Source organism: Delphinapterus leucas, chromosome 14 (assembly GCF_059928025.1).
Source record: "Delphinapterus leucas isolate spDelLeu-1000000601 "Yukka" chromosome 14, BTC_Dleu_Yukka2, whole genome shotgun sequence".
Classification (NCBI taxonomy): domain Eukaryota; kingdom Metazoa; phylum Chordata; class Mammalia; order Artiodactyla; family Monodontidae; genus Delphinapterus; species Delphinapterus leucas.
The window spans coordinates 79,716,993-79,789,081 of record NC_143142.1 but is presented as its reverse complement, the minus strand read 5'-3'; positions in this window follow the sequence as shown (position 1 = coordinate 79,789,081).

Sequence of the window (72,089 nt, the reverse complement as noted above, 5' to 3'; positions counted from 1 at the left end):
TAGTAATATAGACATTAGTACATTGACTGTAATAGCACTGTAAAATTACTACAATTTCTGCACTTTTCATTTTTCACCTCAGAGGGTGATTCATTCATTTATTCATTTACATATTCTACCAATCAGCCATACACTCAAACCATCATTTATTGTAAACTTCATATATGTCAAAAAATATGAAAGAAGTCACTGACAAATTTGGGGAGAAAACACAATTGCTGTCCTCAAGAGATGATTATTAGCATTAAGGTAATGTTTTTTACTCGCTGATAATACACAGAATTTTAAAAATTTATATTTAAAATCTTATTAGCTAAAGTCTGGTTTATACCTGTTTGTATTTATGAATGTAGAGCAAGCTGAACTGTGTGCACTCCCCCCAAAAAAATTTCATATATTGCAGTCCTAACACCCTGTACCTTATTAGGCTGTGACTATATTTGGGAGACAGGGTTTTTAAAGAGGTAAATAAGGTAAAATGAGGTCATATGGTTGAGCCCTAAACCAGTATGACTGGTGTCCTCATAAGAAGAATAGATTAGACACAGACAATACACAGAATGTGTGAGGACACAGTGAGAAGACAGCCATCTGCAAGCCAAGGAAAGAGGCCTCAGACGAACCCAAATCTGCAGTCAACATGAACTTGGACTTCTAGCCTCCAGAACTGTTAGAAAATACACTTCTGTTGTTTCAGCCATACAGTCTGTGGTATTTTGTTTTGGCAGCCCTAGCAAACTAGTACAGTAGGTTACATCAGTATGTAAATAAAGTTCAATATGATTACTTTTTCCAGACCCCTATGCCTTAGATTGTTTTTTCAGCAGTTGACAAAATACTATAGAGTGATTAAATATTTTATATTGCATTTCTGAAAAGTGTCTTAATAACAAAACCTTTTAATATCATGAAAATATTAGTATAAATATTCTTTTAAAAACTGTAGAGGAAATTTTCAGATAGTGTGTTATTTTTTCGAATTGATTTTCATTATGAAACTGGAGGTATACTGCTACAGAAACAATTTTGTCCTCAAGATACAATAAATTACATTTTAAAAGGCAGAGAAAGGGAAAAAGTGAGCCCAGTACCTGGTAAGAAATAGGAGAAGTAAGGAACATGGACTGTGAGAAGAAAAAAGTTTGTAAAATAAATACCCAAAGAAAAGATGAATATAGTTTAATTAATACTTATGATTACTTTTCCTAAAATAACTAGAAAAATATATGATAGAAACAATAGAAAAAGATAAATTACCCTAGATATATTTTACTCTCTAAATACATTCTTCTTTCATTCTTTCCCTGCTTGTATCTGTTTATCTTGAAAACATATCTCCTTTTCTTTACAACTTCCTGAGTATACACAAAGCTCTTTTCTTCTACATGAAGGCAAATATGATTTCAGGTATTATGGGAAATTTGATATATCTGCCATCAAATTTATGAAAGTGAGTATATTGTATACATAATATATATATATTCATGAAAAAAATTTATATAATATAATCATACTTATATAAATGTACACATTATAGAGCTAAACATGCAGCATTTTTTCTCTGAAATTTATAAATTATTCACAATATCCATTCCTTTAATTTTTTAAAATAGTAAAGTCTAAATTTATATAGTATTTCCCTAGCCCATATATAGTTTTATTCATGTCCAATATTGTATTTTTTCATAATAATAGCCATATTAGAAATAGCAGGTATCAATTGTTTTCTTTTACAGAAGAGATTCCAAGGTATGTGGGAGTAGAAACAAAATACTTGCTGTTCCATGTGTGAGCTCCTGCTTTTCTTAAAGTCAATGGTAACTGGCTAGTAAAATTCAACAAATTCCCTGGTAAAGTCTTATAAAACACAATGCTTGAAACCTAACTGGGACAGACTCAAAAGGAATTAAATTTGGTTGAGAGGCGAGATGATCATTTTAAGTCTTCAGTTGATTCTGAGGTACACATTTGGCAAAGAATTAACATATCTTATAATGCTTCATACTTTATAAATATAATTTGTATTTATAGCTCTTTATAACTTAAATTTACTCCTTAGTTTGTAAATAAAGGTATATGTTGAATTAGACATCAAAATGATCTAATAATCATGCTCCCATTCTCACTGAAAATAATTCAGTTATTTCTTTTGAGGAATTCCATTTGTCCATCAGTTATTCAAAAAGATTTCTCATCTTTTTAGACAAATGACAATATAGAGGTAGTAAACTAATAATGAATATACTAAAAAAATATATTTGGATATTATGTGTAAAGAGATCCTACATTGTTATGAACATTTTGTTTATACACTCACAAAAATGTGTATATAAAATAATTACCATTTCAATATATGCATAAATATATATCCTCTATTCATACATTATATTTTATTTTCATATTCCATATTTCACAATATAAGGAAGTAATTCATTTTCAAAACATTAGCTTGCACCTAGGTAAAATTAATTTCTTTTTGATAGTAGTACTTTCACCAAGGGAGATGAGTTATATTCATTCACATAACAAGAGAAACTTTAACTCAGATGTAATTCAGTAAATCCAAAAGTTTTTTTAGGTTGCAAAAATTACTAGTTTCCTCAACTTCCTGATAGGCTTATATAATGAATGGTAATTAAACGATCACTGAATGAATGTGAAGGACAATAGAAAATGTTAAGTGACTAGAAGAGGAAATTAAAGAGAAATGGAATTGCAGAGAAACCAAAAAGGAAAGGAGAGTGGATAATTAGAGTGAAGACAAGTAGCAAAAACTGAGCCAAGAAAGGGGAGATGAAATACAAATTTAGACAGAAATTTCTTAGATTGTCCTCTCAATATGAAGACAAAACTCATTATGAATATGAACCTTGTGACTGAGTCTTCTCTGTTAAAAACTAAATGAGTGGTGTTTCTTCTGTATTTTTAAAACATGACATGGTTATGTAAATAAACCATGATATTTTCCAAATGATAAACTTCTCATTTATGTGATTCAAAATTTCAAATATATTACATATTTCCAGGAAAATTTAGCTAAAGTAAGAGATGTTTATATTACAAGTTTTAATGTATTTCATTCTTACTATTTGTTTATTTTGGTCATTTGATGTCAATCTTCATGTGTGTCTATGTAAACAGCTTTTGGAAGGAAAAAGCTTTTTGCAGGGAAGAGCTCTCAGTAGGAGGCACCTTTTTGTCTTGTCACTAACCTTAAACCAGGCACCCCCATGCTCTACTCATCTCCGGCTCTAGCACACCTTTCAAATCTTGTAATCACACAATACCTTGCCTAACTTGTCAGTTCTTTCTGTAGATCAAAGAAGTAGAAATGAAGAATAAGTAATTAACAGATGACCAGATCCATTCCCTAGCTTCCCCTTCAGTAATCTCGCAATAAACTGTGTGGCCAAACTGTGTGAACAAGGTAACACTTAGAGGAAGATCACAAGAAGTCGAGGAGCCTTCGTGCAGTGGGGGACTCTGACCCCCATCTCAATGATTAACTAAGATTACTTCCCCTCTTCCCTTTAAAATTTTCATAGCTGAGCAGTATCTTTGGAGGTGGTTTCTGGGGACACTGAGTCCACCATCTCCCCAGATTGCCAGCATTCTGATTAAAAGTACCTTTCGCTTCTACCAACATTTGTCTCTTTCTCGAGTACTGATTTTTCGAGCGACAAGCAACCGGAAGTGATTTGGTAACATCTAGTTTCTTGCCACTATCTGGCCAATACAATAACATGAAGAATAAGGTACAACTGGTGAGACCCTAGGCATTTACATTTCAAGCTTTGTAAAATGATTTGTCTTCAGAGCTGGAAATGGAGAAATGAACTCCATCACTGGATTTAGATGGAAATAAAGATATAATGATCCATATAATCTACTCACTTCCTCTGGAGTAAGCAAAGAGATATACACTATAATTTTCCAAAGTACCTTTCTAGAACTGACCCTTGAAAACTAAATCAAAGGAATTCCTAAAATTCTCCTATGAGGTGTTTTCACAAAGATATAATAGGACATGCCTATAAATAGGATTCTCAATCATGACATAAAGGAAACATTGCCCTAATTCATCTTGAGACAGAATAAATGAGAGTTGAGTTTTCCTTCAAATAATTTTCAAGAACCTGGGGCTTGGGTGCTTCATCAATTTGAAACAGTGAAGAGACACTTTTAGAACCAATTTGCAACATCAGTAACTGGGGTTTGCTATAAATACGTGAAGTGTATCACACAGAAAAGTGATAGAAGTGTTTCCTTCTAAAGTTTCTAGTTCACTGTATTCAAAGCTTAAAATATAGTCTTCACCTATAACAGACAGGACCTCCTGAAAGATGTAATTTTTTAAAGTATGAAGCAGTCACTTCCCAGTTATTCCAACCATGTAAACTTCTACCTTAAACTCATAAATCCAACAAACTAAATTTCCAGGCTTCCCTGGTGGCACAGTGGTTAAGAATTCACCTGCCAATGGAGAGCATACGGGTTTGAGCCCTGGTCTGGGAAGATCCCACACGCCGCGGAGCAGCTAAGCCCGTGGTGCCACAACTACTGAGCCTGCGCTCTAGAGGCCACGAACCACAACTACTGAGCCCGGGTGCCAAGACTATTGAAACCCGTGCGCCTAGAGCCCATGCTCCACAAGAGAAGCCACTGCACTGCAATGAAGAGTAACCCCCGCTCGCCACAACTAGAGAAAGCTCACGCGCAGCAACAAAGACCCAACGAAGGCAAAGATAAATAATAAATAAAAATTTAAAAAGAAAAACTAAATTTCTTTTTGACAAAGTCCATACGCATGAGAGTGTGCTTAATATTCAAATCTTAAACCAAAAGCCATACCTAAACTAGGTTATTTCTCTCTAAAAATTAGGCAATGAGATAAAGTACAGCATTTCTCATTAATCATACTGTCAGTAGTGAGGACACAGTTCATCTTAAAAATAGATGAGGTTTCTTTCCCAATTAATTTTTGCCAAAAATCTTGATTGTGAGTATAAGTTTGAAAGATAGTGTATAATCCATGCTTTTACATTTGAGCATCTCACTACACAACAATGATCATCCTTAATTTGACTTACAATCCATTAAAGTTTGCGTTTTGTTACCAGAAAATGACCAAAGAAAAATGAGCTAAATGTACTGAACGCATTCAGTAGCATGGATGAACCTGGAAGACATTGTGCTAAATGAAAATAAGTCAGTCACAGAGGACAAATACTGCATGATTCCACTTATATGAGGTATGGCAAAAAACATACACCTACATCTTCATGAAACTGAGGGAAATTCCAACAGGATAAAGCCAAAAAAAAAAAAAATCCTCACTAAGGCACATCATAATCAAGCTACGGAAAACTGTAAGAGAAAACTAGTCAGTCAATGGACATCAGATTTCTCATCAGAAAACATGGATAACAGGGGGACATGACGTTTTTTTTCTAGTGGTATTGAAAAACCAGAAATCAAGCAGTTCTTAGACGAAGGATAATTGAGGACTGTTGCCAGAAACAACCCTAAAAGAATGGCTAAAGCAAGTTTTCTAAAAAGAAAATACATAATAGAAGAAGGAATATTGGAGCACTATGAAGGAAGAAACTACAACAGAGTAAAACTCTGAGTGCATACAATAGATTTTCTCTTGAGTTTTCTAAATTATACTCAGCATTTGAGGCAAAATTATAACATTGTTTAATGTAGTTTCCAGTATATGTAGAGGAAATATTTGAGAAAATATTAGTATAAATGGGAGAGGGTAAAGGGACCTAAAGTGAGTTACATTTTATACATTTCACTGGTAACACGGAACACCAGTAGACCGTGATACCTATACCAATGACTAGCAAAGATATACAAAGATACATACTAAAAAACACTATCGATACTTCAAAATGCAATTCTGGAAATGTTTAGTAACACTCAGGGAGGCAGAAAAAAAGTAAGCAGAGAAACGAACAAAAAACAGAGTACAAACAGAACACAGAAAATAACACAGAAAATACCAGCTATACAAAAATTTTAAAATATCATTGGTGATATTGAATGCAAAAACATTAAATATACTTCTTATGAGACAGAGATTGGACGAGTACATAAAAGAAGAACCTGTCTCAATTATAAGCTGTCTACAAGAAACACATTTCAAATATAATAGGGGTAAGTTTAGTAAAATAATGGAAAGATTTAACATGTATGTGATAATCAAGAAAAGCAGGAGTATCTACATTAAAATCAAAATTAAGAGTGAAGAGAATTACCACAAAGAGGGATATTACATAATAATAAAAGTCCAGTGAGAAGACATAATAATCCTAAATGCATATGCATGAAACAACAGAACTGTTATATACAGAAACAAACCTTCTAGAAATGAAAAAAATATATAAACATCCACGATTATAATTTGAGAATTACTTAGCATTTTCCTCAACAGTTGGTAGAATGATCAGTCTATAGATAAAAGTTTTATCAGTATAAAGATAAAAATCATCAAGAAATAGAAAAACTCAACATTATCAACCAATAGTATCTAATTTTCAGTTACAACATTCCACCTAACAATAGCAGAATGCATGTTCTTTTCAAGTTTCTAAGGAACATTTGTTAAGACAGTCCAAATCTCTTGCCTTAAAACAAATATCAACAGAAGTAAGATAAATAAAATAATGTGGAAAGTATTCTTTGATCAAAATGGGAAAAGGACTAGAAATCAACAACAGAAAGATGACAGAAAAATCTCCTAGAAACTAAACAATACAATGTTAATAAAACATTGTCAATGAGGAATTGTCAAGGGAAATTAAAAAATATATTAAACTAAATACAAATGAGAATGCATCATATTAAAATGTATTAGGTGCAGCTAATGCAGTGCTGGAAGAGAAATTAATAGCACTGAATACATACATTTTTTAAAAAGGGGAAAATCAAAATAATAATACAAGCTCACATCTCAGGAAACTAGAAAAAGAAGAGCACAATAAACCCAAAGCAAGCAGGAGAAAGGAAACAATAAAGATAAGAATAGAAATCAATAAACTGAAAAGAGAAAAATACTACAGAGAAAAATTAATGAAACACAAAGCTGGTTCTTTGAAAGGATCAATAAAATTGACAAACATCTAGCAAGACTGACACATGAAAAAAAAAAAGACAGAAGAAACAAATTACTAATATCAGGAATGAAACAGGGTATATCACTATATCCCTGAAGATATCAAAAAGCTTCATAATACAATACTATTGCACTCAAGTATACTCAACACTTAGGTTAGGGCTCATCAATCACACTCCTGGGTATTCATCTTAGAAGAACAAAAACTGATATCAACACAAAAATATCTGAGCTAATTGATGGAGATGAAATTCTTTTAAAATAATCAGCTATTCTATTTAGGCATCTTATAGTCCTGTGGTAAGACTAGCATTAATCAAATTATCACATAAATATATTAACAACATTAAGTGTAGTATATTCTGTGAAGGAGAAATGCATTATCCATAAAGTAATACTATAGGATCAACTGACAAAACCCAGAAAGTAAGAGAATGGATCCTGAGGAAGAGATGATTGAATTGATATCTGAAGGAATGTTCAAGAGTTAATATGGTGGGGCTTCCCTGGTGGCGCAGTGGTTGGGAGTCTGCCTGCCGATGCTGGGGACACGAGTTCGTGTCCCGATCCGGGAAGATCCCACATGCCACGGAGCGGCTGGGCCCGTGAGCCATGGCTGCTGAGCCTGCGCGTCTGGAGCCTGTGCTCCGCAATGGGAGAGTCCACAACAGTGAGAGGCCCGCGTACAGCAAAAAAATTTAAAAAAAATAAAGAGTTAATATGGTGTATATACACTACCAAATGTAAAATAAATAGCTAGTGGGAAGCAGCCGCATAGCACAGGGAGATCAGCTCGGTGCTTTGTGACCACCTAGAGGGGTGGGATAGGGAGGGTTGGAGGGAGGGAGACACAAGAGGGAAGAGATATGGGGATATATGTATATGTGTATGTATAGCTGACTCACTTTGTTATAAAGCAGAAACTAACACAACATTGTAAAGCAATTATACTCCAATAAAGATGTTTAAAAAATTAATAAAAAAAAAGAGTTAATATGGTGAAGAAAAAGTACCAGATCAATCCCATGGAGAGATATCTGTTCTCTACAATAAAAGTGTTTGAAGCAGGAAGTGTGTGTGTGTGTGTGTGTGTGCTATATCTTACCTCACATGATTAGTTAAGAGACTAATTCAGATAAGAAATAATGGCATCTTGGTCTAGGTGAGGGTGATGGGGATTAATGAGAAAAGTAGATGTATTTCAGAAGACAGGAAGTGAAGAGGAAGACTGTGATCCAGAATCCAAAATTCTCAATAAACGAGTTTGGGCACTGTGTTGATTTCTCAATATTTCGGATATTTTCTGTTTCCTCTGAAGGGAAGAAAAAAATCACTGAAAATGTGAGGCACTTTGCACTTCAGAGAACACTGAAGTATAAAGGATTGGGGAGTGCTACAAAATAACCTAAGAACTGTTAATGAAGCAGCTCATATTTAATTTTACTTTCCGTCTTTTAGCTTTTTGCCAACCATCTTATTCTAAAAATGAGGCAAAATGAGTAGCAATATAACAACTAATATGGTACTACTACTTTCTGCTTAAATTTATCTACAGGAACTCAGGATATTACATACATATTATTCTATCAAGCTTCATAACATGGCAAATAAGAACCCTGACATCCCAGGAGCACTGGGAAAGAAGAATGAGTACTATAAGTGTGATAACGGTCAATTGAAATGTTAGATTACTTCTAGTAGCTCAGTGCAAGCTCATTAGGCAAAGGTTTGGTTTAAGAACTATATTTTACTAACTTTACTATGAAAGTTGAACATTCATATCAATTAATTCACACTCTCTCCCCCTGCCTCACCACTGATTTGAAGAGAATGTCTTTGATATAGGTCAGGGAATATATTAAAGAATGGAGATTTCTTGGGGAAGAAAAATTTTAATTAATTCATTATTTTCCATGTGTTATTTTCTCCCTTTTTGATGAATTTTAGGACATTCTAGTATCCAGAACACAGAAAAGGACAAATATTATATAGATGTAAGGAAATATTAGTTTAATTTAGGTTTTCCAGAAGCATGTATTAAGATGAGTTTCTCCACGCAAATGATTTATTATGGAAGAATTCTCAGAGGGAGCCAGATAAGGCAGAGGGTAGAAAGCCAAGCCAGAGGGAGGTGTCAGGAAAAGGTCCTTCAGAGGGCAGGCATGAGCTTGATCACAGAAGAACTCTAGAGAGTAAATAACACCTCATAGCTTACAAGGAAAAGGAGCTGGGATTTCACTGGAGGGCAGTGCCATCATTGGTTAACTGCTGCCCAGGGAGCAGGTGTAGTAGGGAAAGAGGGGAGGAGATGTAGACTCAGATATATTAGCTCTCTGTGGCTACTGGTGAAATGTCTCCAGGGGCCCAAGGCAGTCTCCTAAAAAGGAAGCACAGAAGCTGGCTTCCTAAAGCATGCTGAAGACTGGAGGGGTACAGAAATGGTGAAATGGTAAAATCTCCAAGAATGTGGGCACAGTAATGATATGGTCTGCCACAAATATAACCGATTAGGTGGAATAAGGAAACACAGGAGAACCACCTTGAGAATAATTGAGATTTCTGTAGAAGGAAGCAGAACAAATAAAATAGAAAAATAAAAACAGGAGAGAAAAATACACTGTAAATAGACTTTCAAATCTGTAGATACAAAAAAATATATATATCTGTTCAAAGAAAAATAAATAGAAATAATCAAGATTGAAGTGTTCCAAGAAGTAATATTTTTAAACTTGCAGCAACCCAAGCATAAGAAGTAGGTCAGCTTCATACGAAAAGTAAAATAAAATATTTTACATTACTTCAGAAATCTTAGTGATATTAGGTGACCGAAGACAATGGAATATACCAGATATCATTCACATGTCAAGACAGAAGAAAGCATTTTCAATTATCTACATAATGTAGAAATTTAACACGTAGGAAATCTTTTTGAAAAAGTACCTGAAGATATAATCTTGCCAGCTGAAAAATAAGGCAGAATTTAAATATCACAAAAAGGAGAGTTTTGAAATGAAATGATTGATGGACTTAGGATCTAGGCTAAAAAGAAAAATGTATATTTTTATTGAAAAGTTAAAATAACCATATGAACAATGTGATTATTAACTGTTGTATTTTGGCAGAAAAATTACACAATTTAAAATGTTATAAAAGATTCAAACATATTATATAATCCATGAAGAACTTCAATCTGTTAATAACCTCCATGCCACAAAAACAACCCACAGGTCCACAGATCAAGATGGCTACACTGCTGAATCCTAAGAAGCATTTAATGAGAAAACAGTACCAATCCTATGCAAACTCTTTCAATAAAACGAAATAGAGGCTACACTCCTGAAATCATTTTTTGTGGCTTGCACAAAGCTGATTCAAAAACTGAGCAAGTGTGTTACAAGACATAAATGCTATACGGAGGTTTTTATAATGAAAGCAGCTGCCTCAAGAAGCAGAGCATGCAGCTGGATTTTTGGATTGTGCTGCTCATGAATTTTATGAGCACATGGAAGGTTTTTGTTCTGAGTAGAAGTGTTGATACCAGCAATCTGTATCAAACGGTGCAGTCAGAATCATCTATGTTTACCTTGGTAGTGGGACGGCATGTTACTAGATTACTAGAAAGAAGGGCATTAGAAGACCAAGTGAGTAAGGAAAAAAACAGTATATAATATATATATATATATATATATATATATATATAGTGACTTGAACTCTCAACTCTGAGCACCACTGGAAAAAACAGTCTTGTGTGTGTTTGTGTGTGTGCTGACCTGAGATAACTTAACCATGAGTAGGCCCAGTACCTGAAGGTTCAGCTACTTGAGTTGTAAAACCTGTTAAAAGGCACAATCTAGTCACGTGTGGTCATTTGTTACAATCAAATAGGCCCCTAACTTTTGGGATGGGCATTTTTGGATACAAAGAAACAAATCTAAGAAACTTGAAAACCCAAGTTGCAAAATTAATGTCTGTCAGAGCAAGCCATCCTCTAAGCTAAGGAAACTATCATTTTGATGGAGAAAAAAAAAGAAGACAAAAAGGGATATTTATTCTTCTCAAGACCTACCACCAACATTGTTTCTAGAACCAAAACTCAATCTCAGCAGAGACAAGAGAAATAAAAGAACTTTCATATTACTAAAGCCACAGTTGGAATTTAGGAGCCACAGTCGCCTCCTAAAAATCAAATAAAAATTATAATAATAAGTTTAATAGAAAAGCTCCTTCTCTTCGAAACTGACAAAATAGTAGTAAAAATAACCTGTGCAACATTAAATTTATATTTACAAATATTGGTGTATATATTCATTATCAAGGAGAAATCTATTATGTATAAATTCTTCCTAGGAAAAAATAGCAGTGTTCAGGATGAAACAGAAATTAGAAAATGAGTCTATGGGCTCCTGCTTGACCTTATTGCCTTTTCTGATGCTGGATCTAAAGTTCACATGTTATGTATCAAAATCCCTACGTGGATTAAATGGGCAAGAAGATATTAGCTTGATGCTGTATGTTACAGTGCATAGCTCTCACAATGACTCATAAATCAGAGCCAGCACAAATTCATTTACATAGAAACAATGCTAAGTTCAAGGACAAAGTTAAGCTGTACTCTCAGTAAAGTCAGGGAGGACTAGAGAAAAAATTGTATATGTCAGTTTACTTATTTATTCTTTTTCTACTGATATTAATAAATATTTTCTAACAATACTTAGATTGTTTGGATTTCTAAAATGGTCATGGATATGTAAATGAAACTTCTATTTTGTATCTGCTTCCCTGTCCTAATGGTGATCATTGGCTCAAATATATTAGTATTCTTTTATTAAGAGAAAATTATCATCAATGCATAAACATATTTTATAAATTGGTAAAAAATATCGAGACTTTACTTCCATGTGATTGAAATAAATAACAAGCAGAACGTTGCAGGTTTTAAGCTACATACCACAATAAGTATATATTTTCTTCTCTCAGTAGCTGTTAATATACGAAATAATTTCTCAGGCTTTTGAAATTATTTGATCTGTTTTTTAATCTTTTATGGTATTTTACTTAATATTTATTACACTTTCAATTGTCAATTACTTCAGGAGTAATTTCACTCCATTCCAGTTTGGTTTTGATGTAAGCTAAAAGTGAAAAAAAAAAAAAAGATATAGCTGTTTGGTAGATTATACCACATAGCTATACAACATAGCTATGAGAAAGTCATGCAGGTTTAGTTATTGTATCTTTAATCTCTGGTGGGCAGGAGTGTATGCCTTATTTGGCTTACATTAAATTCTATTTTGAGTTTTTGCTACTTGAGATAAAAATAAATACATAAATGGCAGTCCAATATTCAGGAAGCTTTTAACACCTGTTAACATTTGCAGTGGTTCTAGATGATAAAAAATATAGCTAAAAAGTTTAATTAATTTAACTTGGACTGTAGGGGTACCTGGTGTTGTATCATATATTTAAGTCATTAAGGTTAAAATTAGGTTATTGTTTTTTATAAAACTTATACAAATATATCAACTTATTATTGAAACAGATTTACCACAGTTTACTTAAATGTTGAATGTTTCCTTCTGGTTTTACAATGGAAGCATCAGAACAGAATTAAGGATCATTCTCCTTTCTGATAATTTTGAAAATATTTAAAATATGTTAATATAATATATCCCTTATTGCTTACAAAGAACAAGTCTTTAAAATGTGTAAGAGTACATAGATGATATATACAATGATACTTACAAATAATAAATATAAATTTTTACATATATATATATATATATATATATATATATATATGTAAAACCAGAACACTATGGTAAACATTTGAATTGCTTAGCCAACAGCCATCCTATCCCAGTTCAAACAGTGGGTCCTTTTTGGCCTAGGTATACCATGGTAACCATATAGTCTCTGCACATGATTGGATCAGGGTGTCAGGCTTGAGTTTTGGCTACTTACATTATGAGCTAAAGAAAGGATATGTGATACCATTTAGATTAAGGGAGGGCTTTCATGAGAGTTTATGGAAAATCTTTCTTTGTTTCTCTTAATTAAGGTCCAGGGAAGAAAAGTCCTCACTCCCTCAGTTATTGCCTCATGTAGATATGAGGTCTTGGGTATGAGGGCTGGAACTTCCAAAAGACTATATATGGTGACGAGTTTAAAGGTGAAGCCAAAACAAACAAAAATAAAGGGTATCTAAAAGGACCACAAGATAAAAGAATGCAGATTACTAGACTAGATCACTTCTGAAGCCTGCCCAACTCTGAATATCTGGATATGCATTCAATCATAGGTTTCTTAATTTTAAAAATATTGCATTAGAGCATATATAAATTCCTTATTTTTAAAATTGACATTAGCTTTTTTCTTAATTTCAGCTAAATTTCCATAACAAATTTACATAGAAATTAAGATAGACATTATTTGATAGTAATCTGGTCTATTGACAGCAAAAACATCTTTCCTCTCACTTCAGTTTAGTTCTCGGAAAACACATGAAATTTCTATAAAGGCCACCTATAGCAAGCTTCTTCCCAACAAAAGACAAAATTCCTAAAAATATCCATTCCTATTCTTGCTCCATGTATACTCCAAAATTATTATTGAGTAGCTTTTAAGTTGGAATTTATATATTTATTCACAAACTGTATAAATTTATTTTATATTTTGCTAACAAATTCAGCAATAATTACGTAGTAATAAGGAAGAATGTATTACAGTGTATACAATGTATACAAGTGTAAGTTAATCATCTTACCAAGATGATGTTGAATAAGGCATTTGTGATATAAGACAAATTCAGAGTGATTAAATATTAAAACATTTACTAATATTCTGAATTATTGGTAAAGAAAATAATGGCATGGCCATTTCAAAAAATGTGGAGAAAACTTTCAATAAAATGCAACACTCAATGTCCCAGAAATCTAACAAAATGGAGTCCTTTCTATATCATCATAAAATATTTACCACAAATGTCAGTGCTTTATTGACTATAAAATCAAGAAGCGATGAAACATGAAAACTTCAAAAAGATTTCACCCCATCTGCAAAACTTTAATAAGGAATGAAATTATCTGGGACTATGTACAGTTGTATAAAAATATTAGTCCTGGTTTAACTATTAATGAATAGTAAGACTAAATGGGATTCTAGTTGTATAAAATGTAGTGGGTATATGAGGATTTAATTTAGGTTCTTTTAGAAGGAAGTGGGATTAAAAGGTGGGAGATCAGAGAGAGAAAAAAATAGGTATTTTTTATACCACTAGACACCATTTTTAAGTGATCACAGGACAATACCTATAAAAGGTAAATTAAGGGAGACTTACAAATGGCTGTACTAGTAGTCACCTTAAAATTAGCAGTTGTTGCAGATGGAATTTTATGATGACCTCCAGCATCACAGAAGGAACCCTGGATAATTATCCTTATCACCACTGACAAAGACATAGAATTGTACACTTATGATTTATTTTAAAACCTTTCCAAATGCCTCATGTATATATCACATTATTGCTATTCTATTAAACATAATCATTTATTTGCTGCATTTTTGCCAGTGTATCAATATTAGAGTACAAATTATTTCAGAAAACATTTAATTATAACAACTAGTCTACTTTGCCTTCAAGTTCTTGAATTTTGTCATTCACAATGCTTTCCATTCCTTTTATAAACTTCATGGATGAATAGTTATGTTTAATAAAAGAACTAATTATTGTGTCCTAGATGTATTATTATAAGTAGAACTCATAAACGTGTTCTGAAGAACATGACTTTTACAGATCATTATTCTCTAGTATTACTTTATGGTATCTTAGTGGACATTTGCATTTGATTACTAATTTTGTCTCAATTCTTGTGCATATTTAAATATAACTACATCAACTTGGGCTGTATGTATGTAGCACATATATTCATTATTGTTTAGTTCATGATTTTTGACTTTTATTTGTTACTGATTTTTTTAAAAACTCATTTTTTATATTTATACCTATTATTTTATAATAGATAAAATTTTATAATGTGTATATTTTCTAACTTGGATGAATGATTTATCTTTTTGATCACCTTTTTATTATATCAAGGATTAAAGGAATAATTAAATAGTTCTCTTTTGATATGGAAATTTCTTTATAAAAGCAATTCTTTCAATATATTAATAAAATCTTCCTTTATCCTATAAACTATTTATAATTGACTTAAAATGGTCTGAAAATTACTAAATCAATCTGTATCTGTTTTTGAACGGACCACAGTAACCACAACCAGCCAGTTACTGACTGATTTATTCATTCAGTAAATCATCACTGACTCCTTACACTGTTCTAGCACTAGAGTCTGGAGAATACAGTAGAGAATTTTTAAAAGTTATTGTCCTTTTATTGTCCTTATTGAACTTATATTTTAGCTCTGTAGAGAGAAAAAATAGGTTTATAATGTATTGTTAGTAATAAGTGCTATGGTAAAAATAAAGCAGAGACATGACAGATATTTTCAACTAAACTTTTTTAAGGAGATGTCTTCTGAGGAGATGACATCTGAATGGAAACAGAATTAAGTGAGGATACAAGCATACACATATCTAGGGGCCAAGAATCCTAAAGCAGGATCACTTTTGAAAATTTAGAAAATACCACAATAGAAAGATAAAATTCAATATACTAATAACAGTCACAAAGAAGAAAACGACATTAAATTGTATCATCTACACACACAAGTATGCTTGAACATTTTTGATTGGATGCCCGGCATTGCGAGTTTTACCTTGCTTGGTGTTGCATATTTTTGTTTTCTTCTCAGAATTTGGGAAATTTGTTCTGGTATACTGTTAAAGTACATGGGTATAGTTAGATCCCTTCAGTGCTTGCTTTTAAATTTTGATAGGTGGAAAAAGAACAGCTTTAATTTAGGTATAATTTTGCCCCACTGCTGAGGCTATATCATTCTGAATACTATATGTCAGGGGTCCCCAACCCTCGGGCCACAGACCTGTTGGTTGGTCTGTGGCCTGTTAGGAACCAGGCTGCACAGCAGGAGGTGAGCAGCAGGCGAGCGACTGAAGCTTCATCTGTATTTACAGCCGCTCCCCATTGCTCGCATTACCACCTGAGCTCCACTTCCTGTCAGATCAGTGCCGGCATTAGACTCTCATAGGAGCGTGAACCCTATGTGAACTGTGCATGCGAGGGATCTAGGCTGCATGCTCCTATGAGAATCTAATGCCTGATGATCTGAGGTGGAGCTGAGGCAGGGATGCTAGTGCTGGGGAATGGCTGCAAATACAGATTATCATTAGCAGAGAGGTTTGACAGCACATAGACCATAATAATTGCTTGCAGACTCTTATCAAAACCCTATCAGTGAGTGGCAAGTGACAATTAAGCTGCATCTGGTGGCAGGCTTTATAGTGGCAAGTAAGTTGATGTACTTCAATTGTACAGCTGCATCTGGTGGCAGGCTTTAGGTCAGAATCCGCCCACCCATTACTTTATTTACCACTTCCGTCTGCGCCTCTTTCCTGCACTGCACACTTGTCTCAGTCACGGTTTTGGTAAGCCCACCAGCTAACCCTAGCCAAAATGAGTGAAAAACAAACGTTGCTGGAGAGCTTTGAAAAGGGGGAAAGACCCAATGATGAGACAGCAGAAGGCTCTAAGACTGCCAACAAAAAGAAATCTGCATTTAAAAGAATACACCAAGAGTCCTACTTAAATTAGGGGTTCACTGCAACAGGTGATTCACATTCTCCAAGCCGGCTTTGTATAATATGTGGTGACTGGCTATCCAATGAAGCCATGAAACTTTCAAAACTGCTTCACCACATGGAGACCAAGCACCCTGCATTAAAAGACAAGCCTTTGGAGCTCTTCAAAAGAAAAAAGCGTGAACACAAAGAACAGAAGTAATTATTGAAGGCCACCACTTCATCAAATATATCTGCACTAAGAGCATAATTCTTAGTGGCTAACCGCATTGCTAAAGCTAAGAAGCCCTTTACTATTGGTGAAGAGTAGACCCTGCCTGCTGCTAAGGACATTTGTTGTGAACTTCTAGGAGAGGCTGCAGTTCAAAAGGTGGCACGTGTTCCTCTTTCAGCTAGCACCATAACTAGACAAATTGATGAAATAGCAGAGGATATTGAGGCACAACTGTTAGAGAGGATTAATAAGATGTCACCGTGGTACGCAATGCAGGTTGACGAGTCTACCGATGTTGACAAAGCAACAATGCTTGTTTCTGTGCAATGTATTTTTCAGGAGGATGTGCGTGAGGATATGTTATGTGCACTTTTGTTGCCAACCAACACCACAGCTGCAGAACTCTTCAAGTCTTTGAATGATTACATACCAGGAAAACTGAATTGGTCATTTTGTGTTGGTATATGCATGGATGGAGTGGCTGCCATGACTGGACGGCTTTGTGGTTTCACTAGTCAGGTCAAAGAGGTCACTTCTGAATGTGAGTCTATGCACTGTGTCATCCATAGAGAAATGCTGGCTAGCCGAAAAACATCAACTGAACTTAGCAGCGTTTTGCAGGATGTGACTAAAATTATCAACCACATTAAAGTACATGCCCTTAACTCACGTCTGTTTCCACAGCTCTGTGAGGAGATGAACGCAGAGCACACACATCTTCTCTGATACACAGAAATGAGATGGCTTTCTAGAGGTAGGTCACTGGCCAGAGTTTTTGAGTTATGAGAGCCGCTCCAGAGATTTCTTTTAGAAAAACAGTCACCACTGGCAGACACAGAATAGGTCGCAAAATTGCTTACTTGTGTGACATATTCAACCTGCTCAATGAACTCAATCTGTCACTTCAAGGGAGAACGACAACTGTGTTCAAGTTGGCAGATAAAGTGACTGCATTCAAAACCAAACTGGAATTATGGGGGCGATGAGTGAACACTGGGATTTTTGACATGTTTCAAACATTAGCAGAGATTTTGAAAGACACTGATCCAGGGTCTTCTTTCTCCCAGCTGGTGCATGGTCACCTATCTCAGCTTTCAAAAGATTTTGAGCATTACTTCCCAAACACAGCAGACGCCTGAACTGGGAAGGAATGGATCCGTGACCCATTTGTGAATAAGCCAGGTGAATCGACTTTGTCCATGCTAGAAGAGGATCAACTACATGAGATCGCAAATTACGGTGGTCTTAAAAGTATGTTTGAGACAACTTCAAATCTCCGTACATTCTGGATTAAAGTCACGGCGGAATATCCTGAGATTGCCACAAAAGCACTGAAAAGCCTGCTTCCATTTCCAACATTCTATCTTTGTGAAGCAGGGTTTTCTACAGTGACAGCGACCAAAACGAGATTACGGAATAGACTGGACATAAGCAACACACTTTGGGTGTCACTGTCTCCCATCCTCCCCAGATGGGACCATCTAGTTGCAGGAAAACAAGCTGAGGGCTCCCACTGATTCTGCATTATGGTGAGTTGTATAATTATTTCATTATATATTACAATGAATAATAATAGAAATAAGGTGCACAATAAATGTAATGTGCTTGAATCATCCTGAAACCATCCCCACCCCCACCCTGATCCATGGAAAAATTGTCTTCCATGAAGCCGGTCCCTGGTGCCAAAAGGTTGGGGACCACTGCTCTACGTGATACTGTTTTTCCTTTACAGATGATGGGAACAGACTATTGTGAGCTCTGAGGATTGTTCTTTCTGTACTTTCAGGTGGTTCTTTTCCCTTAGGAGTAGCTTTCCCTTAGCTTTAGGTGGTTTCCTCACTTGCACATACTGATCAGCATTCATCTGAAGACTTGAGGGAAACCTTGTGTAGATCTCTGAATCTTTCTCTGCAGCCCTGTCTTCTCCATTACTCTGACACTCAGACTCCAGACACTGTGGCATGCCTGAACACCCAACTTCATCTTCTCAACTCGGGAAAGTTGCCAGGATCCCTCTGGTTTCCTCTTACTGCAGCCTTGAAACTCTCTGTACATTTGACTGCAACAATCACGAGGCACACCATATTTTTCCCCTTTCAGAGTCAACATCCTTGACTAGAAGTTTAAATCGGGTCTCTGTTACTCTATCCAGGATAGAAGTAAAAATTTCTCTTTTTTTTAAGAACGTATCTAACTTAGATGAGCATATCTGAGTTGAAGATTAATCAATCTCTCTCTAAAGGAAGTATAATATATCAGAGAGTATCTTTGATCAATAATTTTCAGATGAGAAGTCAGTTGAGAGGCTCTCCTAATCACATGTGAGGAATGCAGTGAAGTTAAGACATTTAGAGATTGTGAACCCGGTTGCCTTTACTTAGGGTATTGTCCAGGTGATATGACCTTGTGACAGTCATTTAAACACATTAATAGATTCACTCTCCTTATATTAAAACTGATGTCAATAGAATGAATGGACTCTAGGATCTACTGTATGTTTTCAATTTCAGTATTTGGTGACTAAGGATAAATACATTAGTGTTCGAGACATTAGAATTTATCTAAACTACCACATCCAAGATAAGTTTAATTTGATTTATGTAACGATACATTTGTATTTTTACATAAATATCCCAGGTAATTATTTGGGGGGAGGTGTTATATCTATTTTCTTCTTTCCCAAAATTTCTGTTAGAAAAAGATGAAAGATCATTTTTATGGATATGCAAAATAACCAGAATTACCTAATGAAATTAAATAAGTAGTAGGTATCTGCAATGCAAAATAAAAGATATATCAACTTCCTTCAAGCTATCATAGTGTTAACTTTGGTATTCTCATACTAGCAAGTCAAGCTATAGGGATGAAGACTTGTGGATTTCCATTAGGTCAAGAAATTATGCTCTGAATACTAGTATTGCCTTATTGTCTACCTTTCTAGGTTCCATTGGACATGTTCTGATCATTAGTGGTCTCAGCTAAGATAGTGATTAAGTAGATGTGACATATAGTGCACCAGGATCTACTACAAAGCACATTCACAAGGATCTGTTACATTAAAGTTGTAGATCATGCTATAAACAAAAGAAAAATTGTTCTGGTTTGATGACTCTCTGTTTAGAAAGGCTTAAATTATTAAAAATATATATCTGTGAATCAAAAATAAAAGTACACGGTGAGGTGAATCTTTTGCTGATTATTATGAACTGAATTGTGTGCCCCCCCTAAACTCAGATGTTAAACCCCTAACCCCCAATATGACTATATTTGGAGACAGGGCCTTTATGGAGGTAATTAAGGTCAAATGAGGCCATTGATATGAAGCCCTAATCCTTAAGAACTGGTGCCCTTATAACAAGAGGAAGAGACACCAAAGCTCTCTCTGCACATACAGAAGAGGCCATGTGAGGTCACAGCCAGAAGGCGTCCGTCCATCTACAAACCAGGAAGAGAGAAAATAACCAGAAACGAAATTTGCTATCAACTTGATCATGAACTTTTAGCCTCCAGATCTATGAGAAAATAAATGTCTGCTGTTTAAGCCAAACAGCCTGTGGTATTTTGTTATGGCAGCCCAAGGTGACTGATACGTTGACCCACACATTTATTTACATAAACAGTATTATATATAAATCTAATTAGTTTTTCTTTTGTAGCTAATTACTAAATGTGCTCTACTTAAAAAGACACCATGAATTCACTGTGGCTATGGAAAATAGTATTTGGTAAATCTTCAAAAATAACAACAACAAAAAAAGGACATAAGCTAGCACACCATGGGAGTTCACAGATAGATGACAGAACTTCTTGATGAGGACATAAAGAAGGACTCCAAAGACTAAGTTGGGATTTGAATTAAACATTGATAAATAGGGAGTATTCTGACAGTTGGATATTGTGGTAGGAGGATTCTGTCAGAGGGAACAGGATAAATAAAAGTTTGGCTGTGAGCAAATAGAAAATATGTTCAAAACCAGCAAGGAACCTAAATGGCATACCTTGGGCTCACTCTCTTTCACAGCAGGGGAAAGTACTTTATACATTTGGCATTTGGCCTACTTCTCTGTGTTTTAGCAACAACAACCATTTAGCACTCACAATCACTAAATATTTCAAAACCAGACTGCACAAGTGGCTATGTATGCCAAAACTAATCAAACTGCACACTTTAAAAATGGATTTTTGTTGTACTTTCTACTTTAATGCATTCTAAATTCCCATATGGATGCAGATGTCTTAGCTTTAGATATGCCTAATTAATAAAACATTTATAATTCTGTAAGTCTAAATATTAAAAATAAATTAATTACACAATGGATTTTTGTTGTATTCGAATTATACCTCAAAAAGCTGGTGAAAAACATGTAAATCTGTGGATTGAATAATACATATATTGGAAAATTTTAGAAATGACTTATAATGCAAACAAGTAATTTTAAATTGTAACCACATAACCTATAAAATGAGTAAATAATGGCTAAATGATTGTCATTTTAATGTATTGCTTTAGAATGAAGTTTCTATATTGTTAATTAAGAATATAATTCAAAATAAAGAGACCTGAATAATTTGCCCTACAATTTATGATGAATGCAGTTCTAAAAATTTTTAAATTGTAATAAAGCAATAATAGTAAAATATAAATTCTAGAAATTTGGTTAAATGAGGTATCTAGGAAAATATAAAGTTAACTTACATAGTAGCAATAAGAATAACAGAAAAGTAACACAGTCCACAAGAGCACTGGTGCACTTCTTTCATTTGACAAATGGAAAATGTTGTGCATTCTGTATTTTTGCTCTTTGCTATTTTCAAATTCACACACATGCTCAAATACATAGTACCTCAATCTCTACATACTTGAATTTATGCTGTTATGAATGCACTACAAAAATTACTCAAGTTCAATTCAGTTTCATTTTTCTTATCTTCTTAATAAAAAGAAAAGCATGAAGTCTCTATGGAATGCCAAAATAGGACTTTCTTCTATAATTGTTTATTTTGTGTCAGAGAAGAAAGATGAAGCAAAACAAATAGTGAGAAATTACATTATATTTGCACAAAGTCAAGTTGGAGATCAAAAGAGAGTGAACTTTATCTGGCAAAATGATCAGGGAAAGATGCTTTTTTTATATTGGCAGTGTCTTAAAATATAGATGAGAAGTGACAGAAATAAAAAGGTCAGGTTCTTAAGCATTAGTATTGTAAATAAGATGAAGTTGGAGCAAAATGTATCCAAGATATAGATGAATGTATACATTTTGGTCAGCATGGTAGTCAGGTTGTGAGAGAATCATGAAACAATTTTTCAGAGACTGGGTTGTTGGTAGATTGTGAAGGCTGTTAAATGCTTTGCTGAGATAACTCTATTTAAATTTAAGGACATTAAGATTTATAAAAGGGTTTTAAACAGAGAATATACACGACTATACTTTTAAGAAGATTAATCTGCTGATGTGTTTTGTTTTTGCAGGATGAACTAAAAGGGTAATATATGAAGGAGGGAAAAAAAAAACCCAGGAGATTTCTAAGGTATTTGTAAAAGAACAGGAAAGAACTTCTACTAGGGTAATAGATATATGGATTTAAAGCCCAAGAGAACCAGATGTGTAAATGTATAATTCATCATGCAAGAAATGCTAGTGAAACTCTTGGTGTGTGAAATATCACAAAGAGAGAAAATGTAGCAAAGAACAGATAAAAATTAGAGGCAGAGTCTTTGAATGTAATGATGGTTAGGGAGAATATGGAGAAAGACACAGCAGAAAAGAATGATTAAGGCAGAAATCAACAAAATCCTCCTAAGCATCTGTCTCCTTTGTTAAATTTGACATTTGGTAATAGCATAGAGAATAATAATTTGTTTATTCTTTCTTTTATTAAAGATTAAGAATCTTAATAAATCTTAGGTTGCCAGATTTTTATATACCTTCAGCCAGTAATGTACATTCACGATTTATACTGTATTACTCAAGTTTGCAAAGCTATATTACTATAGGACAAATTATAACACAGTTACCTTGCTTAATTGTAACTCAGTACAAATCATTAAAGTCTTTTAAACTCTCTTCTGAGAACAAAAAATTTAAATAAGTCACTGTCATAGCATTAACCTTGATGGATCATAGTAAATGCTCTTCCAACAAATGAAAGTATGACAAAGCAAGATGATTTTGAAAGAGATACTAAAATAAATGCTGTTATCACAGAATAAAAGGCAGAGAGTAATCTGACCTAAAATATGGCTGGCTACTACTGGCAGTACTTTGATTAAAATTTTAGTATTTTTTTTTAAATTTATAATTGAATTAAATCAGATTCAGTCAAATTTACTCAGTTCTGTCTTAGGTATTCCAGTCTATAATAATGCAAATTAAATATCTTGGTCATGAAAATTAATACCCTAGATATGCAGGCATTTTGATGATTGCTTCAGATGTTTTTGTTTGCAGAATTTTGGTGTTACCAGTTATTTCCAGTGGACAAGAAAAATAACAAGAATTAGTCATTATTTATTAACTAAAATGGGGCTGAAAAATGTTGACGTGATTGTATGATGATTGGTGACTAATAAGCTTCTTGCATTTTATGTTATTCTGCTAGGAATTTTTAAAACTAATACTTTAAAAATTATGATATTTAATTGCATATATTACTAAATATAACGGTATAATGTATGCATTGAAAATTTCAATTAAATTTGTCTATATTACAATATCCAAGAAACTTTAAAGTTTGATGCAGTTAGAAAATAAAAGAAACCAAAAAAATCACAAAAAAGAAAGAAGAAAGCACATGTGGATCAATAATTTAGTAACCAAGCACTTTTTCCTTCTTGCCTATCAGCATTTGCAAAAGTCCGTGGCCTTCTCAAGATATTGCTGCCTGATAACTACTTGTGTTTTGCCTAACCCAAAAGCAGTTATTTTGTTAAATACTTTTGTGACTCTCTTTGCTCAAATTTCTAGCAAAGTTTTCAGTCTTTAAACAGCACTGAAACAAATGTGATGACTAAACTTCTCTCTACGGTGATTGAACTAACAAAATGAAAATGTTTTTACTGAATTATGTCTAAATAATATTACTTTAGAGAAGGGTGATTCTTCCAGTCAGTATAGTCCTCTTATTTCCTTTAAAAATGTTCCTTAATTACATCAATTAAAATGTTAAATATAAGTTCAAATTCATGTAGTATCCACCTAGGAAAACTTAGAATTAAGCTTGATATCTATTCACTTTCCTCTACATCTTTAACAACAGATCTCTGCTGTGTCTAAGATTTATGTAACAGACTATTTTTACAACACACATGTTGAAGTGTTTAAGTTTATTTTTAAGATTGAATAAATGATTCTAAATTATTTTTCTATTATTGAAATGTATCATCAGATGTATACATCCCTTCTCAATCACTGGGATATTTTCCTTTTCTTTAGAGTAACTTTTCTCCAAATGCTATTTTTTTTTTTTTACTAATCTATATAAAAATCTATTTTCGTAGAAGCCTAAGTGTGTGGTTTTCTCTTCCTTCTACACAGTATCCAGTTAGAAGCTTACAAAATTGCCTTCTAAGTCTACAGCTTACAGGACACTTTGATGTCTGAACATGTTGAATTACCAAATTTCCCTGAAATATCCTCTTTCTCCTTGTCATAGAAGCATAGATATTCCTTGCCTATGGACCACAAAAGCTCACTTAAAGTAGGTGCCCTCTGAAAGATCTTTGTTCTCCTCAAAATCCATCAGTTTTTGTCCCTTACTGCTATAAGCCAGCACTTGCAGCTCAGTTTAGCCAGAGAGGAGAAAAATAAACCCTGCTCTGGGAAGAAATGGCCTAGTCACCAAAAACAGGAGAAGAATGAGAAGGAAGAAGAAAGAAGGAGAAGAAGAAGAAGGAGAAGGAGAAGGAGAAGGAGAAGAAGAAGAAAAAGAAGGAGAAGAAGAAGAAGAAGAAGGAGAAGGAGAAGGAGAAGGAGAAGGAGAAGAAGAAGGAGAAGAAGGAGAAGAAGAAGAAGAAGAAGAAGAAGAAGAAGAAGAAGAAGAAGAAGAAGAAGAAGAAGAAGAAGAAGAAGAAGAAGAAGAAGAAGAAGAAGAAGAAGAAGAAGAAGGAGAAGGAGAAGGAGAAGGAGAAGGAGAAGGAGAAGGAGAAGGAGAAGGAGAAGAAGGAGAAGAAGGAGAAGAAGTCACTCATGAAAGTTTTGGAAAAGACACCTGCAGCTGGTACCAGGAGTTTGCTGGATGCTACTGAAAACATGGATCCAGTGAAGGTCCTTATTAAACTAAATAGAGAAATCAGAACTGCCTTATATCAGTGTCGAATAAAGGAGCATTCAACTTCAGGAAGTGGGACTATCAGGCTTGATTTATCATATTTGGCCTGAGAACCCACCATCTGATATATTTATTTGGATGGGCCAAGGAACCCCCTATTTTTATTAAGGCAAGAAACAGTGCACCATTGAGGAAGGCACCAGGATTCCTGAGAGGTTTAGGAATAGTTTTCGTCTGTAGGCCAGATATTCTGTCACAGAAGTAGGCTCTCAAATAGTAATGGGAAAGATGCCATCTGTCCCTGTCCCAGAATGACAGAGGGGAAATGCATCATTTACCAGTAGGGCCAAGGTGGACATAATTTCAAAATGAGCAGCCAGGCCTGAATGGGAAGCAGGATTTCTTGACCTGCAACAATTTACGGTAGTAGCTGATAGGTCTTGAAGTCACAAGCATTGAGATAGATAAATAGCTAATGACAGTGTTGCTTGATTTATATAAGAAAACAAAAACAAAAGCTGGCAGAGAGAAGGTTAATGAGTCAGTCACTACAATGAAAAAGTATGACCTCTTACCCAGTTTCAGATTTAAGTCAAGTTCACTGACCCAGAATGAAGAAAAGGCCAGATCAGCTTGAAGTGAGATGTTGCAAACCCATAATAAATACACTCAGAGCACATTCCTTCCCAAAGAGATTCTAAAGCTGCTCACCAAGATAAATGTCACTGAAGAAAAGAGAATTCCCAGATTTTCACAGTCTGCTGAACACAGGGACTGATGTGGAGCTGACAATAAGAGACCTAAAAATCCATTGTGGTTTTATGAGAATGGAAGTAAAAAAGCCAGGTGATAAATGGAGTTTGGGCACAGTTCGGCGAATCCTATAGATCCAGTAACTACTGTGGTGGGCAAAGTAATGCTCCCTTCCCAAAGTCCTTGTCGTAATCTCTAGAATCTATGGAACATCACCCTACATGACAAAAGGAACTTATTTATTGTGATTGAATGAAAGCCTTTGAAATAGTGAGATTAACCTGGATTATCAGTGTGTGCTCAATGTAATTCCAAGAGTCCTTATAAGAAAAAGATGAAGCAGAAGAGTTGGAGTTAAAGGAATGGAAGCAGAGTAAAGACTGATATAAAAGCCACATGTCAATGAATGAAGGAAGCTTCCAGAAGCTAGAAAGGCAAGGAAAAAAATTTTCCCCTAAAACTTCAGAAAGGAACTTATCTTGATATCAGACCTTAATTTTAGTCTTAATAAGACCCATTTGAATTTCTGACCTCTGGAAATGTAAAATAATAATTTTGTTCTTGTTTTAAGATGCAAATTAAGTTACAGTAGCAATCAGAAACTACCTTGCAGTTATTTTATTTTTAATGTATAATGGAATAGATGTACTTAGCAACTGATGGAAGCCAGGGAAAGGGAAAGGAATGCAACAGCTTCAAGCTGTGGTACAAGCTGCACTACTCCTTGGGGCATGTGCTTCAGGATACAGAATGATGGTAGATGTATGTAGTAATGTGGAGGCTCCAGAAACACTGAATTGGAGAATCAACACAGATTCCCTAGGATTCTATTGAATGGACATGTCTTCCAAAAGAAGAACTGTTCTGCTTGAAAAACAGCTCAAGACTTCTGGTTTCAGCAACTACATGTAAAGATCTAGGAAGCTGTCTCTCTCATTGTGAGAACCAGAAACAGTTGGACAAACTGAAAGTCAGTGGTTTTTCTTATACCCATCAGAGCAATGAGTTTGGAAGGCAAAGGACCATCCTGAAATCTGGAGAAGCAGGTGTACCAACAGGGACACTTCAGCTGAAATCTGCTTATCTGAACTGGAAGCCACTGAAGCAATAACCTGCTGGGAGCACATAAGTGGTAATTTTGACAAAATGATGGAGGCTGATTGTGGACTAGCATGAAAGTAAGAAACTCCTATAGATACAGTCTTAGGGGAGACCCCACATTTTCCTGGGCTTTCCCTCCATGAATCCCCACAAGGTTCTCATGGTGCAAATCTGAGAAAATTCCCCTTAAGACCCCACAGGGAAAGAGTGAAAATAATTGTGAAACATGCCCAGAGCCATCTCCACAGCAAAAACTTATGCTCTAGGTGGAGGTGGGGGAAAAAAAATTACCAAAATCAGAAATGAAAAAGGAGTCATCACTACTAATCCCATGGACACGAGAAGACTAAAGGAATAGTATAAAAAACTCTACCTACACATTTGATATTTAGATGATTTGGACCAATTTCTTGAAAGACAGAAACTGCCAAAAGCCATAAAAGGAGAATAAATAACATGAATAATATTATGGGTATCAGAGAACTAGGAATAATAATTAAATCCTTCCAACAACAAGGGTGCTCTATAAGCCCCAGGCACTTCTCCAGAGAAGGGGATAGCTGTGTGGGCCATTAGGTGTAATGCTGATGGCAGGTGGGGTATGGGTATGCCAGCCTGTGGAGTGGACCTGGGCAGGACACACACACCATCTCCTACACGTATGGAGGAGGAGTTGTTATCACATCTCCAAGGCGCTGTTCAGTTGTTTGAACATTGTGATTGTTTGCAGCTTTGTCTGCTTTCACCAGTGAGAGCCCATGTCGTGTTAAAATTTTAAAATCTCCCCTATAGACTGTAAAGTGAATACATCAAGGAGACAATGAGATACGTAAATCTCAATCTTAAATAAATTCAGGGGAAGAAAAGAACAATGAGAAAACATCGTACCTGTAAGGCAGAAATCATGCCAGATCAGATCCCTATTGTGAGTAATTTTCTTTCTTACACACAAAATAATAATAATTCTGGGCACATATTTTCATTTTAAAATTTCTGTGACAACTCTTTTATTTTCTTACAAAGTGTGCAATAATTTTGAATGTCATGCATAGTAGATGACAGAGCTGAGGCAATCATCATGTAAGTGACAGCATATCATTTAAAATCACTGAGATAGCGAAGATATATGTCTCATCTGCAGTGGCAGGGATTTCTGATAGAAGAAAGATGCTTTAGACACAAGTTTTTGAAAATCAGAACAGAAACCACATCTCTTACAATAATGCCAAAATTACAACACACGCTTTAAAAAAGCACATACAGAAGATGCATAATGCAAAGGATTTTGTTATTATTTTGGAAATTGACACACAAAGCAACAAATATATATTCATAAAAACTAACTGTAATCCAACACCAGTTAGAATAAAGCTTCTTATTTATTTCTGGGGTAATCTAGTTTATAACTATTAACAAGATACTATTTAAAAAGTCAAGAAAGGTGTTTGCTTCATTTAAGTTACTAAATTATTTATGAATAATGGTTTAAAGTGTTTACCTTGAGAGAGCAAAAACAATTGAGAACATCACTTTAGGAGTCAAGGAATGAAACCCCTATATATGTTGTATTATGGGTAATTAACTTCATTTCCTCAATTTTGTCAAGATATCCATTAATAGAAATCACGGAGATGGAATAGGAGATTTTACCAAGAGGAACAATAATTTAAAATCTAGATGAAATATATAAGACTATTTTTATTATTTTAAAAGAAAGATGGGACCTTCCTGGTGATGCAGTGGTTGAGAATCTGCCTGCCAATGCAGGGGGACACGGGTACGAGCCCTGGTCCGGGAAGATCCCACATGCCGCGTACCAACTAAGCCCGTGCATCACAAATACCGAGCCTGCGCTCTAGAGCCCGCGAGCCACACTACTGAGCCCGCATGCCGCAACTACTGAAGCCGGCACGCCTAGAGCCCGTGCTCCACAACAAGAGAAGCCACCGCAATGAGAACACGTGCACCGCAACGAAGAGTAGCCCCTGCTCACCGCAACTAGAGAAAGTTCAGGTTGCGCGCAGCAACTAAGACCCAACGCAGCAAAAATAAATAAATAAAATTAAAAAAAAAAGAAAGATGATGATGATGATGATGATGATTTTGGCCATGCAGGGCGGCACGCGGCATCTTTGTTCCCCGACCAGGGATCCAACCCGTGCCCCCTTCAGTGGAAGCATGGAGTCTTAACCACTGGACAACCAGGGAAGTCCCAAAAGAAAGATAATTATTAACAAAAGTACATTCCTCATTCTAATAAACTAAATTTATTTCATTATGTTTAAATTATTTCCATGATATGGACCAGGAGACAAACAAGATAAGTACCTGGGATAGGTGTGCGCAAGACATAAAGCTGATGTTTTCCTTCACCTTTATCAGCTACCAACTAGCTCCAAGGTTCTAAATTAAGTGGAGGTCGTATTGTTTATTCCTGTAATAATTTTCAAACTTTTTATTAGTTTTGATTAACTATTTTTCTTGCTTACTTAACCAAGGTTTACCTTTTCTTCAGGACTATAGAGTGTTCTTCAAAGATGCCAAATTAATTTTATGGCAATCCTCTGATCAAAGAATATGAAATCTCAAGCTCAGTTTCTAACCAGACAAGCACTCATTCAACGGAATAATAGATACCAATGGGACTCTGGACCACTGTGTGGGACAGAGCTAGGGATGCAGCCATGCAGTACTGTTACAGCAGAGAAGTTTGTAAACCTTATCATCAAGTAACCAACCAGTGATCACATACACAAGATAGTAGACCTGGGATTCTCAAACACTGAAAGAACTTCAGTCTTTTGTTTAAGGTGAGAGGAGAGGAAGTATGGATTAGCCTTCAGTTAAATTTTAGTCATAACAGCTATTGAAAACATGTGCCATTTTTTAGATAACATATTTTTGGGTATAAAACCCTATTTTTACTCACAACCACACAATATAAAGAAATTTACTAAAAGGATAATATCTTCAACATTTTACTGCAAGAAAAGATACCCACACCGATTTATGCCAACATTATTCTTAAAGACTGTGTATGTATAATACATATATTATATATAATAAATTCAAATATTTTACCATGTTTGAAAGAACCAAAGCATTCTGTTTGTCACAGGTATGACAAGGAAGAAAGTTGAAGATGTACCATCTTTTTCAATTCTTCAGTTTGTTTTGTATGTGTACTGTTTCTATATGTTTGAGAAGACTTTTATATTTACTCACTATTTTGCCCTAAAATTGCTTTCTGCATTATAACTTGATGTATGAGAACATTCTGTGTACAGGATAATCAAAAGTCCCACAATGTGAAGAATAGTTTTTCATAAACATTAAAACTGAGTGAGAAAGTTTTACTCATTGAGAAAAAGATTAATATATTGAAGAGAGATAGAAATAAATAATATTAAACTATCTTTTCTGTTAGCTGTAGTTAATCTGTGACTTTTCACAAAATGAAAGAAGATTAAAAACAAGTTCTGAATCAGTTACACATTCTATGAAATTGTATTTTGTCATGCAAAGTGGCTTTCAAGGAGGTATATTAATTTAAACTTAGAGAAGACAAACAAAAATCTATCTCACATTTTTTTGACCCAAGAATCCATTTTTTCTATGGTTATTCGCAAACTTTCTACATCAGAACTCTTGCTAAGTGTCAAGGTTTCAATGAAAAGAAAATTATCAAACTTGACTGATTCTGATGTGGAATGCCTACCTGAAAATCCATCACACCTTCTAAAAAATGATGCCCACACTTCCTCTTCTATCATCTCAAGTCTTTTTTTTCCCTCCCTTGGTTAGTCAATTAACATTAATTATATTGATTTTTATATGGAAATCTGCATTTATTTACTGTCAAATTGGTGTTTCTTACTTATATAAACTTATTTTAATGATGTAGTGGATAATAGTGAAAATTGAATGCCTAGGGCTCACATAGTATGAAACACAATTTTGCTTTCATAATTTTTCCTTCTTTCATTAAAAACCTTTTCACTTTGTGTCAGAATTTTGAGAAATGAATTAAAGTCTTTAAATGAAAGATAGGTATAAAATTACTCAGCAGTTAAGTGTCCGAAAAGTGAGACCAGTATTTAAGGATGGATATCTTGTTCAATAGAGAGTAATGAACGTGTCTCAGCACAAAGATCAAGGGTCAGGAACTGCAGACAAAAGAGGAAGGAAAAAAGAGTATGCAGTTGGGGTAAGCAGAATGATGCCAATACCCCCACGTGCAAACCCTAAGGAGTAAGAGGCATGTGCCTGTCACAGGGATCCACACCAGAAACTACCAGATAACCACGATGAAATTCAGAGGTTAAGTGTTCTCAACATTTTACACACTACCTGCTCAGTACCATCAGGAAAAAGAGAGGAATTATGTGCTGAAAACCAGGGTTTAATCGCAACTCTGTAATTTGTCAGAGTTGCTGCAACATGCTGGCCTTAGAAGCTCATCATGGCTTACCTAAACTATGACACTTTCAAAAATTATGATATTCTGCAGGATCGAACGCTCTAGGCTTTTTTAACTTATAAGCAACTCATCTTTGATGGGTTTAATTCTTATGTTGCAAATATATTCAACATCCTCCCCAAACACGAGCATTTTAAAAGCTGAACTTAAAATTTTTTGGTTGTCCAAGAGGATCTGGATTAAGGATTTTTATGATTATTTTGCTTTTTGTCTGGTATTATAAAAGAGAATAGATGTTATGTTATCCCTATATATATGTTGAGCATATATTCTCCCAGATTCCCAGCAAAATAAACCTTCTATAATTAGCAGCACTATAATTTTCATGAATATAAAGAAATTCTATGCATATTGTATATATACATATATGTATAAACATATTTGAATATATAAGTCCAAATAACACTAACTTAGCATCTGTTCAGAGGCCTTCTCTCTTCTTGTCCCCTCACTGCCCTCTACTTGACATGCAAGTCTTTTCAGTTTCCTGTCTTTGTCTGAGAGAGACTTTTCTTTGGGGGCTCTCTTCACCTTGTATAAATCTTCTTCCTACTCAAGAATCATCAGGTGTATTTAGATATCTGAGTTTCATTTTTGTAAGCTTGAATTACTCATGGGACACAAGGAAACTTAGTCTTATTTTCTCCTTATCATTTTCTGTTACTTTCCTTCTAGCATGTATTAGAATTATTTTTATCAAATTCATTTTTATTTTATTTAATAGTATTTTATTTATTTAGTAGCAATGGAGTATCTCATTCTTGATCACCTAATGCAAAATAATTCCATGCTGTCTCAGGCAATTCTTCACTCCCTGTTTATGCTTGATTAAATTAAAAAAAAATACCTTCAAAAGAGAGCAGGCGATTTTCATAATAGCACAGGAATACATACCCTAATATTTGTTAGCAGAATGTTCTCAGTAAAAAGCAACATCTCAGACTGTCACACCTATGTATCACCCAGATGTCAAACCTAGTACTTATGAAGTTTTTATTCACAACTATTCATCTTTACACCAAGTATTATTTAAAAGTATGTTCCAGATATTGTAACACACACTGGAGATTCAAAGCTAAAAAAGAGACGTAGTATAAAAGGCTGTGAAATTAATAAGAAGGGAGATTGGAAAAGTTTTTATATAGTTTTCCAAAATATTCATGTTTTCCAAACTCAATATAGAGACATCAAGTAAGTTAAAAAGTGTCAATATTACAGTATTTCAGAGAAAAATCTCTTACTAATATATAGTAAGGATGGCTAGGGAATGGGAGAAGTAGAAACACTAAAAATAGTTCAAGTGAAAAATGAACACATGGCTTTTGATATTGACAGTGGGTTAATGAAGAAGACGGAGCAGATCTGATAAATATGTTGTTAACACACTATAGACAAGTGTAGGGATTCAAGGAATTCAGGGGACAATCTAGGAAAACAGGCCAAGTTCACAGCAGCACACACAAGCGTTATTGGGTGATGCTTTGACAGCTGTGTGTGTGTGTGGTGGGAGGAGGGTCCCTCACAGGAGTCTGTTCAGAGAAGGGAGAACTGGGTGGTGGTGGGGCGGGGGGAGGTTGGTTGGTCCATGCTACAAAAGGTGAGGAGGGTGAGGGAACTTCCAGGGACAGGGGAATTGAAAAGTTGAAAATGAGACTCATCTGTCTAGGTGATGTCCCTCAGCAGCTTGGTTGGGAGTCCCTGGGTCTCTAGGTCTGAAAACTCCAAAATGCAGTTGCAACTTAGACCCTTGTAACCACAAAGCCTTATTTTATCAATAGATCACAGATATTGGGTGAGATTTCCCATTATATGAAAAGCAGTCAGGTTCTAAGTGTCAAAATATTTGCCTGTTTGGGCTCTTTTTGAAACAATTGGATGTGTAAAAATTGGAGTTTCTCCATGGTGGGCTTTTGAGGTAAGGGGTCTCAACTGGCAGTGAATAAAGAAATTAGGGGCCATTATACTGAGCATATATAACAACATCTATAAAACTCACTTATGGAACTACAGTGAATACTTGTAGTGGGTGATTTATTAGATAAATAGCCATGTATTATCTAAATACATTTTGCTTTAGAAGTAGGATTTTAATTAATACAAATTTTCTGATATTATTTTATCTTCTCTTGTTTGTTGGCCTTCTGTTTTTTACAATATGTTGTCTATTTGCACATGAAGTTTTTTGGTTAAAACTACCAGTGCTCCAAAATATGCCAATATTTTTTATATTAAGTATTTCTAAAATGCAATTTATCAACAATAAGAAAACAATTATTTATATTACATGAAGGTCAAAGTCAGTTATCCATATTAGAGCTTTATACATACATTCATATGAATATATATATGTATGTGTGGAGAGAGAGAGGGAGAAGGAGAGAGAGAGAGAAAAGCAGATATATATATGCATGAAAACACATACACATATGTAAAATTATATGGAATAGCTGTTACTTTCAAATTTGTATGAGGCTTATTCTCCTTGTATGTTTTCTTTAGAAAATAAACACACAAAATTTGGTAATTTTATCACTTTGAACATATGTACAAACTTTACATTTTTCTCTAACTTCTAGAGCAGATTTGAATATACTCTTTGTATAGTCACCATTTCAATTGTTTTTCCTCATACAGGGTTTCTGTTTCTGTTTTAATTAATACCATAGCTGAGTAAAAACACTAAGGAATAGAAGAGAGGATAAAGTTTTAGCAGATGTCAACATAATTTGCATTATAAAAATTTCAATTCCATAATATCTAAGGAACAATTTCTTCTACTCTGAGAATCACATGTCCTAATGCTGAAAGAAGTGGATTAAACTAGAAAGATTCTAAAACGGAAATAAATTTAATTGTCAATACGTTGTTTTGCTCTGCCTCATATCTCTCTCCAGGCTTGTTGATTTCACAAAATTTTCCTTTAGATTTTAAAGTCACTTTTCCACTAATTAGCAAAATGTTCGAAATCTTGTTGTAGGTGTGATTTACCAAAGTAAAACATACCAGATACAGAAGAATATAGGAAACAGACAAATCTTCTAAGAAACCTCCTATTTACACAGAAAACTTTCTGTAGGAAATAAAATATTTTGGTCACTTTCTCATATAAGACCAATGATACCCTTAATATGCAATTTCCCATTTCCAAAGACAAGGAAATGGCTACAATAATCAAATTTCAGTCAAAGATTATTTTCCCAGAAAGGATAGCAGTGATTTTTTTGTAATAGAAATTCAAACTACCCATTTAACTCATGGGACCAATATCTTTCTTCCACACAATACTTAGACATTTTGAGCTTGCTTCAACATTGCGATTTAAAGAGAAAAGCTTGTGTAAGTCAAATGGACCATATGAATAAAGATGTTATTTATAAATAAAGGCAGATGTACTTAGAGAATCCAGAATTTATAAAGACATGCTACTATTAATTTATATACAAGGAAATTAAAACAGAAACAAAATGGTATTGCAAATATTTAATTTCCAACATATAAAATGTTTTTATTTACCAAAGTTAAGAACTAATGAGGTGTCAACAAAGCGATATTTGTGATGCATTTTGCAGAAAAACTTAGTAAACAGAAAACCTTTATCAGGTTGAGGCTCAAAAGGACTTGACAGGGCTTCCCTGGTGGCGCAGTGGTTGAGAGTCCACCTGCCGATGCAGGGGACACGGGTTCGTGCCTAGGTCCGGGAAGATCCCACATGCCGCGGAGCGGCTGGGCCCGTGAGCCATGGCCACTGAGCCTGCGCGTCCGGAGCCTGTGCTCCGCAACGGGAGAGGCCACAGCAGTGAGAGGCCGGCGTACCGCAAAAAAAAAAAAAAGGACTTGACAGAAGAGAAAGTGCTAGCCAAAAGCTAAAGAATAATTTTAACAATTACAAGTTAAGAAACAGCAGAAGAAATAGTTCTCCTAAGCTGTTTCTAAATGTCTCTGTATCTATCATATCATAATTCACCACTCATCTAGGAGACCATACCGTAGCTTCAGAGAAAAGAATGCCAATGGTCATGATTGGGCTGCTCAGTCACAAACGTGAACTATTTGTCTCACATCTCTATTTTTTTATTCATAAAATACTAGGGTATGTAATGACAAAACAGATATACATTTGGAGTGACAGTGCTATGTATACATGTTGCTAATTTTCATTAAATTGCCCTTATACAGTTAAGGTCAGGAAGGCAGAAACTGCTAAACTATTTGTCAGGTTTGTAATTTCAAAATAGTGGAGATTTTACATTTTTGATATTACCTTCAGCGATCCACAGAAAAGATTAATGAATAGTGATGAACTTCCCTTTGTAGGGGTTTGTATTTTCAATTTTGTAAGTGGAATTCAAAAGTTATTTTTAAAGTTATACAAGTTAAAATTTTAATGTGTTTGGCTTTCTCTTTTCTTCTCAAGAAAATTATTCTCCTGATTTATAGCTGTAAATATCATCTTATCAATGTTTTCATGCTTAACAGTCACATAAATGAAATGACTTATTTCCTTCATGACCTGAACACTAATTACATAGTGAATGCTTTGGTGAAATATGCATGTTAATAGACACATTTAATTGATTACTGAAAGAGTGTTCTAATATTTTATATATACTCAGAAAATGTATGCAAGAAAAAGGCTCTCATCAACTACTGTAACACAGTATAAAGAGCTTTTTAAAAAATATTGAGATAATAAATATCTGTTGAAAACTAAATGGTACACGTAGATATTCTTTAAAAAATTAAATGTGCGAGTGAAAGACAGCATGAGAAAAACTATTTCCCGTTATAAAATAAAATTAATAATATGAGATACTTGTGGTTTCTAGACACTTTTGAGGAGGTGTGTCTTTATAAAAACACTATTACAAATGAATTATCAATACGAATTACAAACAACTAAAATGAATTACAAGTTGTCATCATAAGCACTTATCTCCTCTCTGCCTTTTTAAAAAAATCTGTCAGTAGTGTCAGAAATATTTCTCCTAAATTTTCCGTAAAACAGCTTCCACTTTCATGGTTTGGTGTATAGTTTTAATCTTGCAATTCACTAAAATGTTACACATAATAAATTTTGGAAAGATACCTTATAAACACCATAGCTTCTACTATCATAACAATTTTTCACCAAGTATATGATTTGACTGAATCATATTTATAAATAAATTACCACAAATTTACTGGTTTAAACAGTATAAATTTGTTATCTTATAGTTCTGAAGGTCAGAAGTTTAACACAGGTCTCACTGGTTAAAATCAAGGTGCTTGCTGGGCTGTATTTCTTTCTAGGTGTTCAGAGGATAATCCATTTCCTCGCCTTTTTCCATTTCTAGAGGCTTCCTGCTTTCTTTGCCTCATGGATTTCTTCCTCCAGCTTCAAAGCCAGTCTTTCTCATGCTGCCATCTCTCTGATTCTCCCTCTTCTACCTCTTCTTTCATTTATAAGGACCCTTGTGGTTATAATAGGTTCACCCAGATCATCCAGGACAATGTTCCTATTTTAGTTGTTTCATAATCTTAATTCCATCTGCTACCTTAATTCTCTTTTGCTGTGTAACTTAACATGTTCATAGATTCTAGGGGTTAAAACATGGACATTTTTTGGGTGGCCATTATTCTACCTACCACAAGATGAAATGTTTGGTTATGATGATTTTTTAATATTTTCTACCACCATACCAACTATGGTAACCCCCATGGCATTTTTGTTTGTTTGTTTCAAATTAATATATCCCTGGCCAGCTACTATGAAGCTGAAATAAAAGTGATCCTCTGAAATAGAAAATAATTGGGTAAAAATAGAAATACATACTAGCTTTCAAATGATTTGCATTGAGCACAAGTAAAATGATAAAATAAAAAAAACTGATAGTAGCATTTGGTCCCTCAGGATTAAGTAATACACATTCTCTAAAATATAATAATGTAAAATCACACTATTGTGTCTAGTATTTTTCAGTATGTTTTTAAAAATATTTAAATCTCATTTTGATGTAGATTAGGGATTGCCAGATATGAGTTACTGGTGCTTTCATGATTTTACCTAATATCATTTTATTTCAATAATTATCCAATTAAATAAAGTATATGTACTAAAACCAAATGACTCCTGAGTTCTAGGAGAAAGTGTGACTAGTATAATACAGTTTGTTTGTTTTTTTAATAAAGATATTTAGTATCTCTCACAACAAATCTCTCAAGGTCCAGTTGCAGAGTTGATTAAATCATGGCTCATCATCTTCTTCTTCTCCATCATCATCATCATCGTCATCATCAAAGACCCAGGTTTCATTGAGGGAAGCATGTACCACAGGATGGCTACAGCAGCTCAGACATCACCTCTCTATGCACCAACTTCCAGAGACCATTTTTCAGACATTTTCACCTATACTAGCTTCGAATAATCAGTATCTATCCTATGAAACTAAGGATGGGGCCAACGTTCCCCAAGGCACAGAGGACATGAAGAACACATAACCACAATTTTGGTTCTGTCATCAGGAAAGAAGGAAGGAATGGCTCTGTTGAGGCACTGAACTTTCTATGATAACCATGGGGTAATAGCAAACAACATGAAAATATGCTCATGTTTTAGTTCCAACATCTATTTGATATTTGTTTATATTTTGAGATTTTACTTTGTAACATTTCTGAGTTCATGGTTCTCAGTTTCACTGAACTCAATTAATTATTGAGTTTATATGATCTGCACAGTATGGTGCTTTTCTCAAAAAAAATTATTTTGCAAAGTAGCAGAATGGAAACAGGAGTATATTGATTTTTGCACTTGTAGCATTAGGTTTATAAACTTCAAAACAAATGGACAATTTGCAAAACATCCTAATTATTTGAATATGGCTTTTAACTAAGGCTGAGTGTTCAGAAATAAAGTCAAGGAATATGCTACAATTATTCTGGTAATATAAGCCTTGTAACCTAAAGGTGATTGGATATCTTTGGGATCTTGAATTTTCCAAAATATTAAAGCCACTATTTTGCTGTATATATTAAGCATATGTACATACACTTATATATATGCTTAATATATGTAAACATTGCATAGGAAAACAAAAACATAACTTCCAAATATTCTCACTCACCTAATCATTTTTTTTTTTAACATTTATTTATTTATTTATGGCTGTGTTGGGTCTTCGTTTCTGTGTGAGGGCTTTCTCCAGTTGTGGCAAGCGGGGGCCACTCTTCATCGCGGTGCGCGGACCTCTCACTATTGTGGCCTCTCTTGTTGCGGAGCACAGGCTCCAGACGCGCAGGCTCAGTAGTTGTGGCTCACGGGCCTAGCTGCTCCGCGGCATGTGGGATCTTCCCAGACCAGGCTCGAACCTGTGTCCCCTGCATTGGCAGACAGATTCTCAACCACTGCGCCACCAGGGAAGCCCCCACCTAATTATTTTTAAAGTAAATTATCACATCAAATATATTTATAGAAAATCATCTGTAATATAACTTCCAACACTAGCCCCTGTAAGGACTTTCAAACGGAGCACAGACATTACATGATCTGTAAAATTTAGAGGCTGTAGCAGCTTAGAAAGGATAGGACATACATAAAGTTTCCAGAATTTAGGCCCACAGGTGAGTCTACCATAGTCTCTCACACTCAAAATCAAAAGCCAAACCAATTGGTTTATATTCAATCACACAAATTCAGAAACATATTTTAGCTTAATTATAAGAAATTAAATGTCAATACAATGTTATTTCATTAATTTAACATGTTAAGTCAATTAAGTAAAATGCCATTTTAATGTAAACAAAACTGTGTAGCTCGAGATCTTATACACATTAACCCATTTAATGCCCTAAACCTTTCTGAGGGGCACTTACAGGGAAAACCATGGTTGACACATCTTGCCCAATGTCACACATCAACTGAGTTTCAGAGGGCAGATGTGATGCCAGTTGGTTTGGATCCTGAGTTCATGGCCCTGAACATCATCTTTTTCAATCTGGCTTCGCAGTTTCTTCTCATGCAATAATTTCTGGGATTTTTGAGTCCCTAGCACCACAGTTTTTGTTTAAAATTAAAATTATGTTTAATTCTCTTCTGTGAGAAAAACGCTGGCAGGTTGTAACCCCTAAGATGTGGAAGCCATGAGAAGGCTCAGGACAGACAGCTGACAGAGGAATCCGAAAAAGAAATGCAATAATTGTTTTCAAAATATGGTTTAGGAAACTAACTAAAAATCCAGACTATTGAACTCTACCCCAGATCTACTGAATTTGTTGAAATCTTTAGTTTATTCAAGTCCACACAAACGCTGAGACTCCATGCTATGTTTACATTGCTGCTTTGCCTATGGCAGACTCTGTGAACAAATTCAATGAAATGTGACATCAGTTCTACTTCACCTGAGAACTGTATGATTAACAACAAAATTACTTCAGTCAGTTTGGGAAAAAACAAAGCCAGGCACCACTGCTACCTCAAACTACCAGCTTTACGTCAGTGAGGCAGATATTCCAAAGCTTGCTGCTATTCACTTTATTTTCAGAGCCCAAATCAGACTATTGGGGAAAAAAAAGAAAGCCTGGGGCAAATGGATAAATTCCATGGGCAGGCGTTTTTCAAATATATATTAGATGTATATCTTCAAGTATATGGAGAGGGATAGAGAAATTTGAGGCACTTGAGGAGGACTTAGGAACAAGAGTAGATGTGCTTATGCAATTCTGAAAAACAATAGAATTTTGAAATACTATGTCTCTTCTTCTAAACAACATGATTTAATTTTGCACCTTTGGTCAATATCCATTTACATATGAATTAAACATATTGTTTACTTATTTCATTTTTAAGTATTTTATTAAAGATGTCTGCTGCAAACTGTATATATAAATCAGATTTTTTTCAGATGGCACTAAATACAGACCTAAGCCTTGCTTCTAAGAAAACTGCTCACCAAAACATTGCAACAATAATATGTGCATCAAATAAATGAAAATCCTACTGGACTAATAGCTGGAGATTTTTAAGCAGTGATGTTTGTCAGCATACAGTCCTTCTCACCACTATAATGTACGACTTCTACAATATATATTTGAAATATTTGCTGAGGTTATTTTCAATATATAAACTCACTCAATAAAATCTTGTGATTTGGGCTGTTGCTTCATAATTGAAAAATCCCCATAATTTTCTGGACACTATATAGAACAGCAACATGGAAAAAATTTTGCACACTAAATCTTTTGAAAGGAAATAGCTAAGGAAAAGACAACACGATCGAATCAGAAGATGAGATGAGTGGTGGGAAAAAGAACGCTGGATAGAATATAAGTAGAGCAGATATCAAATCCTGGCTCAGCCCCATAGTGTTGTTGGGATTTTATCCTCCAAGGTCCTGAGCTTTTTCTCGTATTAGTCTATACATGACTACTAAGTTCACATTTTTTAATCATTCCGAGGTTCAGTATCACTATGGTAAAAAATGAAAGAATAGTAACTTAAGTGCACAGGATATATTTATTATTAAATCACTAGGTGGCAGTAAATGTGCAACTCTGAGGGTGCTCTTCCACACACACAGGAAAAGCTCAAAGCACAGGCAAGACTATCACTGCTGGACAGCCTGCCTTCAAAGGTTAGCTAGCAGGAGAATATACACTATCATAAGAAATCACTACAGAGTATAAGGAGAATAAAATGTCGTAGCTCAATAATATAGTAAGGAATATCTTCAAATAGTAATTTAAAATGCTTTATCTGAGGTAAACAGAGTTGCTACCTTCCCACTGAAAACTGCAAAGAAGAAATAAATAAAAGCTGTAGGTCTGGACTTGTAAAAAAAAGGATGAAAAAGCACATACCTTACCACACACATATGTTTCTGCTCTGAACACAGTATGTACAAAGGAACTGTGGTAAGGATGGTAAGTAAATTAAAATTGAATTATCCCATTGAAAGCAATGGTATGAGGAATCCTATTCCAATATCTTTAATGTGATTGTGTCTGTATTGTCCATACCAGTACACTTTTCATAAATGCAACAAGCTTCCCAGCATATCCATGTAATGGATGAGAAAAGAAAATGAGAATTCTATTAAATAAATTTCCAGTGATATTTCTTGTAAATTCTGCTTTTCATCAGCCACTTATCACTTAACTCATAGCTACATTATTTCAGCAATATAGTCACACAATAATTTTGTCCCTCTGCCCATCTAAAGTATATCTGGCAGAGGGGTGATGATTTAATTGTTATTATTTGTAGATTTCTAAAGTAGAATATATTTTAAAGTATTCTGAAGTACATACATATATTATTTTTCAGAAAATATATGCAGACATCTAAGGTGGATAGATAGGTAGATAGATAGACTTCTAAATCTCTCTATAGCTCAGGGGTTAACACATATCACATGTTGGCTGAATATTATTGCCAAGGGTAATTTTTAGATAGTCAACTGCATTTATCACAGGAATTGTATGTTTGTCTACAATTTATGGCAAGTGAAAAGTTTCATAGAAAAGAGGTCACAGTCACATGAACTCCACTAAGCATCGTATTTGGTTTGTAGAGACTGGTTGACCAGTTCTCTGTCATTTATATAAGCCCTAGCAACAGGAAGGGGAAACACTTCAAGTGTCCTAATTTTGAGCCTTGCTTGAGTAACATACTGACAATTGTTTGTACAGAAGAGAAACAATTTGAATGCCTCATTCACAGAAATTTCAACATTAACAATTTTTTTCTTCAAACTAGAAATAAACCACCCCTCTCCGAGGTTGCTCACTATGGTCTCAGTGGGTTGGAAGGATATTTTCAGGCACTATTTTAATCACCTGATGAGTTTTTTCAGAATGTTCGGCCCATATTCCCCAAAATATTTTTAAAGCTTCCTGGGTGGGAAAATAGGCAATGAAAAACAAAGGGGACTGTGAAATGTGTGGTTTAATGGGCTTTTGCATTCAGGCTAGCTTCAAATCACCACTCTACCTTTAACTGAGTGACCTTATAAAAGTCATTATAACTCTCTGAGCCTCACTTTATTTTAATTTTGGGCTAGAAATAAGTACCACAATACTGCTGTGAAGACTACATGAGGAAATGTTCATAAAATACAGCTACAGTACCTGAAACACAGAAATACTAAATAACTGAATCAAGAAATCAAACCATTTTTTCCATGGTGATCATTTCTTGCTGGAAATAGCTAATGAACATTGGGACAGGAAATGTTCTCTGCTTTAGACTGAGTGCCACCAGTAAAGCATGTGGAGCTAATTTGGGAATACTGTTCTGGGCCTCAGATAGTGCTCAATAAAGAAGGAGAACTGATTCTCTGAGGACAGGAAATCAATAAGTTTGTTAATCATCAGAAAGGAACAAGGCAGGGATTCAGCCCAATAATGAAGAGTGAACTGACTCCCTCAATTCATTCATTCACCATGTATTTATGCCAGAGTATTTTTGATTCCTTAACATAAGCCAGACTTTGTGATAAGTCCTACATGTCTTAGCTTATTTGATCCTCACAATAACCATATACATTTTGAGTGATTATTCTTACTGTATCCATTTGGAAGAAAAGAATACTGTGGCTAATAACCTTCAAGTAACTTGACCACATCATCTTAAAGCTAATTCAAAACAGAACCGGTTTGGTCAGTTTTGATACTATAGTACAGTGCAGTAAACACAAGGAAAGTGTTATGCACCCAGCTATGTTAGAAAAGGTGTATCCTTCCCATAGGTATTGGGTAGAGTAAGGAAAAGCTTCCTGGAAGAGGTGATTTATAACCAAAGTCTTGAAAAGTAAGTAGGAGTAGGTTAAATGAAGACATTGGGGTCATGAGATACAGAAGGTGGCTCATGACCAAAAAGAGAGAAACAAAATGAGAATATAAGAAAAAAAAAGAAAAAAAAAACCCTAAATGATCACTGTTGTTAGAGTGCAGAGCAGAAATTAGAGTGATGGAGAGGAGAATGGAGAGTGAAGGTGCCAGATGAAGTGGCCTTCAAGCATTTCGGCTGCAGTCGAGAAGTTATTCAAAGGTTTTACATAGGGGAGCAACATGGACAGACGTTTCAAAGGGTACATTTAAGAGGGAAACTCTGTAAGGAGGAAAAAAGAAACTGTGGACAAGTCAGTGGAGTTCAGGTAAGAAATTATGAAGTCTTAAACTAAGGCAGAAAAGTAGAAATGGCACAAGGGGGGACATTTGAGCAATAAGAGGAATAAGGAAAAAGACTTGGTAATAGACCTGATGTGGGGATTCTGAAGGATGAATATCACCATCAAGCAAGTTAAAATACACAGTTCACAGAGGTGATAATGAGTTAGATTTCAGACGTGATGCATCTAAGGTACTCAGGCAAGTTTATGCATTAGAATTTGAATATATGTTTCTGAAACCCAGGAGCAAGACCTGAGCTTAAAATACACATTTAGAAATCAACAATATTCAGGATATCCCTGGTGGCACAGTGGTTAAGAATCCGCCTGCCAATGCAGGGGACACAGGTTCGAGCCCTGATTGGGGAAGATCCCACATGCTGCGGAGCAACTAAGCCCTTGTGCCACAACTACTGAAGCCCACGCGCCTAGAGTCCGTGCTCTGCAACAAGAGAATCCACTGCAATGAGAAGTCCACGCACCGCAACGAAGAGTAGCCCCTGCTCGCCGCAACTAGAGAAAGCCTGAACGCAGCAACCAAGACCTAACACAGCCATAAATAAATAAATAAATAATTTATAAAATTTTTTAAAAAGCAATCAACAATATTCAAATGATACCTGAAACGGATAAATTTCTTGGAATCACTGAATGAGAATATAGATTGTCTTAGAACTAAAATTATGAGGTTTTTGAAATCCCTTTTACCAAAGTAGGAATAAAGTCAATTAAATTTGCATAAAGTGACTTCTAAATTACAGAACAGAAATACTTTTAAGAATAGCTTAAGAAGAGATGGAGGAGAGCAGGAGGTTGAATAGGATTCAGGAAATATAAATAAGAGACAATTTGTGTATAACATGAATGAAACTTTAAATATCATTTTTTGCTTCTCTAGGAAAGAATAATTTCATGAGGAATTTGAGGTGTATTCAGCATCCTTGATTTTATAGAAGGAGTATCTTGGAAAACCTAAGTCAAATGTTTTCCATTAATTTATCACATGTACCGATTCAGAATATTACTACTGATAAACTATTCCCTAATTTAACAGAAAACAATGTTACCGGATCACATCAAATTATAATGTCAGCATTCACATTTTCTAGTTGTCCTGGCACATTCTCAGTTAAACAAATGTCCCTTTCCTGATATCATTAGGGACAATACATAATTGTTCTTGATTTAGCACTGCCTGCAAATTGCCTAATGTCTTTTCAAAAATCATTTAACCTTTTTATTTCTCACAACATGACAAGCTTCACAAGTAGTAGTAAGTCTTGCTTAATTAGGCTGTTTAACCCTCTGATAATTTTTAACCATTTTATTCCAAGAAAGGAAAATTGTGCTTGTTATATAACAGGTATTTAATAAATATGTGTTGAATTTTTTACTATACAGCATCAACTATGATATTTAAGTTAATATTATTGCTAATTGATTAATAATGATAATATAACCACAGTATATGGGGCATTCCTTGGCTTCAATACTCTCATATTCCCAAGTGACTATTTGAATTATGCTGGTCAATTTGAACTGGACAACCTAAAAAAAAACAGAGAATCACCCCAAAGCCATAAAAACTCTACATCCTACTGGCAAGAATGCTTCCCCAAATACAATAAAATGCGTATATAGGCTTAGTAAAACAAAAGAAAATATAGCCTTTTTGTCCAGAAAGCATAAATACTTTGAAGATACACACAAACACACACACACACACACACACACACACACACACATTAGGTATCTTGTTTAACATTAAAGTTATCTGAAACTTACCTTGACTTCAGTAATTTATTCCTCTGAACTCCCGTAACAGTTAATACTACATATATAAAACCTTATTTTCTTTATTATATCCAAACTATATATGCCTTACTTCTCACACTAAAGCTGCTGGGTCTTTAAAATAACATATTTTTTTTCTGAATCATTTTGGTTTTTCTCCTTCTTCTTCTTTTGCTCATTGAAGATTTTTAATTAATATTTGTCAAATTAATGAATGTCTCCTGTGATGTTCCATGAAAGATACCAAAGCAAGATTTAAAAAAAAGAATCTATGCACTTGGTAAACTTCCTGATTTTTCTTCTGTAGACTAAATTTACAAAAAACAGCCCAAGGGGGAGCCAAGCCCTTTAATACCAGAAGAGTTAAAATCCATGGACTCCCTGAGCTTCATCAGCTTTATGAGAATTTGTGAAGTATTTAGTGTTCAGTTTGGTGGTTTCATTATTTAACAAATCTTAATTGAGAGAACTTAGTGTGCATGGTAGAATATCATATAATCATGTCATTCTCTGGCCTATTGGGGTAACTGTCTCATCAAAAACTGAGGCACATTTTATATGTTTCATTATATGAAGAACGTATGCTGATTTCACCTGTTACTGATTAAATGGCAAAACATCCTCTTTCTTGGGTAGCCAATAATGACATGAACACATTCATTCCTTCTATGAGCCAGTTCAGAGAAAATAAATGTTTAACTTAATATTATACAACTGTTGTTATAAGATCTATTTAGAATTTCTACATATTTTTCAAATTCCCTTTACCTTACAGAGGAGAGGGGGCAAACATCATTGACAGAGTTTTTAATATGTCTTTAAATTTTAGTTTTCCAACAGGAATATCATCCTTGTCCAAGAAGTCAAGTGGTTTTCTCTTTGGGTTAGTTAATGCAACTCAGAGAAAAATGTTTAAGGCAGTCACTTCCTCTAGGTAGAATTTGGTAAAGGCATTTTCCCTTAACAAGCCTCTCCTCTCCACTGCAAATATGGTTTTGCTTCCAATGCAGATTTGCTTTTGTATTAGTAACAAAGAAACCAGTCATCTAAGTAGCCTTCTTATTTCATACTATTAACCCAGATTGAGGACCCTGGAGAATGCCATGGTCTCTACCTAGCAGGATGATATATTTAATGTCATCAGTGAGCACTTTTCATTTGGTGAGGCTTACAAAGGCAAAGCAAATACATATTACCCAAAAGACTGCGTTACTGGGTGCTCATTTAATTACTACCTTTCCAGACTGGATTAATAAAGGCTTCTAGTTGGTGAGAAAATCCATTGCCTTACTGAGGTCATGCTATGTTAGGACTGTGTGTTCAAAACTACTATGTGTTTAAAGATTGTAAGTCTGAACATCACTACCCTGAAGAGAAAACCCTTTACTGATAGTATGCAATAATACAAATATTAGGAGTGTTGTGTTACAGATTTTATTAAATAATTTGTGAAGTTAAGATCTCACAGTATTAGGAAATTCTGATTCCCTAGGGATGGCTTCATGCCCTATCTTCTTTTCGATGTGCCATTTTTATTTGAAGTTCGAGATGAAAGACTTCTTTAATGTTGCCATCAATCATATTTGAAGACTTTTAGATAATGCTATATCCAGTTAAACCAACCTTAAATCACAAGACAATTTTAAAGGTCTTAATATGTTCTCTAAACCTAGTTTTGATTCCTGGTGTGGTTTTTTTTCTGTCAAATTAAGATAACTTAAGGAGGCATATTTTAAAATATCACTTTTCCATGAGATGTGTACTATATAATTATTTCTTCCTAATGCATTAAGAGTAATAACTAGAAATGAATAAGAAAATGTCTTACTATATTTAAACTCCTTCTCCTTATTTAAGTAAGAGAACCAAAATATTTGATCTGTCCATTCATTACTAATATAGTCACAGTTACAGGAAATTCTTTCCAAATTTAATTGCCATATACATTGGCTCAGGGAATCAGATCAGAGGGTTCTTTGCATTTTTTATAGATAAATCCTGATTTACCATAAATAAAGGAGTTATTATAAGAGCCACATCAAATACCATCACATAAATGTTTTACTCCTCCTAACAACTTCATGAGTTAAATAACATTATCTTAGTTTTACTTAACTAACCTGAATATAAAATATTCTTAACAATTTGTACATCAGAGCTCAACTCACCTCTACCTGATTCCATCTAATCTGATTACACACAATTAAATAGACAGATGCACTTACATAGACAGATTATAATTACATAACCTCTAAAATCAAGAGGGATTTTAGCAATATGGACAACTGGAAAGAGCACTTGAAATTGTTAAATCTATGTGTTTTTTTGTGCATGTAACCACAAATATGTGAAGATGAGTGTAAAATGAAGCAGTCTTAGCACCTGTGGCATCTGGATTTCCTCTGGCCGTAGTTGGTGTACTTGGAGTGGAAACCACAAGGTCTCAGCCTGAACAAATAGAGTTCAGAATAGCATGGGTACTCAGATTATGTGAATCAGGGTGAATGTTTCCAGAAGCAGTGGCCATGCATCTGTAATGATACTGCCCCTGAGAAATTTAAACAAACACTCACCGAGCAAGGGCTCAGCCACAGCAGACTGCATTCTCAGAAGACACAAGGCACGGACTTCTGTTAAACTACCCTTGTATCTTCTCCTTTTCTAGATGATACCCACTTTGTTTACCTTTAATGCCTTTGCATTTGCTAGCTCATCCATCTGGAACCTCTTCCATCAGATATAACATGACTTGGCTCTTCTGCTCAGTTTCATCAATGAGGGCTTTCAAAATTTTTATATGTATCATGTCCCCTCACCAAACCATGGACTATGTTCTACCATATGTTCTCCATATAATTTATAAAAATTAATATTTATTTATTTATATATTTGTTCTTTTGTCTGCTTTCCCCAAACTAGACTCTAAATTCCAAGAGTGTGGTCTCTGTGAAAGTTTTACTCATTTTGTTTCCCCAGTGTCTAAATTCTGAGCCATAGTTGGCACTCAAGTAAGGGTAATCACTTGCATTTTCATAGCAACCCAAATGTATGATTCTCTCTCCCAGGTTGAATGGGGCTGGACTTGGAGTTATGTGCTTGCTTTATGGGGCCAGGGTTCTGGATAATGGGGAAAAGAGAGTCCAAGTTTAGGGTTGGCCTTCAGTTCCTGACCAGGATGGACTGGAGACACATGTGAAATAATATGGTTCAAAGCAGCAGTTAAGTGGCAGACCAGTGGCCAGAATAGAGGGGCAGATAACAGGAAAAAAACTAGGATATGAGGAATAAATTCAGGGGAAAAAATGCTGGAAACGATGAAGAAAGTGAAATTCTGCAGAAAGAAGTGGTAATGCAGTAGATGTGAGAGGAAAAACACAAGTAGTTCCAAAACTTACTCACAGAACCAGGCCATAAAGCAACAAAATCTTTCCTCCCTTAGTAAACTGCAAAAGTTGAGGAAAATGGAAAATGATAATGTTTACCAGTATATTGCTTTGTCTATCAAATCTATAGCTACTCTATAAGTTTCATATGCCCATAGTATGTGAGGAAGATAAACAATTTTAGGCAGAAAGGATGAGAAAAATTAGATTGCATTGCACATACTCATTAAAATACTGAATTCAGTTAATGTTTTGGAAGTCAAATTGTTCACAAGTACTGGAAATAAACGTTGAATTCTAAGTGAGGGTTTTGAAGAGACACAGTCCTCACTTTGTTATCTCTTCATCTAATTATTTCTTACTACACCAAGGGGTTATTGTACAGCTGAAAGGTACAGGCATTGTATGAGGAATTCCGCTAGCCATTGGACGTGAAGTAAGAGTGAATGAAATACTTTCAATTATCTAAAGGAGTATTGGTACTCAACAGAGAAAGCCAGGTAATTTGTACAAATTATTGTTATATAACACAGAAAATGCTGGAGTCATAGAAAACTTTAGTGCCTATAAATGTAGGGAATGAATAGAAAAGGCATCCAGGAAGCCTTCAGAGAAAGCGGAACATTCAACCTGGCCCTTGAAAGGTGACACTAACATGAATAAGAACATGGAAAGTCTAAAACCTCCTTCATTGTAGCAGAAACACACCCCTATTATCAGCTTCAGGGTAAATGGGAGCAGGGAATAAAAAAGTTGAAAGAAGCATTTAAAGTTAGATTTTTATTGTGGCAAGATTTTTTTTTCTTAAGAAGAGATGCTTGTAGATTTTTAATCATATAAAGCACAACATTTGAAGATCCCTTTACAAATCATTCTCCACTTTTTTGCCTTTTAATGTAGTTCCTATGAATTTCTCACTCTGAATGCAAAAATAAAACATCCAAATAGCAAAAAAGAAAAAAAAAAAAAAGAAACCCCAGGTGATGCGGACAATGGAGGTGATGCATCATCTGTCAATTACTGCCAAGAAGACTTCCACTCTTATTTTTGAAAATACATTCAAAAGGCCTTTCTCCTCACTAACATTGTAGTAATCTGCCAAGATTTCCCAAAGCCTTTCATCATGCTAATGTCATCATAAAGATGCATTTGATACTGAAAGAAACTTAATGACAAAGAAGTTTGACAGTAATTCTTTACATAACAATTTAAACTTTACAAAATATTTCTTTTAAAAAATTCTCTACTTAAGAACAAGCTAGAAAAAGAACAGATACATGTATATGTATAACTGAATCACTTTGCTATACACCTGAAACTAAAACTCAACTATTCTCCATTATAACATAAAAATTAAAAAAAAAAAGAACAAGCTAATGCATGTATTTTATATGTTTGGGAACTTTATATTGTTTGAAGTGCCAAATACATTTCACTTCTTTTAAAATTTAGGCTACAAGCATATCCCTGCAGTAGACAACTATTTCAAGAGATGAAAATGGCCATTAAAAGCACACAACTAATTTCTCCTGCCTGGATTATATCTTCCCCCAAATGATTACTTTATAACTTACTTCCATCTAGATTTTTCCATTTTGTGACGATGAACTTCTTTTATTGTTGCTCTAATTTTCATATTAAATTGATAAGCTGGCATTTTGATTTTCATATCAGCCTCTTATGAATACCATTTGGGTGAGTTAAGCATGAAAACCGGATCAACAACAGGTGCGGTAACAAATTTTACTTTCTGTTCCTACAAATCTCTGAACCAGCCTCTGGATTTTCATGGCCCTAGGAAGGCCCAACAGTCTTATAAGCTAAGTGGTAAACTGTATTCTCCAGCTTGTATTGCTACTGCAGTTTTTAAGACTTAAATTTTCATTTACGTAAATCTCAAATAGCTTATTTTTCTATCATTTGACTCGTATCAGTGCTTCATAATACAAAAGCATGGGCTCTCTTCTCTTTAAATCAGATTAAATGCTTGGAAACCATTTCAAAGACTCTGATAAATTTAGAGGTTGCTTTGCTTACCCTACACCTAGTAACAATGTGGAATTGTTTGTATTTTCTGAAATTATCTGATGTGCTTTGTTCAGTGAAGTTTGAATTGCTAAAGGTATCTCAAGACTTAGTTTTACAGCTTACACTAATTTTTCAACAAATGATAGCATGCATCATGGTGGCAAATAGCAATCTCTAGTATTAAAAAAAGAAAGGCAAGAAAACTGCCTGATCTTTCTGATTCTAAACAACACCGTGTCTTGGTCAGCCCCTGATGCAGAGCACCTGTGTCAGGGGAATAACCTGTGACTGGGGGCCTTCTCAGGGCTATCTAGTCACTGCAGCTATGACACGAACAAGGTGCCACTTTCCACGGTTGTCTGGATGTTTCATCTCAATGTCCATTTGTGTGAGAAATGATGGCTCTGTAAGTGAGTGGAAAGATCAAGCTGGTTTATAATGCTGTGTCAGTCAAATCTCAAAGTTTAGTAACATGTTGATGTGAGATTTTGCCCTTGGATGAGTGCCCCTTATCAAATACAAGGGAGAGAAAAATACAGTTCAACATGCAGGGCTTACAATTCTCAGGGTGTAAAAGAAAAAGGCACGGGGCCTTAAAAGGCAATGCAAACGCCCTGATTATCGTTGAACAAGTGAGACATTTAAGGATGACATAACTCTTGAAATATTAGATTAGTTGAAAGGATTTATTCCATTAATTCTTAGATAGTTAACATTTCATAAAGAAAAAACGATAATTAGCACCAAAATTGTCTTCAATCCCACGAGAAGTTTTTGACCTTAATACATCCTACTGCTGTGCTGCACAAAGGTTACTGTTATTTATTGCCATGCTTTCTATGTTTAATAGGAGTCTATTCAATAAAAATTACCAAGAAGACTTTTCTGCTGCTTTCTTTAACATCCCAAAATCAATGACTTGAAATAAGTCCATCTTTTAAAGGCTAAAATGTCTTTTTCACAGATATACTTTTACTCAAGATACAAATTGCCTCTTTTTTTTTTTTCAAGAAAGAACAGTTGTGAATAATGATTTCATTTAAGGGGAAAAAGGTGTTTAAGGACTAAGGATGGAATAATTATAGTGAGTGCAACCCATTTGTAGTGAAAATAATATATATTTAAACAAAACAGAGTTATAATTTTCAATACACTGTAAGCTTTGTGACCAAATATAATAAAAATTTATTTAGCAGTACAATATTCATTTGTATGCCTAAAGACTACAAATAACCCCAGAAGTAAATATGCAAATTTAAATTATACTGTATTAAGTAATTATGCCTATGTCATCCCTCCATTTATGTTGAAATACTCAAAGATAGAAGTTCATTTGCCATTGTATTTCTAGCTCTATTATTCTACAAATTACTCATTAATTCATTAATTCTACAAATTATTTGTGAGTACCTGCCATGTGCTACTCCAAGCATATGCCACAGTAAAAAAAATAATAGTTTTTACTTCCGTAAGTTTTTACTGTGGTACATAGACAAAAATTAAAATCCAGTTAAAAATAGATAAGAAATATGTAATGCTGCACACAATAAAAGACTGTATAGGTTTTTTTAGAAAACGAGTATATCAAATTCTCCCATGAAAAACCAAAGTTGTGTAATTTTTTTCTGATATTTAAAAAGGAAATGCAGTGCAAATATGATGACCAACTACATTACAAATACCAGCTTTGACAGTTTTTGCTCTTCAATAATTTTATGTAATTTGCAGGTTTTTAGACTACATTATGTAATATTTTATGTTTTTAGTTTTTGGATAACCTCAGGAGAAATGGTAATTATGTTCCTAAAAGGAGAATTTAATTTTAACTGAAAAACTTAAATTACAATAAATGATTGCAACATATTTAGATTTTTTTCTGACATAGTTCTTCCCTGTTACAGTGTGCTCATTCTTTTCTATTCAACACAAGTAAGGAAAATGATCCATTGCCATCTCTAATAGGCAATAGTCATTCAATAATCACAGGCTGAATTTAAAGCATATACTGTTATCAAGAAAAAGACAGGTGATTTATTGAATATTAGAGTTGGAGATACTTTATACATTATTAACTAAAATCCTTCCTTTGTTCAGATTATTACATTGCAGACCTAAAGGCTTGTAAGATTTGCTCATGGTCACCCCTAAGGAGGCCTCTTCCCCTTTGCACAATGTTTCTTAGATTCATCAATATTTTCAATGCATCCCTTGCTCATTCCTCTTGTTGAATAGTATTCCACTGTATGGAAATAACACAGTTTCTTTATCCTTTCAGTTGTGGATGAGCATTTTGATTGTTTCCAGTGCCTAGTTCTGTGCATAAATTTGATGTATTAGTTTACCAGGGCTGCCATAACAAAGTATCACAAGCTGTGTGGCTTAAAACCACAGAAATTAGAGTCCAGAAGTCTAAAATCAAGCATGGCTGGGCCATGCTTCCTCTGCATTAATCTCATTATTTTCATTCCAACTCAAGATATCTACATAGTTCTTTTTTCAAATGTCATTGTTTCCCCTAATTCTTTTAATATCTATTCATTAAAAGTCTACTATGACATTATTCATCACAAGTAAATATATTTTCCTGTTAAAAATTTCTCTACAGCAAAATAACAAATTATTATGAACATCAAGTAGTTAATAATTATGTTCAAAATATAATATCCAACCTCTCTATGATGAGTGGTGCCTTATGATTCTGTATAACTGATATGGTCCCATAACTTTCAATCACTTCAATTTCTTTGACATTAAGCTTAATTCTAAACCTTCTAATCCCTTTCCAATTCCTTTAAAAGAGAGCTTAAAAGAAATATTAGTACCATAGTTATCTATTCAGTTTCTTATATTTGACATTTTGACTAGTAGACAAAAACTTTTGAAAGGTTTGATTTTTCTCACTTTTTAAAACTTTCATTTGCTATTCATTACTAAAATGAAAAGATTTTTAAAAAATCAAAATCAGTAAATTATAAAAGATGTTTTTGGTATATAAAAGAGGAATGTTTATTTCTTTTCAGTTTTAGGTCAGTTTTTATATTACATAAAATTTTTGCTAAAGGCATTTCTGTCTATAGCTATTAAAACAAATTAATAACTTATCCTGCTTGTCAGTTTTTTTATTAGTTACATTATGAAACACATAGCAAGAATTATTTAATTCTGGTTACTAATGCTAAATATTAAGCCATTTTTCTAAAATTATATGACAAATCATCATGCTATCATGAAATGCATAAATTTCTAAGTCAGTTTTATATATACCTTCTGAAGAGACTCAACATTTATATTTGAATTATATGTCCCTTTGTTCTTGTTTTTCTAACCCCAAAGAAATGCAGCTGTTACATTGTTCCTTTTTTATTCGGCCCTTTTCCTGAAATCAAGTTATCTAGAAGACACAAAGATCTTTCCCCAGATTGTAACTTTTCCCCAGTCCCCAACAGCATAGAAAATGGTAATATCTGCATTTAAATTACTTATTTATTCAACTCATTCATATAAAAGTGTACTAATCCTAAAATTCAGTTCTGGAACACTGCTCTGAACCTAGAGGACATTCCCTTTTATGTAGTTTCTCCCACAGCTGGTCTCTAGTAACTGTCAAGCCAATAATCTATACAGTGTTGCCTTGCAGCATCATTCAAATGCAGCATCTTGTAAAGCCTAATAAGAAACTAGACCGTAAAGAAGGTTTTTCTAAAATGGAAAAAAAAAAAAATCCTATTACTATGTGATACTATCTGCCATCCTTTCAAAACATCTTAGCTAAACTGGTTCCCTCTGGCTCCAACGATTGTTTCACACCATCTGTTCTTCAAAAAGGGTGCTAATCATTAACGTGTAGTAGCCACTTCGGAAACAGTTTCAAAATATATTTTCTATAATTTCAAGCACGTTAAATCACACTTATTCAGTTGGCCAGCCTCTGTAATAAATATATATTTTCATGTATAAAAAATCACTAATTACCAATTTAATTACATTAAGCAAATATTGAGAAGCTATTATATGTGCAGAATTCTGCTATAGTGTAAGAGATACAAAAACAATTAAGATTTGGATCTTTATTAAAGAAACTTTCAAGGTATAAATTATGATGAGACAGAATTGTAATCAAGAAGAAAGAATGTCCTAAATGACTAGTCCAGAATATTGTTATTGCTATATTCAAAGCAGCTTTGTTGCTATTTAGGGAATCAAAGCAAACTTCATAGAGGAGAGAGTATTTCAGCTGACACAGAATTGGAAGTATGTTAATAGTTTAGTTTATAAAAGATAGATATTTAAATTTTAGATGACAACAATGGTATGAAAATGGGTGTAGAAAAAAATGAGTTCAGAAAATAAAAGTAATCACTGTTTGTGAGTGAAGAATTTTTGGAACAATGTTGTGGAAAAGGTTATTTGTGTGAGACTATAGAGGGATATGAAAGCTATACTAAAAAGACACTTGTATTCTGTAGAAAATGTGTAAACGCCACAGGTTACTGAGATTATCCAACCCTTATTTTAAAATACAACTTTCAGTAGGTGAGAGAAGAAATGGATATAAAGGATAACTGAGGCAAGAAGACCATAGTGCTAGTGAGATAAAGTGAAAGTCTGCACCAAGATGGTGATGACATTACAAATACATATTATAGGCATTCCGTGTGTGTGTGTGTGTGTGTGTGTGTAAATGAAAATAGTAATTATTGCTCGAAGTATCTATATACACCCTAAATACCCCCATTTAACCGAAAGTATTATAGGAATACTAAGGAAATTTTTTTTTTATCTGCAGGAAGTTTACCTTCTTTTATGTCTAAAAGCCATGAAATAGAGTGTTTTGTGACGTTATGACTCTCTGTATGAATGGGTCCCATACAGAGTCATACCCCTTGCCACTAAAAAGTCCATAGTTCCAGAATTGTAATTATATCTCTCTTATTCAACTATATCAAGAGCTGTATATTTCATAATCATATACTCATCCCTTCCTCTTCCTCTCCCATTCACTTAATCTTTTCAATTTATTGCAAAGTCCAATAAATGTTTCCTTAAAAATATCTCACAAATAGAATACCATTTTTTTTCATGTTACCATATTAATCTTCCAAAGGGGCAAGTGTGTGTGGAAGGGGAAGTAGGAGGCAATGTGGCATTGTGAGTGACATCCATAAAATGGGGAGGGAAAACAACCTAGTTCCAAGTTCTGCCCCATTCTAACTGCAACATTGATCTCAATTAACCTCTTTTACCTCGGTTTCTTCTTTATTAGCAGGAAAATAATATTCTATCTCTGCAGCAGTCAATGTCAGACTGCCATTAAAAATGCTATGTAACAAATGATACTAATACTCAGTGTTATACCTCCTATGCAGATATTTCTTACTCATTTGTCCCCAAAAGAGCAACATGTCAGCTATCTTAGACTGAAAGTGCCTGCAAACTACACATGTGGTCCTAACCTGCTCTGTGTGTCTTTTGTATTTTTTTCCTATCATAACAATTTCAACAAACTTAGAGACTTAAAACAACACAGTTATTATCTTCAGTTCCGTAGGTTAAAAGTAATGGCAGGCTCTGTGTTTCTCTATGGGAGAGTATGATTCTCGACCATTCAGATCGTTGGCAGCTTTTTGAAAGATAAAAAGAGTGATCGAGGTAATTCAAAACAAATTTTGTCTTGGAAATAATTCACAGACAGGTATCAAGCAAAATGTGGAGGCTTAATGTCAAGGTTTTACAAGTTGGTATGTTTTACCCTGCTGTTAGGACACTCCACAATGGGCATTTTGTACTCCTACAAACCTTGCTTAGTGCACCCAAATAACAGGGGCCGTATCGTTTTTCCCCATCCAGAACAGGATCATTTTATGCTGCTGGACATTATGAAAATAAGATAATTATGCAAAAAGGTTGTAAGGGTTCCTGTCTGCCTCTGATTGCCCTCCTGGCAATAAAGAAGGTATTCTTAAGGCTTGTTATAGGATGCAAATTCCTTAAGCTTTTTGTTCTTCAGCTGTGATACTTCCCTCTGCATATGTAGCATACATCTAGATTCATCACATCGCCACGTGGGATAGGGGAATCGAGTACAAATATTTTGATGCTCCTGCTGCTTGTGCTGTGATTAATACATTTTTATTTCTGACACAGGAATCTCTTGTGTTTTGCCAGCATCCATGGAATTGTGGTAGGTTAACTTAGAATGCAAGGTTATTTTCCTGAGTGCTCTACTGCTTCTAGAATTCCTCTGTATTGTCAAATTTATAGGAGTAACATCCCCACAGCAGGTCACATAGATGACACATTGTTATATAATTTTTTTTTTGGCCATGCCACGCAGGATTGTGGGATCTTAGTTCCCTGACCACGGATTGAACCAGGGCCGCCCACAGGCAATGAAGGCACCGAGTCCTAACCACTGGACCACCAGGGAATTCCCTGTTTTTTAATATTTTTGAAAAATTAATCAACTTTGTTTTCTAGAATAGTACCAGGGAACTGAACAAAATGTTAGACTGAGGATGAAAGAACCAGAGTTCTTGTCTCTGCTTTGTCAATAATTAGCTATTAGATCTTGAGTAAAAGTAAATGTGGTTTATATTCACTGAGCATTTACTATGTGTATGTCATCCTGCTAAGTTAATGTATCACTGAATACTCATAAGTTATACCCAAATGGAAGATATGGAAACTGAGGCAGGGAGTGTTAAGTAGTTCACCCTAGTTTAGAAAGCTGGTAGAAAGCAGATGAAATATTTGGATTCAGGCAGTTTGAATCCAGAGCTATACTCTTGACCAATGTTTTTTGTATAATGAAAAGATTATGAATGTTGGAAACAGACACACCTGTGTTAATATCTGGGATAACCACTATTCTACTTGTGGATCTAGGCAACTTATGTAAATTTCTAAGCCTCATTTCCTACAATGGTGGAATATTTAACCTACTTTGAAGGGTGTTATGTGAATTAAACCAGATAATAGAGGTCATATCTCTTTGCACAGTGCTTGGCATATTATTGGCTTTGGGTAAATTTTAATATCCTTCTTTCTCCAAGGCTTCTAAAAAATGTATGTGGCTTCAACTATTTTATGTTTGACCTTGAGGATCTTGCTTTAAAGTGTAAGTTTATGTTCTCATTTTGTATAACAGATTTTTCAAAATTATTTTGCATTTCAACAACTCATTTTTCTACTACCTAGTTCAACAATAAAAGTGAAAAAGTCGGGTTTCCCAGGGAAAAGATCTGAAGCAGTCTGAAGTTTCATAAATGCAATGCCAATGACAATTTGTTGTTGACGTCCTGCCACCTCAGCCCTCAGGTGTTGCTCGTTGATGTGCTGCTTTACCTTCACCAAATAATCCTTGCAGATAAGAAAATGGGTTTCGACATTCAAGATGGCAGAGGAGTAAGACGTGGGATCACCTTCCTCCCCACAAATACATCAGAAATATATCTATATGTGGAACAACTCCTACAGGACACCTACTGAACGCTGGCAGAAGACCTCAGACTGCCAAAAGGCAAGAAACTCCCCACATACCTGGCCGTGTGGCTGACAGGGTAGGGTCTTAATACTCTGGCCGGGTGTCAGGCTGGTGCCTCTGAGGTGGGAGAGCTGAGTTCAGGCCACTGCTCCACCAGAGACCTCCCAGCTCCACATAATATGAAATGGCAAAAGCTCTCCCAGAGATCTCCATCTCAACTCTAAACCCAGCTCCACTCAATGACCAGCAAGCTACAGTGCTGGACACCCTACGCCAAACAACTAGCAAGACAGGAACACAACCCCACCCATTAGCAGAGAGGCTGCCTAAAATCATAATAAGGTCACAGACACCCCAAAACACACCACTGGACGAGGTTCTGCCCACCAGAAAGACAAGATCTGGCCTCCTCCACCAGAACATAAGCACCAGTCCACTCCACCAGGAAGCTTAAACAACCCACTGAACCAACCTTAGCCATTAAGGGCAGACATCACAAACAACGGGACTTACAAACCTGCAGCCTGTGAAAAGGAGACCCGAAATACAGGAACTGAAGCAAAATGAGAAGACAGAGAAACACACAGCAGATGAAGGAGCAAGGTAAAAACCCAACAGACCAAACAAATGAAGAGGAAATAGGAAGTCTACCTGAAAAAGAATTCAGAATAATGATAGTAAAGATGACCCAAAATCTTGGAAATAGAATGAAGAAAATACAAGAAACGTTTAACAAGGACCTAGAAGAACTAAAGAGCAAACAAACAATGATGAACAGCACCATAAATGAAATTTAAAATTTTCTAGAAGGAAGCAAGAGCAGAATAACTGAGACAGAAGAACGGATAAGTGACCTGGAAATAAAATAGTGGAAATAACTACTGCAGAGCAGAATAAAGAAAAAAGAATGAAAAGAATGGAGGACAGTCTCAGTGACCACTGGAACAACATTAAATGCACCAACATTCGATTTATAGGGGTCCCAGAAGAAGAAGAGAAAAAGAAAGGGACTGAGAAAATATTTGAAGAGGTTATAGTTGAAAACTTCCCTAATATGGGAAAGAAAACAGTCAAATCAAGTCCAGGAAGCGCAGAGAGTCACATACAGGATAAATCCAAGGAGAAACATGCCAAGACACATATTAATCAAACTATCAAAAATTAAATACAAAGAAAGAATATCAAAAGCAGCAAGGGAAAAACAAAAAAAAGCATACAAGGGAATCCCCATAAGGTTAACAGCTGATCTTTCAGCAGAAACTCTGTAAGCCAGAAGGGAGTGGCAGGGCATATTTTAAAGTGATGAAAGGGGAAAAGCTACAACCAAGAATACTCTACGGAGCAAGGATCTCATTCAGATTTGATGCAGAAATTAAAACCTTCAAAACAAGCAAAAGCTAAGAGAATTCAGCACCACCAAACCAGCTGTATAACAAATGCTAAAGGAACTTCTCTAGGCAGGAAACACAAGAGAAGGAAAGGAACTATAATAACAAAAACAAGTAACGTATTCTAACACATATATATGGAATCTAAAAAATAATAATAATAATAATGGTTCTGAAGAACCCGAGGGCAGGACAGGAATAAAGACATAGATGTAGAGAATGGAGTTGAGGACATGGGGAGGTGGGAAGGGTAAGCTGGGACAAAGTGAGAGAGTGGCATGAACTTATAAATACTACCAAATATAAAATAGATAGCTAGTGAGGAGCGGCCACATAGCACAGGGAGATCAGCTCGGTGCTTTGTGACCACCTAGAGGGGTGGGATAGGGAGGGTGGGAGGGAGATGAAAGAGGAAGGAGATATGGGGATGTATCTATATGTATATTTGATTCACTTTGTTATGAATCAGAAAATAACACACCATTGTAAAGCAATTATACTACAATAAAGTTGTTAAAAATAATAAAATAAAAAATAAATTTTAAAAAGTGAAAAAGTATTATATTACCACATTTTTTTTTTGAAATAACTCTCCAAATAGAGGATTAAATGAAAATTCCCTGACTCTCAGATGTACCCAAAAATAAATGCTAGATTTGGTCATATAATTTAATGTTTGAAAAATGACACTTTCTGCAATCATTTATTTAGGAGCTCAACTAATTCTTAGCAGATAGATATTATAACTCTTCATTACTGATGATTATAAATTCTGACTACTTTATAACACATTTATAAAATCTTGACTTCATAATGTTTTTCCAGTCAGTTAACAATTTGTTTGTTATAAAAGAAGCTATAATGCCTTGATGAAAATACTGAATCGTTTACAAAATCCATGCAGCTTGAATTGTTCTCATAATCTCTTTGCAATTAGGGAACAAAGTGGTTTATGTTATTTCATGTATTATTACTGATTCTGATCATTTAATTATCACTTAAGTTTAATCCAAATATTAACTTTGAGAGCTCATACATATTTTAGAACAAATATAAACAAAAAGACACCTTGGGTAATGGTTTATTATATTGATATAATTAAATAGCAGGCTGCCAATTAATAACACATGTATTATTGTGAATGTTTAAGCTTAAAGACAAAGAAAATTACATAAATGCAAAGAAAATTGCCAAACTGAAAACTGAAAGAAAAAAAACTTTCAAGTGATTGTTTATAAGCAAACAACATGACTGAAGCTTTTTTCCTGTATGAAAAGAATGTAGTCTTAGACCATCACAAGGCAAACAATTCAATTAAATAATGAATTATTAAATAATAAATTGTTCTATTTTAAAATTTTGGACTAAATTTTTATGTGATGGATAAGTATAAATTTGAGAATACAGAGCATATGGATGTTATTTCAAATTCTTTTGTACACATTGGATGCATAGTTCTGACACAGACTTCTTTCTCATAGGCTGCCAGGTTTCATAGAAATTACAGGACATGATAGCAGAAGTTCAAGACACACTATGAGAGAAAAGATAGTCTTACTGTTTTCTTTAACACCACCTAACTTTAGGTTCTTCACCAAGAATACCAAGATTTAGCATAGAGGATTCTTTTAATGAAATAATTAAACTTGCATTGTCCATTTTTAATATTGCCTGAATTGTGCTCCTAAATGTATTTCCTAACTCAACAATTCGCCATGTATTTCATTTTGTCTGCATTTTGTTAAAGTTTAGCTTTCTTATAAATTTGTCTTTCTATGCTAAATATCTTAATATAGCAATTGTTTTACTATCATATAATGGTGGTGAAGACTCCATGGTCATAGAGACTTGGGATTGAAAACTTACCTGGTTATCTACTGTCTGTACTACATTTTTAAGTTGCTTAACTTCACTGAGATAGTTTTCTCATGGGTTAATGTAAAGATTATGTGGTATGGATTAAATTATTACATGAACTACCTGGCATAGTGATCAATCAAGTGATAAATTCTCAACCTAAATTGTTCTTGTTTACAGAACTGCATATGTAGTTGTTTCAGTATTTTTCAAATGCCTGACAAAGAGTTGGCATTTTCCTTAAGAATCTATATATACCAGATGCCAAAGGTTGTTTTGATTTTCTCTAATAGAGTACTTTAAGAAGAGTGGGCATGATTGACAAAAACATGTGATTATTCCACTGTAACAATCTTAGGTGGATCTTTTCTCTTCATTATCCAGCAAGCTACTTTTATGGTGATGGAATAGAAATTTGCACCCCTAACGTTTACAGGATTTTATGGCAACGCTGATATGGATAGAGTAGGATAATTAGTTTAGAAATCCCACTAGGGGATTAAAGAGAGAAAGGGAATTTTAAGGGAGTTTGGGAGACTGTTGTAAGCTAATGACCACTCAAGAAAAGAATCCAGTAACCAAGCAACAATCTACATATGTGATTAAAGTACAAGACAGTAGATATGGGGTCTACATCTTGTTACATGAAGTCAGGGAGTTAAAAGTCCTTTTTAAAAAACAATTTTTTTAAAGAATTTTTTGATGTGGACCATTTTTAAAGTCTTTATTGAATTTGTTACAATATTGCTTTTTATGTTTTGGTTTATTGGCCATGAGGAATGTGGGATCTTAGCTTCCTGACCAAGGATTGAACCCACACCCCCTGCATTGGAAGGTGAAGTCTGAACCACTGGACCACCAGGGAAGTCCCAAAAGTCCTTGAAGAGTAGCATTTCTGCATGTAGCCAGGACAGGAATATAAGTGAAAGGGGAAAGAAACTAGGTGAAAGGGGACGTTATACTGAAATTGGAGATGAATTACCATATTTTAGTATATGTCACCACCCTTTTGCTAATATAGACATGATTTAAATAGTACCATGACAGTCCTGGTTAGACCATATAGGGTCAAAGGAGGAACTAATGATGTACGCCTTGACATCTACCCAAGAATGAGGAAGAAGGTGGTCTTCTCCCCTCCCCGCTTTTTCTTTGATTATAAAAGTGTAGCCCTCTTTGTTCTGGGGCTGCACCCTCTTGCCTGCATGCTCGTCCTCTCTCACAAGCCTCCTATGCTAATAAACTCACTCTTTCCCTGCCACTTTGCCTCACGCTGAATTCTTTCTGCAGCGAGATAAAAGAACCTGAGCTTCAGTAAGTCCTGACACTAGGCAAGTGGTTTCAATTAAAAGGCAGTGGGTTCAAGTCCCCTCCTAAGTCAGGAATTGTGGGTTCAAGTCCCAACCTGAGGTGTGTCTGGGTTCGAGTCCCATCTGAAGGAATGTGGTTTCAACACCAATTTACGGCATCTCCTCATGGATGCCACTTAGCTTTTTATTTTACTAGGAAAGGAGAATTGCAAAGACTTTTACTTAAACTTTCCCATCACTAAGGCCTTCATTTAGTGAAATACGAAGAGAACATATCTGCTCAAGTTACTGAATTCTACTTCAACTGTGCTTCTAGAACTTTGGATAGCACTGCAAGTTATATTCACAGACTTACACTTCCCATTGATTGTGAGATGGCTTTCGGACAAAGGTTTACATAACCTATATCACTGTATCCAGTATTTTCCCATGAAATTCAGGCCAATCACTGAGTCATCCCTCCCCCCATATCCTTTTCCTTTTGTCTCCATATCTTGTCCCTCCCTGGAGAGTTTCTACACAATGTATTACTCATTGCTGGATAGCTGGGGGACACAGGAAAAGCTAATTCTTGTTTCCATTTTTATTGGTCATTATTTGATGTTTTCCCCATTATATAACCAGCCTTGTTTTGAGTGTTGATTATTGTCAGCTTCTCTCCTTCCTAAGTCTTTATTGAGGTGTTTATTAACTGTCAGGGCCTGTGGTCACTAGGCACCTCACTAAGTAGTCCCCTCATCTGACAATCAAGACTATTCACCACTATACTATATTATTTTTAAATTTGTATTCTTCTAAGGTAAGGTAATTCATGGCCCTTAAGAAACTTGAGACTCCTAGTGGCATCTGAGCTCTATTCCCAACTCCAGATTTATGCAAGTCTATTGACTAGCAGAGTTCAAGATGAGATCGGTGTCCCTTACTATTATATCAGGTCTTGTCTCTGTGTGTGTGTGTGTGTGTGTGTGTGTGTGTGTGTGTCTGTGTGTGTGTGTGTGTCTGTGTCTGTAGTGTGCCTATCTCTGTGTGTGTGGTCTTCCAAACATTCTAATTTTCCTGTGCTTCTCCTTTTTCAAATTCTCCTCCTTTGTCCAGCTCAGGGAATTTTATCTAGCATAAAGTAAGAAGCAAGGGTGAGAGGAAGAATTATTCTCCATTTGTCCCCATTTCAAATCCACCCTGTTTGACAACCAGATGGTGACTTTTGAATACAGAATTAAAATGAGGCATCTTTGTTCACTAATGTGAATTCTCTCTGGCTTTACCCATCCATCTACCTGTTAATGGAAGGGGTTTCAAATGGTAGGGCAGGAAAGAACACATTAATTAATATTTTACTATGTTATGCTGCCAAAAATCAATATTTTACTTACCATGTCTCTATATATAATTTGTGTTTTTAAAACTAAGGTTTTTTAAATAGTTTTTTTTAATTTTCCTGATTTATCATTATATGACTAAAGCTTCATCAAGAAGCACTGCCACTAAGATCTATCTTGGCTCTCACTTTATAACAGCTTACAATGATATATTGATTTTCTTGAAAGTATGTTTTCTCTGTCAATTAGACATTACACATTTTGGGAAGGGAGGGAAATATTTATTAGCACATCAAAAATTCTATGATGAAATTTTTCTCAGGTAGTGAAATTTTTACATATTTCTAAGGGAAAATACATTTTTGATCTTATCAAATGTTACATAATTTACTCACATTTATAGATTTAATGAAGCTTATGTCATAGATGTCCATGTAATTTTCTCTTTCACATGTTTAGTTTCCACTACATGTTTATCACTCTAGAAGTGACTACGCTTTGGGGGAAAAGAAATCATATTGTAAAAAAGACACTGAGCTCTAATCAAAAGACCTGAGCATTAATTCTTGTTCTACTCTGTCACTACCATATGAAATCGGGCAAGTCATTGACCCAACTGAAATTTATTTATATTCCAAAAAAAGTATAAAATTACCAAAAATTGTATTTATGAATTATTTTTTTGAAAATAACACTAATACACATTTATGTAAAAAGAAAGTATATATACAACTGCACATAACCTATGGTCTCAACTATATTCAGATATACATCATATATACATGGAGATGACATTAATAATGTGATATAAATCACCTTTGGTGGTGAAATTATAATGGATATATTACAAGGGGTATACTTTATTTTTACCATATGAAAAACATTACATTAAAATTTAAAAAACTAGAAGAATAATCATAGTTAATAAGGCAAGATGGAAAATGCATGTGTATACACTTTGTAAGTTTTAAACATTAATGCAAATATATGGCATTACAGGGGAAAAATAAATAGTAAACTCACTGGCAAAGAGGTTTATTAAAATAAATTAGAAGCTCTCTCTTGTGGCTAAAAGTAGCTGATCTAGGTTGATTTTAAAAATTAAAACATATTTAGGTGAAAATTAGTAATGCATAGTGTTTGCATTTTATGTTATCTCTTTGCACATATGTTTCATTAAAATTTTATACATACATGGACATATAGCTAAAGATTATATATTGCTTCCTTCATAGACAGAGGTATTGACTGTAAGTATTTAAACTAATTACGGAGGACCTGCCAATATACCACTATGCTATCAGAGGGAACTGAACACAAGAGAAGCTGCAGAGGGGCTGGAAGAAAGAGGGGAGGCGGCTGACAGGTGGGGTAGGGTGTTGTTGAGTCTGTATGGAATAGAGCATAGTAAGAGTCAGTGTTAGAAGTCAATGAACCTCTTCTTCCTCACAGGCATGCCTGTGAAAATGGCACATTCATCAGCAGTTTGTTCATACATCACTTCACTGCTCACCCAGAAAAGTTTCTATATTTTTAGCATGTTTTCTTAGACTAAATTTATTAGCATATGATACCTATCAAAATTGTATCACTGTTACTCTCCTTCATTTTGACTGCTCTAAATGTATTCTCAAAGAAACTTTAAAATTAAGAAAAGAACAAATTAAATGTTAAATATCTGTGGATATTTGGGATATTTTATATCTCAATATCAAATATTTGAGAAAAGGGATCCTTTTAATTGAACAAATATGAGAAAGATGCTATAAAGCTCCAGTACCTTTAAAACAGGTATCCTGGTATATTCTTTCATTATTATTTAAATACATTGACTTAAAGTAACATATAGTTACATAGTAATTGGCTATCTATTTATTTATTTTAAAAATTAAGCGATTTCTAAAATTTAAGTATTATTTGAGTTTATCCAAATACCTCAAGAATAATTATAAGTTTTTTATTGAGCTAAATTGCTATTTTATATATGTAACATTTATTTAATTTGTTACATTAACATGTTTGAATCTATAGGACGTTTTACCATAACATTACTTATGAACATTTGAAATGCCTACATTTGTTTATTTTCCTTTTACTTATAACTATATTTAAATATACTTATCTGGATAAGTATTTAAGTATTTAAATATACTTACACTGGATAAGAGGGCACATATTAGTCGCCAGTTGACAACTGTTATTATTAAAAGGAAAAAATAAAACCTGACTATGCTCATGAATATTGTGCTTGACTCAATTTTGAATTAATTATGAAGCCACTGTGAAATGTGCAGATAACACAAGGAAACTCTATACATTAAATAAAGAGAATTTTCCTATTCCCTTCCAAGTTCATTAAAACAACATCCATTAGGCATTAATTTAAAAAAGAATATATCTGCCTTACAGTGTCTTTGAAACAATGAGTGTGACATCCAATAGAATTACTTGTTATTCAAAGTTTTAAGATATCTGAATTTGGAAACAAACTTTTAGTTTTGAATTACGTTACTATACCAAGAATTACAATGCCACTTAGCTAAACATTTTAAAATTTATTCTTAAATGATAAAATTCTAAACTTTGTATAATAATCCTAGAAAATAAGATCTTATCTTTTTATAAGTGTGAACTGGGAATAGTTTCCTTAGAAGAATTTAATTGATTAAACAAATTTGAGCAAAGACAGGTAAACCTCAGGTTTAATTGGCATACATTCATCTAAGCCCTCCAAATTCTGTAGTCATTACACAGAGATAGTCTAAATATGAATGTACCTAATTGGTAGAAATCTCTTAATGGAAGTTTGGGTTCAAACAGATGCAAATACAAAGGTCAGTGTGGGTGAACAATTTTAATCTATGATATTGGCAAATGCAAAGTACAAGAGAATTAGAGTCCTAGAGACAGATGTGTTGAAGGAAAAGGCAGGGTCTGAAATCATGATTTAAAAGTGTGCTCAGGGTTTCCTAAAAGCTTTTCCATGACAATGCAAGAATGCAAATGGCATGCTTTTAAAAAGTGACAATAAAATGTCAGGAAGACTAGATAAGATTTGTTGGTGCCAAAATACGCCTTTGTTAATGGGATCTAGATATTTATGGTGAGAAAGTTTCCTAAGTTAAGCTAAGAAAAGTTCTGTGATTAGACACGTTTGAAGTGCATTAATAGATATTCAAATTATGATCCTTAAGAGGAGCAAAACTGCTCACACACACACACACACACACACACACACACACACAGTCACCTCAATGATAACGTGCATGGTATTTAAAGAAGAAGCCTTTATTTTTATATGGAAATAGTAGAAACAGTAAAATTAAATGAATAATACACAATTAGAACCTGATAGGAATATTTAATTTTGTAGATTCTGATAATGAGATATATTTATTTTTTCTAAACTGTACCAAACCAAACCTTGATTTGGAGAGAAGTATACATTATTCAATTGAATACTATACATTATTCAATTGAAGGCTTACAACTTAGAAGTTTCTAAGTCAAAGTTCTTATTTATTTATTTATTTGTTTATTTATTTATTTATTTGTTTGTTTGTTTGTTTGTTTATTTATTTATTTGCACTGGGTCTTAGTTGAAGCTTGCAGGATCCTTAGTTGCGGCTTGCCAGCTCCTTAGTTGTGGCATGTGGACTCTTAGTTGCTACATGCATGTGGGATCTAGTTTCCCGACCAGGGATTGAAACTGGGACCCCTGAATTGTAAGCGTGGAGTCTTATCCACTGCACCACCAGGGAAGTCCCTCAACCTCTTTTTGATTTAATGTAAGAGCTGAATCAAGGGGAATGGTACTTGAAGAACAGTAACTGTGCAGTCTCATCTTCCTGTAGACTTGGTTTATTTATATGACAAGATCCTGGGCTTCACACCAATGAAATAACAGGATGAGTCTTTTTTAAGGTTTTGGAGAGGATGAGTTTACTTTACATACGGAAATAACATAGTTAATTTGTGGCCAAAGAGTAAACTGTGGCAGATTAAAGATTGCCTCATATATATATTTTTTTTTTTGCTACTTTTTTCATTGAGTTTTGGAACCAAATTCTACAAACCTTGAACGTGGGTAGCCTGAGTGACTTGTTTGAACAACAGAATTGTGTAGAGTGATATATGAGACTCCTGAACCTAAGTGATAAGAAGATTTTAGCTTTCACCCAGGCTTTTTGGAATGTTCATCATTAGAACTCAGTTTTCTTTCCGCTGGAGGAAGCCCAAGCCCATGCAGCTGTGTGCAAAGCTCCAGAAGGAAGGGACAACAATCTTCAAGCTAGTGCCTCCAGCTGAGACATCAGTCAACCACCAGCATCGTGTGCCATGTGTGAGCTTCATGGACAGTAGATACTGCAGCTGCATTTGGGCCATTTCTGTTGTTGTTCTGTGGAGGTGACAATGGCTGCCACCTGAGTCCTTCCCAACATGCAGATTTGTGGGAAAAATAAATAATTACTGTTCTTTTAAGTTATTACTTTGCAAAGGAGAAGTCGCAATGAGCTGCATAAGGTAGGAGAGGTGCAATCACAATAAAACCAAAACCCATAACTGCTGGGTGGGTGACTCACAAACTGGAGAACAATTATACCACAGAAGTGCACCAACTGGAGTGAAGGTCCTGAGTTGCAAGTCAGGCTTCCCAACCTGGGGGTTTGGCAACGGGACGAGGAATTCCCAGAGAATGAAACTTTGAAGAGTAGCAGGATTTGACTGCAGGACTTCAACAGGACTGGGGGAAACAGAGATTCCACTCTTGAAGGGCACACACAAAGTAGTGTGTGCATCGAGACCCAGGGGAAGAAGCAGTGACCCCAGGGGAGACTGAACTAGACCCACCTGCTAGTGTTGGAGAGTCTCCTGTGGGGAGGGCGTGGCACTGGCTCCCCAAGGCGACAAGGACACAGGCAGCAGAAGTTCTGGGAAGTACTCTGCGGCGTGAGCCCACCCAGAGTCCACCATTTGTCCCACCAAAGAGCCAGGTAGGCTCCAGTGCTGGGTTGCCTCAGGCCAAACAACCAACACGGAGGGAACCCAGCCCCATGCATCATCAGACAAGTGGATTAAAGTTTTACTGAGCTCTGCCCACCAGAGCAACAGTCAGCTCTGTGCACCACCAGTCCCTCCCACCAGGTAGCTTGCACAAGCCTCTTAGACAGCCTCATCCACCTGAGGGCAGACAGAAGAAGCAAGAAGAACTACAACTCTGCAGCCTGTGGACCTAAAACCAGATTCACAGAAAGACAGACAAAATGAAAAGGCAGAGGACTATGAACCAGATGAAGGAACAAGATAAAACCGCAGAAAAACAACTAAATAAAGTGGAGATAGGCAACCTTCCAGAAAAAGAATTCAGAATAATGATAGTGAAGATGATCCAGGACCTCAGAAAAAGAATGGAGGGAAATATCAAGAAGATGCAAGAAATGTTTAACAAAGATCTAGAAGAACTAAAGAACAAACAAACAGAGATGAACAATACAATAAGTAAAATGAAAACTACACTACAAGGAATCAATAGCAGAATAACTGAGGCAGAAGAACGGATAAGTGACCTGGAAGACAGGATGGTGGAATTCACTGCTGCAGAACAGAATAAAGAAAAACAGAATGAAAAGAAATGAGGACAGTATAAGAGAGCTCTGGAACAACATTAAACACACCAACCTTCTCATTATAGGGGCCCCAGAAATAGAAGAGTGAGAGAAAGGACCTGAGAAAGTATTTGCAGAGATTATAGCCGAAAACTTCCGTGACATGGGAAAGGAAATAGGCACCCAAGTCCAGGAAGTGCAGAGTACCAGGCAGGACAAACCCAAGGAGAAACATGCCAAGACACATAGTAATCAAATTGACAAAAATAAAAACGAAGAAAAGTTATTAAAAGCAACAGGGGAAAAATGAAAAACAACATACAAGGGAACTCCCATAAGGTTAACAGCTGATTGCTCAGCAGAAAATCTACAAGCCAGAAGGGAGTAGCACAATATATTTAAAGTGATGAATGGGATGAAACTACAAGCAAGATTACTCTACCCAGCAAGGATCTCATTCAGATTCAATGGAGAAATTAAAACCTTTACAGAGAAGCAAAAGCTAAGAGAATTCATCACCAAACCAGCTTTACAACAAATGCTAAAGGAACTTCTCTAGGCATGAAACATAAGAGAAGGAAAAGAGGGCTTCCCTGGTGGTGCAGTGGTTGAGAGTCCACCTGCTGATGCAGGGGACACGGGTTCATGCCCCGGTCCGGGAAGATCCCACATGCCGCAGAGCGGCTGGGCCCGTGAGCCATGGCCGCTGGGCCTGCGCGCCCAGAGCCTGTGCTCTGCAACGGGAGAGGCCACAACAGTGAGAGGCCCGTGTACTGCAAAAAAAAAAAAAAAAGAGAGAAGGAAAAGAACTACAATAACAAACCCAAAACAATTAAGAAAATGGTAATGGGAACATACATATCAATGACTACCTTAAATGTAAATGGATTAAATGTTCCAACCAAAAGACATAGACTGGCTGAATGAATACAAAAACAAACCCGTATATATGTTGTCTACAAGAGACCCACTTCAGAACTAGGAACACATACAGACTGAAAGTGAGGGGATGCAAACAGATATTCCATGCAAATGGAAATCAAAAGAAAGCTGGAATAGCAATACTCGTATCAGATAAAATAGACTTTAAAATAAAGAATATTACAAGAGACAAGGAAGGACACTACATAATGATCAAGGGATCAATCCAAGAAGATATAACAATTATAAATATATATGCACCCAACATAGGAGTACCTCAATACACAGACAAATGCTAACAGCAATAAAAAAGGAAATCGACAGTAACACAATAAAAATGGGAGACTTTAACACCTCACTTACACCAATGGACAGATCATTCAGACAGAAAATTAATAAGGAAACACAAGCTTTACATGACACAAGAGGTCAGATAGATTTAATTGATATTTATAGGACATTCCATCAGAAAACAGCAGATTACACTTTCCTCTCAAGTGCACAAGGAACGTTATCCAGGATCACATATTGGGTCACAAGTCAAGCCTCAGTAAATTTAAGAAAATTCAAATCGTGTCAGACATCTTTTCCAACCACAACACTATGAGATTAGAAATAAATTACAGTAAAAAAACATAAGAAACACAAACAAATGGAGGCTAAACAGTATGTTACTAAATAAACAAGAGATCACTGAAAAAATCAAAGAGGAAATCACAAAATCTAGAGACAAATGACAACAAAAACACGATGATCCAAACCCTATGGGATGCAGCAAAAGAGGTTCTAAGAGGGAACTATACAGCTATAAAATCCTACCTAAAGAAACAAAAAAAGTCTCAAATAAACAATCTAACGTTACACCAAAAGGAACTAGAGAAAGAAGAACAAACAAAACCCAAAGTTAGTAGAGGAAAAGAAATCATAAAGATCAGAGCAGAAATAAATGAAATGGAAACAAAGAAAACAATAGCAAAGATCAATAAAACTAAAAGCTGGTTCTTTGAGAAGATAAACAAAATTGATAAACCTTTAACCAGACTCATCAAGAAAAAAGGGAAAGGACTCAAATCAATAAAATTAGAAATGGAAAAGGAGATGTTACAAGGGACACCGCAGAAATACAAAGCATCATAAGAGACTACTACAAGCAACTCTATGCCAATAAAATGGACAACCTGGAAGAAATGAACAAATTCTT